We start from the raw sequence: 72089 nt of genomic DNA, 5'->3' as shown, positions 1-72089 counted from the left end.
AGATGGAAAGGATAGATAGATACATAGATAGATAATAGATGATAGATTGATGATAGGTCGATAGATAATAGATAGATGGAGATGAGGGATAGACGATAGATAGATAGAGGTGATAGATAAATAGAGATGATAGATAGTTGATAGTCAGACAGGTAGAACAGAAATGTATCCTCTCCCAGTCCTGCAGACCACAAGTCTGAACTGAATGTGTCTCAGGGCTGAGCTCCCTCTGGAGGTTCTAGGGGAGGATCCTTCCTGCCTCTCCCAGATCCTGGGGGTGGCAGGCATCCATGGGCTTGTGGCCACATCATTCCAGTCTCTGCCGCCATGTCCATGTGGCCTCCTCGTCTGTGTCTGTGTCTCCTCTTCTGTCTCTTGTGAGGACACCTGTCATTGGACTTAAGGCCCATGCACCTCCAATATGATGTTGTGTTAACTCATCACTTCAGCAAAAATCTTATTTCCGAATAAGGTCACATTCTGAGGTTCCCGTTGGATGGATTTGGGACACATTCTTCAAAGCAGCCCACTCAGGTAACAGCATGATTATTCCCCAGGATTATCTACAGTTGATAGACCAAGGGTCAGGTAAGAGGCAGAAAGACCAGGAAGAGATGGCTTCAAAAGTCAAGCACAGGGTGTGTGGTGGAGGGCTGAGACTTCACTGGGCACCCTAGAGGTCATAATGTACTCACCTGTGGGATACATGCTGAGGGCAGAACCATGAGGATTTCCTGATAAAAGCCTATGTTCTGGGAAATTCATAATTACACAAGATGTGCCAAACAGCCTTGTGACACCAAGAATATGTTCAGACATTGCCAAATGTGCCCTAGGGCAAAACATCGTACCTGGTTGCTAGCAACTGCCATAGATAGATATATAATAGATAGGTAGTAGGGAGAGAGCAAGGGGGAGAGAGCAAGAGTGAGAGAGAGAGAGAGAGAATACTTAGGTAAATAGATGAGAGATAGCTGGATAGATAGATAGATAGACAGATGATAGATTAGATAGATGCTAAGGAGGTAGGTATATAGACAAGTAGATGGATCAATAGATGATAGATAGATAGATAGATAGATAGATAGATAGATGCTAAGGAGGTAGGTATATAGACATGTAGATAGACCAATAGGTGATAGATAGATGCTAAGTAGATAGGTAGGTAGATATGTAGATAGATCAATAGATGATACAGAGATAGATGCTAAGTAGGTAGATAGATAGATATATAGATAGATCAATAGATGATAGATAGATGCTAAGTAGATAGGTAGACACATATGTAGATAGATAACAGATGATAGATGCTAACTAGGTAGGTAGATAGATGTGTAGATAGATCAATAGACAATAGATAGATTAGATAGATGATAGATAGATGATAGATAGATAATAGATGCTGAGTAGGTAGGTAGATAGATATATAGATAGGTCAATAGATGATAGATGCTAAGTAGGTAGATAGATGTGTAGATAGATCAATAGATGATAGCTAGATACAAAGATACATAGACGCTGAGTAGGTAGGTAGGTAGATATGTAGAGAGATCAATAGATGATAGATAGATACATAGATACATAGACGCTGAGTAGGTTAGTAGGTAGATATGTAGAGAGATCAATAGATGATAGATAGATACATAGATGCTGAGTAGGTAGGTAAGTAGATATGTAGGAAGATCAATAGATGATAGATGGATACACAGATACATAGATGCTGAGTAGGTAGGTAGGTAGGTAGATATGTAGAAAGACCAATAGATGACAGATAGATGCTAAGTAGGTAGACGGATAGATATGTAGATAGATCAATAGATGATAGAGAGGGATAATAGATGCTAGATCGATCAATGCACAGATGATAGAAAAATAGATGATAGACATGACAGATGATAGATGAGTTACATAGATGATAGAAAAAAAGATGATCAATACACAGAATGATAAATGATAGAAATAGACAATGGATAGATACGTGATAATACATGATATATAGATATAGGTAGATGTTAGATAATAGATGATATATAGAAGATATGTAGATATTAATAGATAGATGAACAGATAGAATAATAACAATAGTGACAGATGAAAGACAGAGAGAGAATATGTAGACTGAGTCTCTCATGCTAAAGAAGATTTTCTCAACCTCAGCAGTATTGATGTTTAAAACCAGATCATTCTGGCCAGGCACAGTGGTTCACGCCTGTAAACCCAACACTTGGGGAGGCTGAGGCGGGCGGATCTTGAGGTCAGCAGTTCGAGACCAGCCTGGCCAACATGGTGAAACCCCATCTCTGCTAAAAATACAAAAATTAGCCAGGTATGGTGGCATGTGCCTGTAGTCCCAGCTAGTCAGGCGGCTGAGTCAGGAGAATCGCTTGAACCTGGGTGGCGGAGGTTGCAGTGAGCTGAGATCGCGACACTGCACTCCGGCCTGGGCGACAGAGAGTGAGACTCCATATCAAAAAAAATAAAAATAAAAATAAACAAAAAACCCAGGAGATGATTAATTTTTTTTTGAGATGGAATTTCACTCTTGTCACCCAGGCTGGAGTGCAATGATGTGTTCTCGGCTCACTGCAACCTCTGCCTCTCAGGTTCAAGCGATTCTCCCATCTCATCCTCCTGAGTAGCTGGGATTACAGGCACCCGCCACCACGCCTGGGTAATTTTTTTGTATTTTTAGTAGAGACGGGGTTTCACCATGTTGTCCAGGCTGGTCTCGAACTCCTGACCTCAAGTGATCCGCCCACCTCGGCCTCCCAAAGTGCTGTGATTGCAGGCGTGAGCCACCGTGCCCGGCCAAGATGACTAATCTTACGGGCAGAACATCCAAGACCAGTTTCTCCCTGCGGTTACTTCTGTGGCACCTGGCCAAGACAAATAGCCTGAGACCCGTCTTTCTGAGAAAGACAAACTGTGAGCAGCAGAAATTGATTTTTATTAGCTCAGGGAAGCAGAATGTGTTACACTTTGGAACTGGCAAGAGATGAGAACTAGCAGGATCTCTAAACGCAGAGGAACATTTCAAAAGTGTCTCAAACTCACCAAGTTTCGATTACTTTCTTCTTCCTGTAACATCTGAGCACTGCTCAAAGGCTGGGACTTCAGGCTAACTCAACAGGGGGACTCAGAGAATATTAATTAGATTTCAGACATTGAAGCATGGATGTGAGTCATGAGCCAACACCAAAAATAAAATTTTAAAGCATTTGATGCAATATGTCAAGGGGAAGATAAGTCGGAAGGGAACTATGGAAAAACGCCTTTATTTTTTCCTGAGAGGATGGCAGATATTCAAAGCCTTTCTCTCTGGGCTGAGACGTCATGGTCCTTTGCTCTGCCTGGAACTGGAAGTTATCCCTTGAGATTATATTTATACACGCACCAAATGGCGTCAAACAGAAACATGGAAATGTCCCAGTTTTTAATCTGACTCGAAAGGGTGTTTTTCTCACTGTTTAAGCCTGTTCTTTGAGTTCCGTGGGGTACTGAGGTGGATTCCAGCATCTGGCTCAGTGGAAGGTCTTGGGATCCCACAGGGGTTCTGGTTTGAAAGAGGCTCAGCTCACTCACTGCTCTCTTATATATCGAATAAGGTAAATGAATTTGCCATTAAATACTCCCAAAGAAAACTCCAACCCCAAACAGCTGTACAGGTAAATTCTACCAATTATTCAAGAAAAAAAAAACCTCAATGCTATAGAAATGCTTCCAGAAAATGGAAGCATATACTTCTCAGCCCATTATATTAAAGACTTTTTGTATATTTGCTCATGAGGAATCTTTGCCATTCGTTTTAGAGTCTGACAATGTCCTAGTCTGGTGTTAGTATCCAGGGAATGCTGGCTTCGCAAGATGTTGACAGATTAATACCACCAGTACTAAAACAATAGTATTGGCCGGGTGCAGTGGCTCACACCTGTCATCCCAACACTTTGGGAGGCCGAGACAGGCGGGTCACCAGGTCAAGAGATTGAGACCATCCTGGTCAACATGGCGAAACCCCGTCTCTACTAAAAATAACAAAAATTAGCAAGATGTGCTGCTGGGTGCCTGTAATTCCAGCTACTCGGGAGGCTGAGGCAGGAGAATCGCTTGAATCCGGGAAGCGGAGGTTGCAGTGAGGCTGAGATCGCGCCACTGCACTCCAGCCTGGATGACAAGAGTGAGACTCCGTCTCAAAAACATAAATGAAAAGAAAAGAAAGAAAAGAGAGTCTCACCCATAAGTGGGAGTTGAACAATGAGAACACATGGACACAGGGAGGGGAACATCACACACCGAAAAGGAGAGGAGAGGGGAGGGGAGAGGAGAGGAGAGGAGAGAGGAGAGGAGGGAGGAGAGGAGAGAGGAGAGGAGAGAGGAGAAGAGAGGAGAGAGGAGAAGAGAGGAGAGAGGAGAGGAGAAGAGAATATTTCATGACCAAGGGTTGGGGAAGGAAAGAATCTATCCCAGAAATGTGGGTTGGCTCAGCCTTTGAAGCAGATCAAGGTAACTCACCATGACAACAGAATAAAGAATTAAAAGCATATGATTACAGTAAATGCCAAAAAGACAGTTGACAAATGTACACATTCATGTTAAAATATATATATATATCTTAAAGTAGGAATAGAGACAATTTCTTCCACCTTATAAAGCACATTACAAACTGACAGCTATTGATTATACTTAGCAGGGAAGGGCTAAATGCCTTCCTGGTAAGATCAGGAGCACAGCAAAGTGTCCTGTCTCACACAAAAGCAAACTGTAGGACCCTCTAGTGCAATTCAAAAAAGCTAAGAAAATGCCTACATATTGGGAAGGAGGAATAAAACTTTTTTTATTTAAGAAAGTGCTTATGCAATAGAAACGATATGAAAAATAGTTCAACCATTGTAGAAGACAGTGTGGCGATTCCTCAAGGATCTAGAACCAGAAATACATTTGACCCAGCAATCCCATTACTGGGTATACACCCAAAGGATTATAAATCAGTTTACTATAAAGACACATGCACACGTATGTTTATTGCAGCACTATTCACAATAGCAAAGACTTGGAACCAACCCAAATGTCCATCAATGATAGACTGGATGAAGAAAATGTGGCACATATACACCATGGAATACTATGCAGCCATCAAAAAGAATGAGTTCATGTCCTTTGCAGGGACATGGATGAAGCTGGAAACCATCATTCTCAGCAAACTAACACAAGAACAGAAAACCAAACACCGCATGTTCTCACTCATAAGTGGGAGTTGAACAATGAGAACACATGGACACAGGGAGGGGAACATCACACACAGGGGCCTGTCAGGGGGTGGGGGGCAAGGGGAGGGAGAGCATTAGGACAAATACCTAATGCATGCAGGGCTTAAAACCTAGATGACGGGTTCACAGGTACAGCAAACCACCATGGCACATGTATACCTCTGTAGCGAACCTGCACATTCTGCACATGTATCCCAGAAGTTAAAGTAAAATAAAAATAAAGAGAAAGGGACCTTCTAACTAGGCTACTGGTTAAAAATAAAAAAGAAAAGAAAAAGCAAAGGTCCAGATATTGAACTGGACGTTTTAGACAAGCAAGCATTCTTTGGATTTTAGAGCCTCCCGGGCTGAAAGAGTAACTTAGCTTGGGTACAGGCACCCTCCACTGGACACATGGGTTCACAGAATGGGATTTGGATAGAAAGCAATTATCTCATAACGTTACAGAAGAGGAAGCTTCAATACACTTCCAAACAAATGAACCCGGTGACGTGACAATTCGCCGCAAAACTATGATTAAGAAAATTAAAATGTATCCACGACTCTTTCAAACACCTTGGAACGTATTAAGGGAGAGGGGAAATGAGAATCTGTTTAATCCGCCGATGAAAAGGTTTTGAAAGCTGGTTTTGCATGATCATAGGGAAGAGAGACCAGGTGCTCCAAGAACCTTCATAAATGGAAAATCACTGGAATTATGCACCATTGTGAATCAGGCAGGTGTTTGAGACCCTGTAAAGGTTCAGATACAACGGTTATTTATTTTTCACTTCCTAGTAGATATTCTAACCGTGCAATGCTGGGTTGCTGGGCTGCTGTTACTGACAGATGCATGAGTCTCTTTATTAGGTGCCTGATGGAGTGTGTGAAATCCTTGGTCTTTTTACATTTTTTAAACAGAAATTGGCCACTGGAGAACTTCAGTCAAAAATTTCCACATGGCTTCAAGTCTGTTTCATTTTAAAATCTGAAACCGTATGTTTCTTAAAGAGAAAATGTAGGTAGGTGAGCGGCAACAATTAGCATCTGTCTTACATGTTTTATACATAATTATGAGATAAATAGAATAAATGTAGTGTATACATACACGAATACACATATACATATATACACACATACATATTCACACATATATACACACGTACATATACATATCTACACACACACATACACATACATATGCACACACATACATATATACACACATATATACACACATATATATATACATGTACATATATACACACATATATACATGTACATACGTGCATATAAACATATACATATATACACACATATGTACACACAGACATGTGCATATACATATATACACACATACATGTACATGCAGACAGATATACACACATGCATATATACATATATACACACATGTACATATATACACATGTACATATAAACATACACACATATACATATACATACGCACATATATACACATACATATATACAAATCACATATATACTCATATATACGTGTACATATATACACATACATATATGCACATATACATATATACATATAAATGCACATATACATATACACACACATATATACACTCACACATATATACATGTACATATATACACACATACATCTATACGCACATATATACACATATACACACATACATATATACACATACATATATACATATACATGTATACACACATACATATGTATATATACCCACACACTCACACAGAGTTGGCTGTTCATATCTGTGGCTTCCAAATCCGTGGATTCAACCAACCACAGATGAAAAATATTTGGAAAAAAATGCATCTGTACTGAACATGTACAGACTTTTTAAAACATTATTCCCTGAACAATATGGTATAGTAACTATTTACATAGCACTTACATTGTATTAAGTATTATAAGTAATATAGAGGCAATTGAAGGTATTTGGAAGGATGTGCATAGCTAATATGCAAATACTACACCATTTTATATCAGCCACATCCATGAATTTTACTATTATCTGTCGTGTGTCCTGGAACCAATCCCTCACAGATAACAAGGGATGACTGTATATAGATGAGTTAGAGATACAGAAATATAGAAAGAGAAAAATAAATAGATAAGATACCTGGATAGAGCGATACAGCGATGAAAGGATTGATTGACTGATGATAGATATATGGATGGATAGATAGAAGATAGATAATACATAGATACATACATAGATAGCTAGATAGATAGATACTAGATACATAGATAGCTAGATAGAGAGATACATAGATGATAGATAGAGATAGATAGATACATAGATAGATATAGATAGAAGATAGATACATAATACATAGATACATAGATATATAGCTAGATAGATAGATACTAGATACATACATAGATAGCTAGATAGATAAATAGATACATAGATGATAGATAGGTAGATAGAGATAGATACATAGATAGATATAGATAGATAATACATAGATACATAGATATAGATAGATAATAGATACATAGATATAGATAGATAGTAGATAGATAGATACATAGATAGTAGATAGATAGATACATAGATAAATAGATAAGTAGATAGACTGGGGGCAGAGATGAGGAAGTGAGGATGGAGAGACGTTGGCGGGCTCAGGTGAGGAAGGGACTTTCACGTCAAGGGTGAAGGGCATCGTGGCAGTGGGGGTTCAATGTGGTGGACCCGGAGTCTCTGTGGCCAGGCGACTGAGGGGCAGCAAGGTGGGATGAGTGCACTGTCCACGCAGCCCTCTCCACCCAGGGACGCTGGTCATCCCCTGCCCCTCAGGTGACACCATCTACTCAACCCACAGGTCCTGCAGGTGCATCTTTCAGGCTGAAACCACCCACCTCTTGGTGACCAAACTGGAGGAATGGCCAGCGCCTCTCCTGGTCCCCTCCTGCCTGGCTGAGCCTCTCCAGGAAATCCAGGACATTCACTGAAGAGGGTGTAAACCCTGACCCAGCGGGTGGGGTTTGTGTGTGAGGCTGAAAGAGTCAACACCAGGGTGGCATGTCATCCTGGAGCGGCACACCCCTTTACCCCTGGGAGAGCAGGTTCTTCCTCGACTCAGAAATAGGTGGATTTCTGAAAATGTACGCAGTGACACAGCAGTGGGGGGCATATGAGTACATGACTCTGTGCATATGGTTCTCTCTCTATATATACATCTGTATATCCAATGTGCGTTTATACATGTGTGTGTACACACCTCAGTGTATATGGCTCTATCATCTGTCAATCAACACGACATCAATCTATGTACCTGTCTCCTATCTATCATCTATCTCTATCTATCTATCTACTATCCATCTATCTATCTTTCTATCTACTATCTATCTACTATCTATCTTTGTCTATCATCTATCTATCTATCTATCTATCTATCTATCTATCTATCTATCTATCTATCATCTGTCTACACAGCTACCTGTCTACTGTCTTTCTATCTACCTACCTACCAGCTACTTGTCTTCTATCTATCTACCAGTTACTTTTCTATCTACCTATCTACCTACCAGCTACTTGTCTACTATCTATCTTCTATCTCTGTCTACTATCTACCTATTTACTTATCTATTATCTATCTATCTACCATCTATCATCTATCTATCTATCTGTCGTCTATCTCCTATCTATCCATCCAGATATCTATGTACCTGTCTCCTATCATCTATGTTTCTATCTATCTATCTTATCTATCTATCTATCTATCTATCTATCTATCTATCTATCATCTGTCTACACAGCTACCTGTCTACTGTCTGTCTACTTACCTACCAGCGACTTGTCTTCTATCTATCTATCTACCACTTTTCTACTATCTACCTACCAGCTACTTGTCTACTGTCTATCTTCTGTCTACTATCTATTTACTTATCTATCTATTATCTATCTACCATCTATCATCTATCTTTCTATCATCTATCTATGTATGTATCTATCTATCTATGTATCTATCTGTCGTCTATCTATGTATCTATGTATTTATCTATCTCCTATCTATCCATCCAGGTATCTATCATCAATTAATCTTTCATCTCTGTATCGCCCTATCTCTCTATATATCTTTCTGTATCTCTAAGTCATCTATATACAGTCATCCCTTGTTATCTGTGGAGGATTGATGTCAGGACACTCAGCAGATGCTAGTAAAATTCATGGATGTCCCTTATATAAAATGGTGTAATATTTGCATATTGCCCACGCATATCTTTCCAGATACCTTCAATCACCTCTATATTCCATCCTCGCTACCTCATCTCTGCCCCCTAGTCTGAGAGCAAAGAAATCCCTCCCTCTAAGCATCAACCACTTTAGGTCTAACCCAAACCCACGCGCGCCTCCCTCTTGAAAACAGACCTTGAAGTCAAGCGAGGGAGAGGCTGGTTTTTCTCCATCTCTCTGGTCTAACCCATCCCTCCCCTGGCGAGATGAAGCAAGCACCATCAGGCTACTCAAATTAGTTGGCAGGGCAGTGGGTGAAAGGGAAGATGAGCAACTGAATGAGAGGGAGAAACCTCGTTTACAAACACCCCAAAGCATCACCCTGCCGTGTGTACATAGAACATTACCAAGTCCCTTCTTCCTTCATTCTAAGGAGGATGCACCTCTGACATCCAGCCTGATTCAGGCTAGGCTGGAGATCAAAGGCTCAGAAAAAGAGCCTGATGTTCTCAGAGGACCCCATCCAGGTCTCCAGAATGGGAAAATCCCCACTGGGGGGTTTAAAGTGGAAACCCAGGTGGGATGGAGGTGATTCTGCCCAGAGGGTCCCCACTGCCCAACCAGGTTTGAGAGCCTGTGCTTGCAGCCAGCAATGGGTCCACAATTGGGATTTGGAGGTCCCTGCCAGATATATTCCTGTTGCAAAATGACTGTTTTCTTGTGCTTTTAATCCCCATGTTTCCTCCGAGTACCTGAAGCCTCCCTTCCAGTCATAACTCAGGGCCTTTCCAACTCTTGGCATCTTCCCAAGATGCCAATCTTCCCAGTCTTCTCTCCTACATTCTTGTAAACGACTTCAAATAATTTTTTTTTTGAGCCAGTCTTGCTCTGTCACTCAGGCTGGAGTGCAATGGCACAATCTCGGCTCGCTGCAACCTCCGCCTCCCGGGTTCAAGCAATTGTCCTGCCTTGGCCTCCTGAGTAACTGGAATTACAGGTGCCCACCACCATGCCCAGCTAATTTTTGTATTTTTAGTAGAGACGGGGTTTCGCCATGTTGGCCAGGCTGGTCTCGAACTCCTGACCTCATGTGATCCAGCAGCCTCGGCCTCCCCAAGTGCTGGGGTTACAGGTGTGAGCCACCGTGCCTGGCCTCAGATAATTTTTTAAACAAAGCAAGCCCGCTTCCTCTCCAAAAAATATAGGCAACATAGATAAACCATGTTTGAGATCCTGTACTTGCAGCCAGCAATGGGTCCACAACTGGGATTTGGAGGTCCCTGCCAAATATATTCCTGTTGCAAAATAACTGTTTTCTTGTGCCTTTAATTCTCATTTTCACTCCAAGTACCTGAAGCCTTCCTTCCAATCACAAGTCAGGGCCTTTCCAACTCTTGTCATCTTCCCAGAGAAGACGAGTCAGTCTCGTGTGTATTTATAATGAACTCGATGCTCTGTGGATTAGGGTTTTTTTCTCTCCTACATTCTTGTACACTACTTCAAATTTTTTTTTTTTTGAGACAGAGTCTCGCACTGTCACCCAGACTGAAGCACAGTGGCGCAATCTTGGCTCACTGCAACCTCCACCTCCCGGGTTCAAGCAGTTCTCCTGCCTCAGCCTCCTGAGTAGCTGGGATGACAGATACCTGCCACCACGCCTGGCTAATTTTTGTATTTTTAGTAGAGACGGGGTTTCGCCATGTTGGCCAGGCTGGTCTCGAACTCCTGACCTCAGGTGATCCGCCAGCCTCAGCCTCCCCAAGTGCTGGGGTTACAGGCGTGAGCCACCGTGCCTGGCCTCAAATAATTTTTTAAACAAAGCAAGCCCCCTTCCTCCCCACAAAACGACTGGCAAGATAAATAGATAAACAATGTGGGTCATAGATGCTTGGTGATTCTTCTACGGCTGAGGTATCCGAGTGGACATCTGTGTGTCCACGTAGAGAATAAGACTCATGGATATTTGCAGACACCCAAGTCAGGGAGAAATTTAAAGAGTGACAGCCTTTCCTCATGAGGAATGCATGCACGACTGCGGTGTCCACAAATCTGTTTCAATACTGTTTGAACGCTGCTTCAACCGCTGTTTCAATGCTGCTGGCTTTGGATCTGGTCCCAGTATCCCCAGTGTGAATGGGAGGCTTATCAAATTCCCAGATTTGACTCCATTTGCTTCTATCAGATTCCCCAATTTCACTCCATTTGCTTCAGCACGTATTTTCTCTACCAAATGTCCCACCTCCTATGTGCCAAGCACACAGAGATATTGGGATGGGGGGTATGGGAGGTAGAAGGGTGATTTCCAGAGGCACAAACTGCCCATCGGAGGAAGCAATGCCTACAGGCTAGGCTGGATACCAGAGGCTCAGAAAAAGAACGTGATGTTCTCATACGACCCCCATCCAGATCTCCAGGTGGCACCTGCCACCACACCTGGCTAAGTTTCTGGCTGAAAGTGAAGAAGATAACATTGCAATATTTTCTTGAAGTTCTGCGCAGGTACACAAGCTTTTAAACTCACCCTTCTTGTTTTAAAAATTCGAGACAGAACGTCGCTCCATCACCCAGGCTGGAGTGCCTTGACGTGATCTTGGCTCACTGCAGCCTCGACCTCCTGGGCTCAAGTAATTCTCCGGCCTCCCAAAGTGCTGGAATCATAGGCATGAGCCACCACACCTGGCTGAAACTCACTATTCTGTTTTTTTTTTTTTTTTTTTTTTTTTAGACGGGGTCTTGCTCTGTCGCCCAGGCTGTAGTGCAGTGGCGTGATCTCGGCTCACTGCAACCTCCACCTCCTGGGTTCACTCCATTCTCCTGCCTCAGCCTCCCGAGTAGATGGGATTACAGGCACACGCCACCATGACTTGACTAATTTTTTGCCTTTTTAGTAGAGTGGGGATTTCATCATGTTGGCCAGGATGGCCTTGATCTCTTGACCTTGTGATCCACCCGCCTTGGCCTCCCAAAGTGCTGAGATTACAGGCGTGAGCCACCACACCTGGCTGAAATTCACTATTGTTTATACTTTTTATATCTGTTAAAATTTCCATAACACATTGACATATACAAATCTGGCAATATACATCTACAAGAATAACAGATAAGCAAACATCAGAAACTGAGAAGAGAGATTTTTTCTTTCTTTTTCATAGCATGTTGTCTTTCTGTAAGCTAAAGAGAAGTGAGTGAGTGACAGACCATGGCCCCCTGGACGCATCTAAAATGCTCTATGTGGAAGAGGAAAGAAAGGGAAAATGGGGGGAGAAAGGCAAAGAGGAAATAAGACTTCTCTCCCTGAGAAGTTGAAAACCATTTCACCGTGAGGGAAGTACACCCATCTTAAATATACTTCTCATTTGGAAATGAGAGTTAAGAGAATAGTTTCTTCCACCAGGTAGGTTTAGCCTGAAGTCCTTCAGATGCTGTCTTTGGACGTATATTTGTGTGTGTGTGTGTGTGTGTCTGCATGCATACACATGTTTGACATATACATACACATATATGCTTGTGTATACATATACACGTGTATGTGTATACATATATGCATATTTATACATATACACATATATGTGTATATGCATATGTATACACATACACGTGTATATGTATACATATATGTATATTTATACATATACAATATATGTATACATATACACGTGTATGTGTATACATATATGTATATACATATACAATATATGTCTACATATACATGTACATATGTCAAACATTCATGCATGTAGACACACATATATACATACAAACTCGTGTGCATGTAGATATACACACATACATATACATACACACACACACACACACACACACATATATATATATTTATATATATATATTTTGAGACTGGCTCTGCCGCCCAGGCTGGAGTGCAGTGGCACGATAGCTCACTGCAATCTCCACCTCCGAGGTTCAAGCGATTCTCCTGCCTCAGCCTCCCAAGCAGCTGGGATCACAGGCACCCGCCACCACGCCCGGCTAATTTTTTGTATTTTTAGTAGAGATGGGGTTTCACCATGTTGGCCAGGCTGGTCTCGAACTCCTGACCTCAAGTGATCTGTCCACCTCAGCCTCCCAAAATGCTGGGATTACAGGCTTGAGCCACCATGACCGGCTTAGAACCTTTTCTTTATTTTATTTATTTTATTTTATTTTACTTTATTTTTTTGAGACAGAGTTTCGCTCTTGTCACCCAGGCTGGAGTGCAATGGCGCAATCTCGGCTCACTTTAACCTCCACCTCCCGGGTTCAAGCGATTCTCCTGCCTCAGCCTCCCGAGTAGCTGGAATTACAGGCACCCACCACCACGCCTGGCTAATTTTTGTATTTTTAGTAGAGACGGGGTTTCACCATGTTGGCCAGGCTGGTCTCGAACTCCTGACCTCAGCCATCCACCTCAGCCTCCCAAAGTACTGGGATGACAGGTGTGAGCCACTGCGCCCGACTTAGAACCTCTTCTTATCGTGAAATGATACAATTGGTTCTGTCTCCCTGGAGCACACCAATACCAATATATACGAGGCAAATTGCTGAGAAACTTTCTGCTGCTTAAAGCTCAACCACCGCACAAGCTCCTCTTGGTATACTGGAAACTACACATGGGAAGGTTACCGGAGGTGTTCAGGCATGTCCTGAACTAGGAGGTCTGGGGAGGGAGAGTGGAAAGGGCTAGGAGTCAAAAGGTACAAGTCAGAATGGGGAAGAGGGGCTCAGGCACCTGCCTCTTCCACCACTAGTAAGGAGGCCTGAAGTGGCAGGACCTGCTCCAGGATATACATACTCATAAGAGCATGGCTGCCCAGGGGCCTGAGGTCTTACCCTTCATCCCCCCAAGCTGTGTAATGCTCCAGGTGTGCACCCAGCGCGATGTGGGAAGGCAGCTTTCCCCTGGGTTCCAGCCTTGTAACTGCCTGTGGTCAGACCCACAGGACCATATTTAGGCCACTGACCTGGGTTTGGAATTCCTGTCTCATTCTCAGCTTCCTGCATAACCAGGAATGTGACCTGAGGGAATTTCAGTTCCACCTCTGCAGAGGGAGTGACCACAGGGCCTATCGTGGGCTCTGAGAAGAGAAGAAGTGGGGCCAACTAGTCCTGGGCAATGTGCAGAAGATGGTCAGGGTTAGGTCCAAGTGTTCAGCAGCCAGCAGAACATTGTCTGTGTTAGGTCCTCTAGGTGCAGGACCTTGAGGTTGGACCCACTAACCCTGGCACTGATAGGCCCTTCTAGGTGCTCAGCAAATTGCCCGTCTTCTGCAGTGAATCAGTAGGATGTGCCCAGTCAATAGGCCATCCCCCAGGCCACCTGCAATGGTCATCAGTGAGCCCCTGGGGTCAACAAACCATCTCCAAGGCCACCAACAGTGGTGGTCAGTGAGTCCCCAGGTCAAGAGACCACTTCCCAGCCCACCTGTAATGGTCACCAGTGAGTCCCCAGGGTCAACAAACCATCTCCCAAGTCACCTGCAGTGGTGGTCAGTGAGTCCCCAAGGTCAACAAACCATCTCCAAGTCACCTGCAATGGTGGTGAGTCCCCAAGGTCAACAAACCATCTCCAAGGCCACCAGCAATGGTGGTCAGTGAGTCCCCAGGTCAACAGACCACTTCCCAGCCCACCTGCAGTGGTCACCAGTGAGCCCCTGGGGTCAACAGACCATCATCGCCAAGGCCACCAGCAATGGCCATCAGTGAGCCCACAAGGTCAACACACCACCTCCCAGACAACCTGCAATGGCCGTCAGTGAGCCCCCAAGGTCAACAGACCACTTGAAATGGTCATCAGTGACTCCCCAGGGTCAACAGACCATCTCCCAGGCCACCTGTAATGGTCATCAATGAGTCCCCAAGGTCAACAGACCACCTCCCAGGCTACCGGCAGTGGTCACCAGTGAGCCCCTGGGGTCAACAGATCACCTCTAAGGCCACCAGCAATGGTGGTCAGTGGGCCCCACCAAGTCAACACATCACAGGCCACCTGTGATGATGGTCAGTGAACCCCTGGGGCCAACAGAACACCTCCCAGGCCACTTGTGATAACCATCAGTGTGCCACACCAGGTCCTTAGCAGACCATGGTCCAGGCCTCACTGCCCTGGCCTTTCATGGGGCTAGTGTGTCTGTGGTGTCTCTCTCATACACACACAAAACACACAACATACAACATGTACGTGCTCGCACACACACACCGTCCCTTGTTAAATGCTCATGTTCATGATATAACTTATGTGAGAAGAAAATTTGTATTTGTTCCTGAAAACAGAAGACACTATGAGACTGTGTTTTAGAGGTGTGCCTGCAGAACTCGCTGTTGACATAAATCCAGCAGCATCTGCCCAGTTGGTGGGGAATGCTGGACACAGGACCCCAAGCCTCAGGGCATGGAAGATCAGCATGCTATCCATAAAAATCTCTGGGACCAGTGGGTGGAGGACTAGGCACTGTGCCCATCAATCCAATTAAGCTACTGAAGCTTCCCTGGTCAGTAATTAAGCAGATCACTGGCCGGGCCTGGGGATCCCATCATCACCGCTGTTTGATTTCGTTCTCTGTAGAAGTGCTTGGAATGAAAGTCGGTTTAGCTACAAAACAGCTCTGTAACTCCTCAATGCCGAGAAGTCCTGGCCCAAGCCGCCACCCCGTGCAGGAGATTGTTTCTGCTCCGTGCACAAAGAATCCCCAATCTCCCAACAGTTGGGCTGGCTCGATGATTTTCCAGCTCTTCGATTTGCACTTTCTCCCTCCCTCCCTGAGCTTGTAATGATGGTTCACACTTTATTTCTCCCTGTGCTAGACCCAGAGTCCCAGCTGGAAGTGATGTACTTGATTGAAAAGTTAAAACATAGATCAGAACACCCAGTCCCTTGGTTGGGAGCCTGATGACCTCAAATCTTGCCTCCTTTGTGGGTGAAGTGAAGGGGGCTCCTTGTGATGAGAGGAGATTTTGGGGGCCACTGTCTTTTTGTATGTTGCTGTAACAAAATACTTTAGACTGGGTGGCTTTTGAACACCAGATGTTTATTGCTCACAGTTCTGGAAGTTGGATGTCCAAAATCAAGACATAGAAGATTCAGTGTCTGGTAAGAACCCAGTTCCTGGTTCGTAGATGGCACCTTCTTGCTGTGTCCTTGCATGGTAGAAGGAAAAAAAGGAGCTCTCTGGGGTTCTTTTGATAAGAGCACTCATCCCATCCATGGAGCTTCCATTCTCTTGACCTCATCACTTTCCAAGGGTTCCACCTCTTAATACTATCACCTTGAGTATTAGCTTTCCTCATATGAACTTTGGGGACACAGAAACCTTCAGAGCATAGCACAAATGTTCAAACAAAAATACGTATCCAATTATTCATAGCAGCATTCTTCCCAATCACCAACGGGTAAATACAACCCAAATGTTCACCCATAGGTGAATGGAGAAACAAAATGGCGTCTATCCATATGGTGGAATATGAAACAGCCATCAAACACAATGAAATCCTGACACACGCTGCTATGTGAGTGTACTTTGAGAACATTATGTTCAGTAAATGAAGCCAGATATAAATAAGCCACACCTTGGGTTATTCCATTTATGTGAAATGTCTAGAAGGAATGAATCCCTAGAGATAGAAAGTAGATTAGGGGTTTGCATGGGTTGGGAAAAGGAGGAGTGAGGGCTTAATAGGTACAAGGTCTCCATTTAGGGTGATTAGAATGTTCTGGAAGGAGATGGAGGTAATGGCTATACAGCATGGGGAATGTTGAATGTTCTGGAAGGAGATGGAGGTAATGGCTATACAGCATGGGGAATGTTCTGAATGTCACTAGTAGTAAATGTTATGTTATATGTATTTTGCCATAATTAAAATGTAAAGATAGCTGGGTGTGGTGGCTCACACCTGTAATCCCAGCACTTTGGGAGGTGGAGGTAGGTGGATCACCTGAGATCAGGAGTTTGAGACCAGCCAGACCAACATGGTGAAACCAACATCTCTACTAAAATACAAAATGAGCATGGTGTGGTGACGGGCGCCTGTAATCCCAGCTACTTAGGAGGCTGAGGCAGGATGATTGCTTGAACCCAGGAGGCAAAGGTTGCAGTGAGCCAAGTTTGCATCATTGCACTCCACCCTGGGCAGCAGAGCGAGACTCTGTCTCAAAAAAAAAAAGGAAAGAAAATTTTAATTCCCAGCTCACAGTGCCTGAGATAAGGTATAGGACAGAACAAGGACACCATAAGCAAGGCTTGCTCTTTGTGAGGGAAGCCTGAGAGAAACTTCACTTGCTATGTATTGTTTAAGATGCTATGTATTGTTTTAATATCAAATGCTGTGCATTACAGTGCATAAGGTATCTTTTGAAGCTTTCCTGAAGCTTCCATTTGGAAAATCATGCTTAACCCTACACCTGGTCTTCTTGGCAAGTCAACTCAAAAGGACACCCCGCTACACACCACCTCCTAGTGGCAACGAAGACTAATTGCAGGAATACTCCTACATTCAGATCCTCATTCAAGACTGTCCTGCCAACCCAGAACTCAGCCTTGAAAAATCAGAATGAGGATCTTTGAAGTGGGAGAGGGATGGGAGGTAATTAGAAGAGGAGAGGCATTTTTTTTTTTGAGATGGAGTTTTCCGTTTTGTCACCCAGGCTGGAGTGCAATGGCACAATCTCAGCTCACTGCAACCTCCACATCTCAGGTTCAAGTGATTCTCCTGCCTCAGCCTCCCCAGTAGCTGGGACTACAGGCATGTGCCACCACACCCAGCTAATTTTTTATATTTAGTAGAGATGGGGATTCACCATGTTGGCCAGGCTGTTCTCAAACTCCTGACCTCAGGTGATCTACCCGCCTCGGCCTCCCAAAGTGCTGGGATTACAGGCATGAGCCACCGCGCCCGGCCGAGGAGAGGCATTTCTAAACTTGAGGCATTGTTTTAAATTTGAAAACAAACATTTAAAAAATCATTGCCCAGTGGATCAATTATTAGTGGATCAATTATTATTAAATCTATCCATTTGAAACACACCTGATGCTTAAGGAAGACCCAGGTAGAACCCAAAGTTTGCTTCCCTTGCAAGAAAAAGAAAATAACTACATCAAGTCAAATGGAAGGAGTTTCACCCCAAGTAATACAACGGTCTCATTAGGTATGCATGCCACGAGTCCAGGCTCTCAACCTTGTGCTATACTTTGGGAAAAGAATGAGATAAACTTATTCTTTTTTCAGCCAAATACCAAGAAAGAATGAAGATCTCAGGAATTTCAATGAGACTAAGTTGCCCAGCTAGCTGTTTTTATTTAAATAAGGACAATGATGACTATGATTATATGTTCAGAACTAGAATAAAGCTCTTATCTTATGAAAACAGATATTTTCAGAATTTTTCAGTCACTTTCTTTGTATAATCCCTTCCTCACTTTTCTTCTTTTGCTTTCAGTAAACGAACAGAGCGGAAAACATAAACCCCTTCATTAAAAGTCTCTGCAAAAAGATGCAAACTTTCTAAAAATGTCTTTCACTTCACCTATTCCACAGAAATGATTGTGATTCTCTTTGAAAAAACCTGCAGCTCATTTTTGAACCAGGCTCTTACTAGCATGGATTAAGTAAAAGCCTGAACATACATTTTATTTTGTAAAAGAAATGTTCACATTCAGTTAAAAGTATTGGATCTCACTTATATAAAGAATCTACAAAAATAAAAGAATGAAAAGAAGGCAGAAAGAAGGAAATGAAAAAGAAAGGAAGGCAAATACAAAATACAAAAAATTAGCTGGGCATGGTGGTGGGTGCCTGCAGTCCCAGCTACTCAGGAGGCTGAGGCAGGAGAATGGCGTGAACCCGGGAGGCGGAGCTTGCAGTGAGCCAAGATCACGCCACTGCACTCCAGCCTGGGCGAAAGAGCGAGACTCCTTATCAGAAAAAAGGAAGAAAGGAAAGAAGGAAGGAAGGAAGAAAGAAAATATATAGAAATAGAAAAAATGGTGGTTGTTATAGATGATGTAGAATAAGTCTAGAAATCAAATGCAAAATATAAGGACTATAATACATTTCATATTTAGGATTTTTGTTAAGAGAGTAGATTTAAGGTGCTCTTGTCGCAAAAAAGGTAAATATGTGAGATGATAGCTGTGTTCATTTTCTTAACAATTATAATCATTTCACTATGTCACTATATCAAAAAATCATGTTGCACACCTTAAATACATACAACAGAAATTAATTTTAAAAAAGAAACCAACTCAAACAATGAATCCGGGGATGCTATAATTTATATCAGAAGAGTGCTTTAGAATTGACAAAGTACGCTACACACTTTACCTTGTTGGAACCCTTCCATAAATACGGAGAAACCATCTTTCATTCTCATTTTACAGATGAGAAATGGAGGCTTAAAGAGAGCTAAGTCTCTACCCAAGGTCGTATAACCTGTTCAACACAATATGCTATTCAGGAAAAGCAGAGAGTACTGCGGTCGACATGAATTATTAGTGTGGGCATGTTTATGTGTTTAGTGAACCCAGAGAGGCAATAACCATTATGCCTCTTTGCTCAAGTTGGCCGAATTAAACAAGCCGTCTTGACTCCACCCTGTATGGTTTGTGTCTCCCAAGCTTCATGTGTTGGAAACTTCTCTCTCAAATTAGTATGTTGTAGTATTTGGAGTGGCACCCTTAGGAGACAATTAGAATTAGGTAAGATCATCAAAGCGAGGCCCACATGGACAGAGCTGGTGGCATTATAAGTCCTCCACTATGTTGTACTATAGCAAGAGGCTCTCATCAGATGCAGGCACCATGCCTTTTGGACTTGCCAGCCTCCAGGACTTTACAAAATAAACTTCTTCTGTGAATTACCCAGACGGTGTTACTCTGTTGTAGCAACAGCAAATGGATTAAGACACCTCCTGGGCCGGGTGCAGTGGCTCACGTCTGTTATCCCAGCACTTTGAGAGGCTGAGGTGGGTGGATCACTTGAGGTCAGGAGTTCGAGACTAGCCTGGCCAACATCGTGAAACTCCATCTCTACTAAAAATACAAAAATTAGCCAGGCTTGGTGGCAGTGCCTGTAATGCCAGCTACTCGGGAGGTGGAGACAGGAGAATTGCTTGAACCCGGGAAGCAGAGGTTGCAGTGAGCTGAGATTGTGCCACTGCACTCCAGCCTGGGCAACAGAGCGAGACTCCGTCTCAAAAAAAAAAAAAAAAAAAAAAAGAGATACCTCCTGAACTCAGCCTGGCTATGCGTCTTCTGCAAAGCAATTCCATTCACTTCAGAACAAGCCATCCGTGGCCTCCCAAAGAACATTCACAGAGACCATTTTTCTTTCCTGGAAAACTCTCCGCTGCAAAGCGTATTCTGTCTCTGACAGTTACTTGGACTTCACAGGCATTTATGCAGTGACCTTTTTGACTGTTGACGATCTTTCATTTCCAGTTGGTCTCGGTAGAAGTGGCATTTCACACCCACCCGGCAATGATGCCAGACCAGGCCTGATTCTCCTCTGTCCCAACGGGCAATGAATCGGTGCTTGATGATACGTAAACACAGCTGCATGGAAGAACTCCAGAGCTCGAGTTCAAATTCCCAGTGCCTCCCTCCGTTTCCTGATAGATAAGCAACAGTGCCTCTAGATGGTCAAAGAGAGACCTCTGCCGAAGCCAATTCCATCATCTTCATGAACAGCCACCCCCTCAGCATCAACTGAGAGCATCAGTATACTTGTAAAATGAATACTAGAAGCCTACGGGGACTTACGCAGAAGGCACTCAGGTCTTTTGAGATTTTGACTCGCTGCCATATTGGAGGATTGGAATGTAAGGTGCCCTGCAGTAGAGGACATCTTCTGTTGTAGCTTTGTTTCTTTAGTGCTTATTCCATGATGAGTGCAGGTACAACCCTGCTCATTCCCAGCAAGGGCAGGATAGCAGAAGTCCAGGCTTCATCTGTCTCACAGAACACAGGTAAATGGACATGGATTGTCCTATATAAAGAAATGTGCCAAATTGGTCCAATGTACAGAAACTGTAGTCACTCAACTTTGCTTTGCTTTTTCCTTCCTTCCTCCCTCCCTCCCTCGTTTCTTTCTCTCTTTCTTTCATCTTTCTTTCTCTTTCTTCCTTTCTCTTTCTCTTTTTTTCTTTTTCTTTGTCTCTTTCTCTCTTTCTCTCTCTCTTTCTCTTTCTTTCTCTCTCTCTTTCTCCTTCCTTCCAGCCTGGCCAACATGGTGAAATCCCGTCCCTACTAAAAATACAAAAATTAGCCGGGCATGATGGTGCACACCTGTAATCCCAGCTACTCGGGAGGCTGAGGCAGGAGAATTGCTTCAACCCAGGAGGCAGACATTGCAGTGAGCTGAGATTGCACCGCTGTACTCCAGCCTGGACAACAGAGCAAAACTCCGTCAAAAAAAAAAAAAAAAGAAAGAAAAGAAAAGAAAGAGAAGGGGCCCAGGAGTGACTTGCTGGAGAATTTGGCTCAGGGGTGGTCCCTGTTCAGCCCATTTCTGTCTCAACAAAGGAGATCAAAGCTACACTTAGAAGCTTTCCTAGGTCACAAAAGCATCAATGTTGTTAGTTAGCAACGGGGACTATTTTTATGGCTTTTGAAGACAGGGATAAAGTCCTTCTATGGTGAAAGTCACAAGGGATATGGACTATATAATCAGGACAAAATAAAGGGAAGATGGTGAATTATTACAAATCAAAAAACTTTTATGAGACAAATCAGCCATCTAAAGTGTGTGGAGTTTCTTTCCATTTTTATTTAAAGAAACCAACCACAGAAAGTCATTTCTAAGACTGAGGGAAATTTGAACACATACTGATGAGTAGATAAAAGTATTGTTGGGCCGGGCGCAGTGGCTGACACCTGTAATCCCTGCACTTTGGGAGGCCAAGGCGGGTGAATCACAAGGTCGAGAGTTTGAGACCAGCCTGGCCAACATGGTGAAACTCAGTGTCTACTAAAAATACAAAAAAGTCAGCCGGGCATAGTTGCGGGCACCTGTAATCCCAGATACTTGGGAGGCTGAGGCAGGAGAATTGCTTGAACCCAGGAGGCAGAGGTTGCAGTGAGCCGAGATCACGCCACTGCACTCCAGCCTGGACGACAGAGTGAGACTCTGTCGAAGAACAAAAAGGCCTGATGAGGAAAAAAAAAAAAAAGTTCTGTAGAATTGAAAGGCAGAATGATAATGATGTCTAAGATTTTCTTTCAAATACCGTGGCCAAAAAAATTAAAATGGAAAAATAAAACACATTGATAACTGTTTGTAATCGTTAAAACCTGAGTGGTAGATGCATTAGGGTTCATTAAACCATTTTTTAAGGAAACAGAATTCGAGATCTGAGTACACAATCTCCATCTGAAAGCAAAAAATGCTTCTCCATTTTTAGAAACCAGTTTGTAGATAAGTATGCATGCTGTTAGCTTATATGCTTTAATGCTCTTTAATACGATTTTATATTGTGCCACTGGAAGAATTGTATTTCGTCACTTAGAAAATATCTACTCTAATCTGTAAAAGCAGAATAAATTGCTTCACCAAAGAGACACACAGAGAGAACCCTCAGTGAATCAGACAGCTCAATCATCTATGTAAATATGACCTGAGGGATGGCAGCATTGGGCTTCATTTAATTATTTTACAAAACGTGCCATGCATTTACCATTCCATATACTTTACGATCTTCTGTGGAACAGCTGCAGCCCACACTGCCATACTTGGAAATTGTTTCCATCCATGACACAGGCGCCACTGTGGGCTTAGACATTGCATTATAAAACACGGTGCTTTTCACCAGGTTTATCACTATACCAGCTTATATTTTGGAATAACTTCTATTGATTCTCAAGGATTGCCAGCGGAGACATACTTGGTAGTTACCCAAATGTATTGCGTGGCTGAAATTCATTTTTTGTTTTTTTGAGAAGGAGTTTTGCTCTTGTTGCCCAGGCTGGAGTGCCATGGCAGAATCTCAGCTCACTGCAACCTCCGCCTCCCGGATTCAAGCGATTCTCCTGCCTCAGCCTCCCAAGTAGCTGGGATGACAGGCATAAGCCACCACACCCAGCTGATTTTTTGTATTTGTTAGAGACAGAGTTTCACCATGTTAGTCAGGCTGTTCTCAAACTCCTGACCTCAGGTGATCGACCCGCTTCAGCCTCCCAACGTGCTGGGATTACAGGCATGAGTCTCCACGTCCGGCGGCGTGACTGAAATCTTTACATGAGTTTATATAACGGGTGTTACACACAGTGGCAGGTTACAGTTCTTAATATACAGCCATGGATGGATTTCACTGAGCTTTCCAGCTTAACTCACATTTTAATCAAAGCTGGCTTTTAACATTTTTCCACTTGTCATTAAAAAAAAAAATCCACTGACTGCCTATGTGTCACCAATGACATGATTATTAAGAATCCTCGTTGAGTAGACAATGAGTCACTATGCAAAGCAGGCGGGAAGGTATACTGCCAACCCTGTTCACTAAATGGCAACCTCCTGTTCCAAGGTCTTTTTATATACAAAATCATTGACAGCATCAGATAGCTGTTAAAGACCTCAAGATAGTATTTGAGGTCTCAGCCTTGGCAAGTCTGAATATATTCATTAAAAGCAATTGCTTTAGCGTAGTATTCAGAAAGACTCTTTGATGATTTCAAGCTCTTGTGCCATTGAATTAAGGTAGACTTCCTTGTTATCTAGTTTGACATCCTGTTATCTAGTTTCTGGCCAAATTGCCTCTGTGGCCAGAACATTCTCTTTGTCTAAGTTGGATCATGTCCTCTCTCTCCTTTAAAGAATGCTTTGAGGTCCTACTCACTCTCTTTACTGAGCTACGTAAGTTGCCACAAATCCTCTTCCTTAAAATTGTAGCTTATTCTGTACAGCAAAACAAAGAATCAACAGAGTAAACACACAACTCACAGAATGGGAGAAAAATTTGCCCAACTATGAATCCGACGAAGGACTAACATCCAGAATCTACAAGGAACTCAAACAAATCAGCAGGAAAAAAAAACAAACAATCCCATCAAAACATAGGCAAAGGGCATGAATAGACAATTCTCAAAAGTAGATATATGAATGTCCAATGAGCATATGAAAAAATGCTCAACATCACTAATGATCAGGGAAATGAAAATTAAAACCACAGTGAGATACCATCTTACTCCTGCAAGAATGGCCATAATTCAAAAATCAAAGAATAACAGATGTTGGTGTGGATGTGGTGAAAAGGGAACACTTTTACACTGCTGGTGGGAATGTAAACTAGTTTAACCACTATGGAAACCACTGCGGAGATTCCTTAAAGAACTAATACTAGAACTACCATTTGTTCCCGGTATGGAGACTCCTTAAAGAACTAATAATAGAACCACCATTTGATCCAGGTATGGAGATTCCTTGAAGAATTAATAATAGAACCACCATTTGATCCAGGTATGGAGACTCCTTGAAGAACTAAAACTAGAACTACCATTTGATCCAGGTATGGAGATTCCTGAAAGAACTAATAATAGAACTACCATTTGATCCAGGTATGGAGACTCCTTAAAGAACTAATAGTAGAACTACCATTGGATTCAGGTATGGAGACTCCTTAAAGAACTAATACTAGAACTACCATTTGATCCAGGTATGGAGACTCCTTGAAGAACTAATAATAGAACTACCATTTGATCCAGGTATGGAGGTTCCTTGAAGAACTAAAAGTAGATCAACAATTTCATCCAGCAATCTCAGAACTGAGTATCTACACAGTGGAAAAGAAGTCATTATATGAAAAAAGGCACTTGCCTTTTATTATTATTTATTGATTGACTGACTTTTGTTTCAGTAGTTTTTGGAGGACAGGTGGTTTTAGGTTACATGGATGAGTTCTTTAGTGGTAACTGATAGCAGCACAATTCGCGATTGCAAAAATATGACACCAGCCTAAATCCCCATCAACCAAGGAGTGGATAAAGAAAGTGTGGTGTATATACACCACGGAATACTACTCACCCATAAAATGGAGCAAAATAATGTATTTTGCAGTAACATGGATGGAAGTGGAGGCCATTATTCCAAGTGAAGTAACTTGGGTATAAGAAAACTAAATATCAAACGTTCTCAGTCATAAGTGCGAGCTAAGCTACGAGGATGCAAAGGCATAAGAATTATACAATGGACTTTGAGGACTCGGGGGAAAGGGTAGGAGGGGAGTGAGGGATAAAAGACTACACATTGAGTACAGTGTACATTCCTTGAGTGATGGGTGCATGAAAATCTCAAAAATCACTGCTAAAGAAATTATCCATGTAACCTAAAACCACCTGTTCTCCAAAAATGACTGAAACAAAAGTAAATAAATAAGTAATAAAAAAAATTGTAGCTTAAGCAGCTCAGCTTTCATTGTAATGGTATTCCTTAGCTAGGGCAGCCATGAAAAAAAAAAATCACTGCTGAAGAAATGGCTCAGGCAAGACACAGTGGCTCACACCTGTTATCTCAGAATTTGGGAGGCCAAGGTGGCTGGATGACTTGAGGTCAAGAGTTTGAAACAAGATTGGCCAACATGGTGAAACCTCGTCTATACCAAAAATATAAAAAATTATCCGGGCATGGTGGCTTGTGCCTGTAATCCCAGCTACTCAGGAAGCTGAGGCAGGAGAATCACTTGAACCCAGGAGGCAGAGGTCACAGTGAACCGAGATTGCGCCACTGCACTCCAGCCTGGGTGACAGAGCAAAACTCCATCTCAGAAAGAGAGAAGAAACAAGGAAAGGAAGGAAAGGAAGCAAAGGAAGGAAAAGAAGAAAGAGAGAAAGAGAGAGAAAGGAAGGAAGGAAGGAAGAAAGAAAGAAAGAAAAAAGAAAAGAAAGAAGGAAGAAAAGAAAAAAGTGGCTGCAATGAACAGAAATGGATTCTCTCACAGCTCTGGAGACCAGAAGTCTGAAATGAAGGTGTCTACAGAGTTGGTTTACTTCTGGAGGCTTTGAGGGAGAATCTGTTCCAGGTCTCCCCGCTAGCATCTGGTGGTCGCCAGCACGTCTTGGTGCTCCTTGGCTGGTGGACGCATTACCTCAATCTCTGCTTCTTATCTTCTCCGTTTCCCTTGGTGTCTGGACTCATTACATTTGCAGAGACCTGATTTCCAAAGAAGGTCACGTTAACAGGTACCTGGCGTCAGAACTTGAACCTAATGTTGTAGGGCACACAATTCTACCCATGTCACTCCCTGACACCCAGATTCTGTCCTTTGCTTTCATGGTTGTTGTGACAATACATGAGTCTTCCCTACATGTACTAGATCAGCATTCCTCAAAAGTAGAGATGAAAACCAACATCTGGCTGGGTGCAGTGGCTCACACCTGTAATTCCAGCACTTTGGGAGGCGGAGGCAGGCAGATCACCTGAGGTCAGGAGTTTGAGACCGGCTGGGCCAACATGGTGAAACCCCGTCTCTACTAAAAATACAAAAAAAAAAAAAAAAAAATTAGGCGGGAGTGGTGGCAGGCGCCTGTAATCCCAGCTACTCAGGAGGTTGAGGCAGGAGAAGCGCTTAAACCCGTGAGGCAGAGGTTGCAGTGAGCCAAGATCACACCATTGCACTCCAGCGTGGGCAACAAGAGTGAAACTCCATCATCTCAAAAAAAAAAAAGAAAAAGAAAAGAAAAGCAGTATCTGGGTACTGATAGACTATTTAAAACGTGATTGCAGCAGGGCACAATGGCTCATGCCTGTAATCCCAGCACTTTGAGAGGCCGAGGTGGGCAGATCACGAGGTCACGAGATCAAGACCATCCTGGCTAACACAGTGAAACCCAGTCTCTACTAAAAATACAAAAAAATTAGGCGGGCCTGGTGGCGGGCACCTGTAATCCCAGCTGCTCAGGAGGTTGAGGCAGAAGAATCGCTTAAACCCGGGAGGCGGAGGTTGCAGTGAGCCAAGATCACGCCATCGCACTCTAGCCTAGGCAACAAGAGCAAAACTCCATCTCAAAAAAAAGAAAAGAGAAAAGAAAAGCAGTATCTGGATACTGATAGATTATTTAAAAGGTGATTGCAGCCTGGCATGGTGGCTCATGCCTGTAATCCCAGCATTTTGGGAGGCCGAGGCGGGCAGATCATGAGGTCAGGAGATCGAGACTATCCTGGCTAACATGTTGAAATCCATCTCTACTAAAAATACAACAAAAACAACAACAAAAAAACTTAGCCAGGTGTTGTGGTGTGTGCCCGCAGTGCCAGCGACTTGGGAGGCTGAGGCAGGAGAATGGCGCGAACCCGGGAGGTGGAGTTTGCAGTGAGCCGAGATCGCTCCACTGCACTCCAGCCTAGGGGACAGAGCGAGACTCCGTCTCAAAAAAAAAAAAAAAAAAAAAAAAAAAGGTGATTGCATAAAGCAAAAATAAGAGATGGTGAGAGGAGTGCTGCCATATGGGGAAGATCCAACAGCTGGGGTTGCTATGGCACTTGTTACTGCCATGGGCAAGGGGGTCTGTATCCTGCTGAGGACCCTCTGAAGGATGGAAAGGCTGGAACATTTATCTATCAATTCCTGTTCTCTCACTGCACAGATGGAATCCGTTCTGCAGCATGGAGCAACTCCCTATGCTTCCAAGAAAGCCCTGAGTGAGATGGCTAGCTCCAACTATGTGGATGCAGAGACACAGAGAAGGCTGCAGTGTGATGGGGGCTATGAGAAGTGACCACAATGAAACAACCCAACATCAGTGCATGGATCTTCACTCATCCACAATACCCAGAAAACAAGATCAATAAGCATTCGGGGCATAGCACCAGGTACGGAGCTAAGCTAGGTATGCATTCAACGTCTGACCCCAGAAAAAGGGATATTGTAAATTGGTGCTGTAACTCAGGGGTCCTGAATCCCCAGGGCACAGACCACCACTGGTCCATAGCCTGTTAGGAACCGGGCCACAGAGCAGGAGGTGGGCAGCAGGTGAGTAGCAAAGCTTCATCTGTATTTTTTTATTTTTTATTTTTTGAGATGGAGTCTCATTCTGTCACCCAGGCTGGAGTCCAGTGGTGCAATCTCAGCTCACTGCAACCTCCGCCGCCTGGGTTCAAGCGATTCTCCTGCCTCAGCCTCCTGAGTAGCTGGAATTACAGGTAGTCACACCCCACATCAAGCTAATTTTTGTATTTTTAGTAGAGACAGTGTTTCACCATGTTGGCCAGGCTGGTCTTGAACTCCTGACCTCAGGTGATCCGCCCACCTTGGCCTCACAAAGTGCTGGGATTACGGGCATGAGCCACCATACCTGGCTTCTTCGTCTGTGTTAACGGCTGCTCCCCATCACTTGTGTTACCACCTGAGCTCCACCTCTTGTCAGATCAGCAGTGGCGTTAGAGTCTCATAGCAGTGTGAACCCTATTGCGAACCGCACATGTGAGGGATCTAGGTTACGTGCTCCTTATGAAAATCTAATGTGTGATGATCTGTTACTGTCTCCCATCACGCCTGGATGGGACCATCTAGTTGCAGGAAAACAAGCTCAGGGCTCCCACTGATTCTATGCAATGGTGAGTTGTAGAATTATTTCATTCTGTATTACAATGTAATAATAATAATAGAAATGAAGAACACAATCAATGTCATGTACTCAAATCATCCCAAAACCATCTCCAGGTCATCATCCATGGAAAAAATCATCTTCCACAAAACTGGTCCCTGGTACCAAAAGGGTTGGGAACCACGGCTGTAAATAAAGCTTGAATGGAAAACAGTATGAAGATTTCTCAAAAGACTAAAAATAAAACTATGATTTGATCGAGGAATCCCACTCCTGGGCATAAACCCAAAGGGTAAGAAATCATCCTTTCAATGTATCACCTGAGGTTAGCAGTTTGAGACCAGCCTGGCCAACATGGTGAAACCACATCTCTACTAAAAATACAAAATTAACTGAGTGTGGTGGCAGGTGCCCGTAATCCCAGCTACTTGGGAGGCTGAGGCAGGAGAATTGCTTGAACCCAGGAGGTGGACATTGCAGTGAGCCGAGATCACACCACTGGACTCCACCTGGGTGACAGAATGAGACTCTGTCTCGAAAGAAGAAAGAAAGAAAGAAAAGAAAAGAAAAGAAAGAAAGAAAGAAAGAAAGAAAGAAAGAAAGAAAGAAAGAAAGAAAGGAAAGAAAGAAAGAAAGAAAGAAAGAAAGAAAGAAAGAAAGAAAGAAAGAAAGGAAAGAAAGGAAAGAAAGAAAGGAAAGAAAGAAAGGAAAGAAAGAAAGGAAAGAAAGGAAAGAAAGAAAGAAAGAAAGAAAGAAAGAAAGAAAGAAAGAAAGAAAAAGAAAGAAAGAAATCATCCCATCAAAAATACACCCATAGTCATATGTTTATCACAGTATATTCACAGCAACAAAGATACGGAATCAGTCTAGGTATCTGCCATTGGAGAATTAGATTAAAAAAAAAAACTGTGGTATTTATACACCATGGAATATTACACAGGCTTAAAAAGAATGAAATCATGTCTTCCAAAGAGATGTGGATGAAGCTGGAGGCCATTATCCTAAGATAAATAACTCAGAAAAAGAAAATCAAATACTGTATGTTCTTACTTATAAGTAGGAGCTAAATAATAGGTACCCATAAACATAAGAGATGGAGTTCACAGACACTGGGGAGTCCAAAGGGGAGAGTGTTGGGGTGTGGGGGGGTGAAAGTTGAAAATGTATCTCTTTTTTTTGTCTTTTTTTTTTTTGAGATGGAGTCTCACTCTGTTGCCCAGGCTGGAATGCAGTGGCGAGATCTCGGCTCACTGCAACCTCTGCCTCCCAGGTTCAAGTGATCCTCCTGCCTCAGCCTCCCAAGTAGCTGGGATTACAAGTGCCTGCCACCATGCCCAGCTAGTTTTTGTATTTTTAGTAGATACAGGGTTTCACCATGTTGGCCAGGTGGGTCTTGAACTCCTGACCTTGCGATCCACCTGCCTCAGCCTCCTAAAGTGCTGGGATTACAGGCTTCAGCCACCATGCCCAGCCAGGAGCAGGTGTCTTACATGGCCAGAACAGGAGGAAGAGAGGAGAGAGAGAAGATGCCATACAGTTTTAAACAACCCAATCTCATGAGAATTCACTCACTATACAGTAGCAAGGGGGATGGCGTTACACCATTCATGAGAACTCTGCCCCCTTTATCCCATCACCTCCCACCAGCTCCTCTACCTCCAACACTAGAGATTACAATTTGACATGAGATTTGGGTGGGAACACAGATGCAAACCATATCGCCAGGCCTGTTGAGTCAACTCCTTTCCGTACACACATGCAAAATTTCAAATTGGTCAGTAAAGCCTCACCCATCACCCACTTCCACCAATCCCACCTCCAGTCATGGCCAAAGAAGGCACAAGACCCCAGTTCAAATCACTGTCTTGTGAGGCTGTTCTTTCTACTAGGACCTCAGTTGTGTCTACCAATGATGACTTCAATTGTGTACGATGGATCACTACCAATTTGGAAGTTGCCCTCCCAGCTCTGGTTTCCCCAGCTGTAAAATGGATAAGGTTGTGCTAGATAATTCCCAAGGCTCTATCCATCTTTGATATCCTCTGACTGAATACAGATATTCTACAGAAGGACTGGAGTTGGGCTGTGTCCCAGAACAAAGTGTTACACTTAGGTGCTCTTATCTGTGTTCCTGCCCTTGAGAAAAAAAGTGTCTTCATCCTGCCTAATTTATCAGCTTGTCCTGCATTCCAGAAAATCACAGCTATTTGGCAAATACAAATAGAGTCTCATCAGAATAAGACTCTTAAAACAGTTTTCTGGGTTTTGTTTGTACGTTTTTCTTCCTTAAGACATACCTTGACTCGGGAGGACATTTTCTAGATCATTTAAGTAATGGGGTCTTCCAAGAGCATCTCTTAGATCAGCAAAGTCTGGTTGAATTTCCGTGCCTGCTATTATAAATGGGAACATGCTGTCCTCTGCCGCTCTTACCATTCCAGCCCAAATGGAAGATCCTGTTTAATTTGGTTATTTGAAAGTAATTTCATAGATGAGGAAAGGAAGAACACAGATGTTAGATTGCTTCAAGGCCATTACGATATTGCAGAAGAGATTAGCCTTCTTGGAGTTCTGGGTCGGGCGAGGAGAAGGAAGACGAATGAAGGGTAGGAAACAATATGTATTTATCTTTAAGTTTAGGAGTCCAAAACACCACTTGTTCAGAGATGCCAAATAATTAATTTCCTCAAACCAGGCCACTTTCGGAATGCTGAACACTGCTTGTTTTCTTTGAGCCTCCACATTTTATCATCTTTTCAATGTTCCTATGCAATTTGAAAGGTAGCAAGGGGTTGAAAGATTCCTCAATCCCAGCACTTTGGGAGTCTGAGGTGGGCAGATCACAAGGTCAGGAGATCGAGACCATCCTAGACAAGATGGTGAAACCCCATGTCTACTAAAAATACAAAAAAAAAAAAAAAAAAAAAAAATCAGCCGGCCGTGGTGGCATGCGCCTGTAGTCCCTGCTACTTGGGAGGCTGAGACAGGAGAATTGCTTGAATCTGAGAGACGGATGTTGCAGTGAGCCGAGATCGTGCCACTGAACTCCCAGCCTGGTGACAGAGCAAGACTCTGTCTCAAAGAAAAAAAAAAAGAAAGAGAGATTCCTCTCTGTGGGTATTCTATGCTTAATTCTCTCTTCTTCCAAGAGCACTAAAAACACAAGGAAGGTCATAGGAGAAACAGGCCACATCTCAGCACCCCAAAATCGATCCCACAGTTAGAGGGCATGCATTAGGATTCAGATGCTGTTGTAGAAAAATACCAACAACTGCGTGGCTTGAAACAGCAGACGTCTGTTCTCTCGAACTTCTGGAGGCCAACAGCTGAGATCAAGGTATCAGTAGGCTTGGTTCCTTCTGGAGGCTCAGAGGAGACATCAGGAAACTTACAAACATGGCAGAAGGCAAAGTGAGAACAAGTGTCTTACCTAGCCAGAGCAGGAGGAAGAGAGAAGACAGAAAAAGTGTTACACAGTTTTAAACAACCAGATCTCATGAGAACTCGGTTACTGTAGTACCAAGGGGGTAATGGTGCGAAACCATTCATGAAAACCATTCACGAGAACTCTGCCCCCGTCATCCAATCACCTTTCACCAGCCCCCCTGCTCATATCAATTATATGGTTGGCTCTGTGTCCCCACCCAAATCTCATCAGGAATTGTAATCTCACCCAAATCGGGAGAGATCCATTATACGTAATTGAAGTCACAATTGATATACACAACTAAAGTCTTAGTAGAAAGAAGAGCTCCACAAAAAAGACAGTTTTTTGAACTGGGGTCTTGTGTCTTCTCTGGCCGTAACTGGAGGTGGGATTGATGGAAGAGGATCATGCGTGAGGCGTTACTGACAGCTTTGAAGTTTTACATGTGGGTATGGGAAGCGGTTAATTCAGCATGCCTGGCGATATAGTTTGCATCTGTGCCCCCACCCAAATCTCATGTCAAATCCCCAGGTGTACAAGGAGGGAACTGGTGGGAGGTGACTGGATCAGGGAGGCAGTTTCCCCCATGCTGTTCTCATGATAGTGAGTGAATGCTCATGAGATATGATTTTGTTTTCTTTTTTTTTTGTTTTTTGTTTTTGAGATGGAGTTTCACTATTGTTGCCCAGGCTGGAGTGCAATGGCATGATCTTGGCTCACTGCAACCTCCGCCTCCCGGGTTCAAGCAATTCTCCTGCCTCAGCCTCCCAAGTAGCTGGGATTACAGGCATGAGCCACTGTGCCTGGCTAATTTTGTATTTTTAGTAGAGACAGTGTTTCTCCATGTAAGTCAGGTTGGTCTTGAACTCCTGACCTCAGGTGACCCACCCGCCTCAGCCTCCCAAAGGGCTGGGATTGCAGGCATGGGCCACCACGTGCCGGCCGATCTCATGATTTTATAAGTGTTTAGCTATTCCCCCCTCACTCTCTGTCTCTCCTACCAGCTTGTGAAGAAGTGCTTGCTTCCCCTTTGACTTCTGCCATGACTGTAAGTTTCCTGAGACTTTCCCAGCTATGTGGAAGTGTGAGTTGATTCAACCTCTTTCCTTAATAAATTACTCAGTCTCAGGTACTCAGGTATTTCTTATAGCAGCAAGAAATACCTGAGTCTCAGGTACTCAGGTATTTCTTATAGCAGCATAAAAACAGACAAACACATTTGGTTCATAGATGTGTCAGTCCAACCTCTGTCTCCATCTTCTCCTTTGTGTGTTCTCTTTTTTTCTTACAAGGGCTCCAGTCATTGGATTTAGGGCCCACTCTATTCCAGTGCAACCTCATCTTAACGACGTCCACGAAGACTTTATTTCCAAATAAGTTTCCCTTCTGAGGTTCTGGTGGACATAAACTTTGCAGAGACATACTTCAGCCCACTGCAGAAGACTTTTAAAAAAAAGGGTGGGGGAGGGGGGCTGGGCACAGTGGCTCACGCCTGTAGTCCCAGCACTTTGGGAGGCCAAGGAGGGTGGATCATGAGATCAAGAGATCCAGACCATCCTAGCCTACATTGTGAAACCCCGTCTCTACTAAAAATACAAAAATTAGCCGGGCGTGGTGGTGCACACCTGTAGTCTCAGCTACTTGGGAGGCTGAGGCAGGAGCATCACTTGAACCCGGTAGGCAGAGGTTGCAGTGAGCCAAGATCATGCCACTTCACTGCAGCCTGGGCGACAGAGCAAGAATCCATCTCAAAAAATAAAATAAAATAATAAAAATAGAAAATTTAGCCAGGTGTGGTGGTAAGCATCTGCAGTCAGGCCTATTTGGGAGGCTGAGATGGGAGGATTGCTTCAGGCTGGGGGCCAAGCCTACAGTGAGCCATGATGGCCCCACTGCACTACAGCCTGGGCCACAGAGACCCCACCTCTAGAGAGAAAGAGAGAGAGAATCTCCTTCATTTCAGCAGCATTGATATTGGTGGATGCGACACTCCAGGTGAAATAGGTCCCATTCTTTTCCTCCTTCCACTTCACTGCAGCCTGGGCCACAGACTGAGACCCCATCTCTAAAAATAAAAATAAACAAATAACAAATAAATGAATAGGCTGGGCGTGGTGGCTCACACCTATAATCCCAGCACTTTGGGAGGCCGAGGCAGGCAGATCACCTGCGGTCAGAAGTTTAAGACCAGCCTGGCCAACATGGAAAAACCCCACCTCTACTAAAAAAATGCAAAAATTAGCCGGATGTAGTGACTGCGTGCCTGTTATCCCAGCTACTTGGGAGGCTGAGGCAGGAGGGTCACTTGAACCCAGGAGGCAGAGGTTGCAGTGAGTAGAGATTGCGCCACTGCACTCCAGCCTGGGTGACAGAGCAAGACTCTGTCTTAAAACAAACAATAAAATAAAATGAATAAAAAATAAGAAGAAATCATAGTGTGAGTATAACTATATGTAGCATCCCAGGAGACCTCCTAGCAGCCGTATCACAACACCTGAGGATTGCTCTTGGAGACCCCCACATAGGATGGTGCTAGAAAAAAACAGAAAGAAGCCCTCTGGGCTGCAGTCACTCTGGAGGTATTTATTTATTTGTTGACTTATTGTGTATTCATTCTTTTTTTTTTTTTTTTTTTTGAGACAGAGTCTCACTCTGTCGCCCAGGCTGGAGTGCAGTGGTGCGATCTTGGCTCACTGCAACCTCTGCCTCCTAGGTTCAAGCGATTCTCCTGCCTCAGCCTTCTGAATAGCTGGGATTACAGGCAAACGCCACCACGCCCAGCTAATTTTTTTGTATTTTAGTAGAGATGGGGTTTCACCTTGTTAGGCAGGATGGTCTCGATCTCCTGACCTTGTGATCAGCCCGACTTGGCCTCCCGAAGTGCTAGGATGACAGGCTTAAGCCACCGTGCCTGGCCTCCTTCTTATTTTTAGAGATGAGGTCTTACACTGTGTTATCCAGGCTTCAGTGCCATGGAAAGAGTTGGAGCAGGGACTGATTATACCCAGAGCATCACAACAGCCAATGTCAAGGGTGTGGTGTGGAGGCACAGGACGCGTCCTCTTCCACGGAGCCACAGATGTGAGGAGCTCTCACCCTCCTCCTTACCTCCTGGGGGCCTGGGACGTGATACCTGTAGACACGCTGGGGAGGTGTGAATTGTAAAAGGCCTACCACACTCAGGTGCCGACGCCCTTCGACTCATGAACCGATGCCTGCCCCCTTTGTCTGCCTCCTTTTCCCTCCCACTCTCCCATCACAGATGATCCTTGGCTGGCTTCCCCGTTTCCATGGTTACCGCCTCTGCCAGGGAGGCAGCCACAGGTGGTGGATGCTGTCAGAAAAGCTGCTCAAAAGTCATCGTCCAGAGCCAATACCCAGGGCATCCACGGTGTGAGGCCAACTGGGGACCCCAGGGAACCCCAGACTTGACCCCTGGAAGACATTCCAAATGGAAGACATGGAGCTGGCCAAGGAAGAAAGGTTTGGGACTGGGAGGTGGCTGGGGCATGTGAGAAACAGCTGGCTCCTGGTGTCATACAGGAGAATCATGAGTGTTTGTTTTGGGATGGTTTCTGTGTCCTGTTGTACCACCTGGGCTTGCCTGTCGTTGTCTCAAAGCATTTTTTTGCATGACGTGGTTTATCTGGGGAGCTCTGGACCTCTCAGGTGAACACACAGCCATCATCATGTCGAGTTTATTTTTTTGAGACGGAGTCTCGCTCTGTCACCCAGGCTGGAGTGCAGTGGCACGATCTTGGCTCACTGCAACCTCCGCCTCCTGGGTTCACGCCATTCTCCTGCCTCAGCCTTCCGAGTAGCTGGGACTATAGGCACCTGCCACCACGCCTGGCTAATTTTTTGTATTTTTAGTAGAGACGGGGTTTCACCACGTTAGCCAGGATGGTCTTGATCTCCTGATCTTGTGATCCACCCGCCTCGGCCTCCCAAAGGGCTGGGATGACAGGCGTGAGCCACTGCACCCGGCCATCATCTCGAGTTTCTGAGTGAAGAGTGCGCAGCATGGAGAGGCAAGGTGGTTGGTGGGAGGTGGCACATCCCCAAGGCAACAGAGCAGGGAGGAGATGGGCTGATGTATCCCACGCTGAGAGTGTCCCAGCCAAGGAGCTTGCAACAGGGGGTAGTGGAGAGACGGAGAGTGGTAGAAATGGAAAAATTCCTGGGGAGTAGGAAGTACAATTGCCAGTTTCAATGAGGTGTGAAGGAAAAGGGAGGAAAAAGGAAACGGCTCCCAGACAACACACTTGCAATCCTGGGGGAGGAAGCATGAATGTGTTTTGTTTTTGTTTTCATTTTTTTTTGTTTTGTTTTGCTTTTGTTTTGCGACAAGATCTTGCTCTGTCACCCAGGCTAGAGTGCAGTGGTGCAATCATAGCTCACTGCAGCCTCGATCTCCTAGCCTCAAGCGATCCTCCCACCTCAGCCTCCCAAGTAGCTGAGGCTACAGGCATGCACCACCACACCCAGCTAATTTTTGTATTTTAGTAGAGATGGGGTTTCACCATGTCTCGAACTCCTGAGCTGAGGAGATCCACCCGCATCAGCCTCCCAAAGTGCTGGGATTATAGGCATGAGCCGCCGCACCCAGCTGCATTTTTTTTTTTAAGAGATGGGTCTTGCTCTGTCACTCAGGCTGGAGTGCAGTGGTGCAATCATAGCTCACTGCAACCTCGACCTCCTAGCCTCAAGCGATCCTCCCACCTCAGCCTCCAGAGTAGCTGAGACCACAGGTGCACACACTGCCATACCTCACTACTTTTTCTTCTTTTGTAGAGACGGGATCTAATTGCGTTTCTTAATACACAACACACAACAGGGTAAAGCTCAACACTCCAAAGCATTTAGAGAGCTCACAAAATAATATCACGAGCAAGGAAGTACCCAGAAAATAACCTTGGACCTTAGCCAAGGAGAAATCTCTCTAGCATCCATGCCTTCAGATATCTGCCCCCAACCAGGCGAGGAACTGAGACAGCTTCCACTCTTTGGAAGGTCAGCTCTACCCGGATGGAAGCTGTAAGCTGGATTTTCTGTACCACAAGCTTCCCAGGACATGCCCATGGGCCAGAGCAGAAAAGTTGCCTGCAGTTTGGGACATTCAAGAACACTCTTTGTGGTGGGTTTCTTGGCTGTATGGCTGTTCCATTCCTAGACACACAGACAAGGGGAGAGATCAGTATACACTGGGCAGCTGGTTCACTGCCATCCCAAATTCCAGACCAGAACGTGCAGATGAGTCAGAAAGGGGGTCTTCTATCCATACGAAAGTTTGCAGTGGCAGCCGTGACCAATTTCACAACCTTCAAGGTAGCCGTGACCAATTTCACAACCTTCAAGTCAGACGTGGCAAATTTCACAACCTTCAAGGCAGCCGTGAGCAATTTCACAACCTTCAAGGCAGCCGTGAGCAATTTCGCAACCTTCAAGGCAGCCGTGAGCAATTTCGCAACCTTCAAGGCAGCCGTGAGCAATTTCGCAACCTTCAAGGCAGCCGTGAGCAATTTCGCAACCTTCAAGGCAGCCGTGAGCAATTTCGCAACCTTCAAGGCAGCCGTGACCACTTTCGCAACCTTCAAGGCAGCCGTGAGCAATTGCACAACCTTCAAGGCAGCCGTGAGCAATTGCACAACCTTCAAGGCAGCCGTGAGCAATTTCACAACCTTCAAGGCAGCCGTGAGCAATTTCACAACCTTCAAGGCAGCCGTGACCAATTTCACAACCTTCAAGGCAGCCGTGACCAATTTCACAACCTTCAAGGCAGCCGTGAGCAATTGCACAACCTTCAAGGCAGCCGTGAGCAATTTCACAACCTTCAAGGCAGCCGTGAGCAATTGCACAACCTTCAAGGCAGCCGTGAGCAATTGCACAACCTTCAAGGCAGCCGTGAGCAATTTCACAACCTTCAAGGCAGCCGTGAGCAATTTCACAACCTTCAAGGCAGCCGTGAGCAATTTCACAACCTTCAAGGCAGCCGTGAGCAATTGCACAACCTTCAAGGCAGCCGTGAGCAATTTCACAACCTTCAAGGCAGCCGTGAGCAATTTCACAACCTTCAAGGCAGCCGTGAGCAATTTCACAACCTTCAAGGCAGCCGTGAGCAATTGCACAACCTTCAAGGCAGCCGTGAGCAATTTCACAACCTTCAAGGCAGCCGTGAGCAATTTCACAACCTTCAAGGCAGCCGTGAGCAATTTCACAACCTTCAAGGCAGCCGTGAGCAATTGCACAACCTTCAAGGCAGCCGTGAGCAATTTCACAACCTTCAAGGCAGCCGTGACCAATTTCACAACCTTCAAGGCAGCCGTGACCAATTTCACAACCTTCAAGGCAGCCGTGAGCAATTGCACAACCTTCAAGGCAGCCGTGAGCAATTTCACAACCTTCAAGGCAGCCGTGAGCAATTTCACAACCTTCAAGGCAGCCGTGAGCAATTGCACAACCTTCAAGGCAGCCGTGAGCAATTTCACAACCTTCAAGGCAGCCGTGACCAATTTCACAACCTTCAAGGCAGCCGTGACCAATTTCACAACCTTCAAGGCAGCCGTGAGCAATTGCACAACCTTCAAGGCAGCCGTGAGCAATTGCACAACCTTCAAGGCAGCCGTGAGCAATTTCACAACCTTCAAGGCAGCCGTGAGCAATTGCACAACCTTCAAGGCAGCCGTGAGCAATTTCACAACCTTCAAGGCAGCCGTGACCAATTTCACAACCTTCAAGGCAGCCGTGACCAATTTCACAACCTTCAAGGCAGCCGTGAGCAATTGCACAACCTTCAAGGCAGCCGTGAGCAATTTCACAACCTTCAAGGCAGCCGTGAGCAATTTCACAACCTTCAAGGCAGCCGTGAGCAATTTCACAACCTTCAAGGCAGCCGTGGCAGATTTCACAACCTTCAGGGCAGCCGTGGCAGATTTCACAACCTTCAAGGCTTAAAATGGAAATGTATGCTCACATAATCCTGGATACCAGGAGTCTGAGATGAAGGTATGTTAGGGCTGGGCTCCCTCTGGAGTCTCTAGGGGAGGATCCTTCCTGCCTCTCCCAGCTCCCAGGGGCTCCCAGCATTCCTGGGCTCGTGGCTACACCACTCCAGTCTCTGTCTCCATGTGGCCTTCTCCTCTGTCTGGGTCTCCCCTTCTGTGTTTAGAAGGACACCTGTCCTTGCATTTAGGACCCCCTAATCTAGGACAGGTTTTATTTCAAGATCCTTCACTAATTACATTTGCAGAGATCCTGTTTCCAAGTAAGATTGCATTTATAGGTTCTGGGGAAAAGGAAATAAACATATATTTTGGGGATCACCATATAACCCATTCCAATTGTATCCAGTTCCTTCTGGAGGCTCTAGAGGAGGATCCTTCCTGCCTCTCCCAGCTCCTGGGGGCTCCAGGCATCCCTGGGCTTGTGGCCACATCACTGCAGTCTCTGCCTCTGTCTACACGTGGCCTTCTCCTCTGTGTCTGCGTCTCCTCTTCTGTCTCTTAGAACAGCTGTCATTGCATTTAGGGCCCTTCTTATATCTAGAATGAGGTTGGAACAATATTATGTGTTAACTTGACTGGATCATGGGGTGTTTAGATGTCTGATTGAATGTCACTCTGGGGTATCTGTGAGGGTGCTTCCCAGTGATGTTAGAAATTGAATTGGTAGCCTGAGAAAGGGAGATCATTTTCTCCAACATGGGATGGCCTTATCCAATCCATTCGCAGCCTCAAAAGAACAAAAAGAAGAAAAAGAGGCCGGGCACCATGGCTCACACCTGTGATCCCAGCACTTTGGGAGGCCAAGGTGGGTGAATCACGAGGTCAAGAGATTGAGACCATCCTGGCCAACATGGTGAAAGCCCATCTCTACTAAAAATACAAAAATTAGCTGGGCGTGGTGGCAGGCACCTGTAGTACCAGCTACTCGGGAGGCTGAGGCAGGAGAATTGCTTGAACCCGGGATGCAGAGGTTGCAGTGAGCCGAGATCGCACCACTGCACTCCAGCCTGAATGGCAAAGTGAGACTCCATCTCCAAAAAAAAAAAAAAAAAAAAAAAAAAAAGTCACTCATATTATCTCATTGCAAAAACCCTTCTATTTTTTAGCAATTTAGGAAAAAGTACAACATCAACGTAGGTAGCATACAATGTTTGAAATACTGCTACTCTGAGAACACTGAGAACCAACGAGCTAATGAATGCTGTCAATTCAAATGAGATTGAGATAAATGATCATGGGAAAAGAAACTGCAACGTCAAGAAATCTTTCAAATTTTATAGAAGAGAAAATTAATGAGCTTTTCCCCATAGTTGACATGGGTGCAGTAGCTCACGCCTGTAATCCTAGCACTGTGGGAGGCTGAGGGGGTAGATCACCTGAGGTCAGGAGTTCAAGACCAGGCTGAACCAACATGGAAAAACCCCTTCTCTACTAAAAATACAAAAAAAAATTAGCCGGACTTGATGGCAGGTTCCTGTAATCCCAGCTACTTGGGAGGCTGAGTCAGGAGAATGGCATGAACCCGGGAGGGCGGAGGTTGCAGCGAGCCGAGATCGCACCAGTGCACTCCAGCCTGGTGACAGAGCAAGACTCCATCTCAAACAAACAAACAAACAAAAAAACAAATTGGCTGGGTGCAGGGACCCACACCTGTAAGTAACCCCAGCACTTTGGGAGGCTGAGATGGCTGGATCACTTGAGGTCAGGAGTTCAAGACCAGACTGACCAACACAGAAAAACCCCATCGCTAGTAAAAATACAAAAAAAAAAATTAGCCGGATGTGCTGGCAGGGGCCTGTAGTCCCAGCTACTCAGGAGGCTGAGGCAGGAGAATCGCTTGCACCCAGGAGGCGGGGGTTGCAGTGAGCCGAGATCGCACCACTGCACTCTAGCCTGGCGACAGGGCAAGACTCCATCTCAAAAAAAAAACAAAAAACAAAAAACAGAAATTGGCTGGGTGCAGTACCCCACACCTGTAACCCCAGCACTTCGGGAGGCCGAGATGGCTGGATCACCTGAGGTCAGGAGTTCAAGACCAGACTGACCAACACGGAAAAACCCCATCTCTAGTAAAGATACAAAAAAAAAATTAGCCGGATGTGCTGGTAGGTGCCTGTAGTCCCAGCTACTCGGGAGGCTGAGGCAGGAGAATCACTTGCACCCGCGAGGCGGGGGTTGCAGTAAGCCGAGATTGCACCATTATACTCCAGCCTGGGCAAAACAGCAAGACTCCGTCTCAAAATAAATAAGAAATTACGATGCTCAATTATTTTTTTTTGAGACGGAGTCTTGCTCTGTTGCCCAGGCTGGAGTGCAGTGGTGTGATCTCGGCTCACTGCAACCTCCACCTCCTGGGTTCAAGCGATTCTCCTGCCTCAGCCTCCCACGTAGCTGGGATTACAGGTGTCCGCCACCACGCCTGGCTATTTTTTTTGTATTTTATTGTAGATATGGGGTTTCACTATGTTAACCAGGATGGTCTCGATCTCCTCACCCTGTGATCCGCCCGCCTCGGCCTCCCAAAGTGCTGGGATTACAGGCGTGAGCCACCGCGCCCGGCTCAAAGATACTTTTCTAAAGTCTGAAAAATAAATAAATGACAGTCAGCTGTGCTACAGGAAAGAATGAAATACCTTTCCCGTGCCTGTATGGATGAGACAAAAATCGCTGATCAAAGACCTTCCGGCTAGAAGTTGTAGGGGAAATAGGATTGGGTCTGACGGTGAATGCATAACAATGTTAGTTCTGTAAATCCTGTGATTTTGGAGGCTGCCCATCAGCTTTTCCAGATTTTGCAATTTGCTGTGATTTTATTCTAAACAAAAATTCTCTTTCATGTCTAAATGTGTATACGTAATTTTTTATTCTTTTATTTAAAAGACCCTCAAATGACCTAAGTATCTTGTCCCAGACACTATTGAACGTTTTCTGAGCACTGTGTTTCTAGAAAACAGTGAAGGGTAAGAAATCCCCCTACCTGGGCCAGGTGGGGTGGCTCATGCCTGTAATCCCACCATTGTGGGCGGCCGACATGGGCAGATCGCCTGAGGTCAGGAGTTCAAGACCAGCCAGGCCAACATGTTGAAACCCCATCTCTACTAAAAATACAGAAATTAGCTGGGTGTGGTGGTGCACGCTTGTAGTCCCAGCTACTCAGGAGGCTGAAGCAGAAGAATCACTTGAACCTGGGAGGTGGGCGTTTCAGTGAGCCAAGAATGTGCCATTTCACTCCAGGCTGGGTGACAGAGTGAGACTCCATCAAAGAAAGAAAGAGAGAGAGAGAAAGAGAGAGAAAGAAAGAGAGAGGAGAGAAAGAAGGGGGGAAGGAAGGAAAGAAGGAAGGAAAGAAGGAAGGAAAGAAGGAAGGAAGGAAGGAAGGAGAAGGGGAAGGAAGGAGGGAAGGAGGGAGGGAAGGAAGGAAGGAGGGAAGGAAGGAGGGAAGGAGGGAGGGAAGGAAGGAAGGAAGAAACCTCTGCCTCCTGGGTTCACGCCATTCTCCTGCCTCTCCCAAGTAGCTGGGACTACAGGCATGCACCACCACATCTGACTAATTTTTTGTTGTTGTATAGATGGGGTTTCACTGCATTAGCCAGGATAGTCTCAATCCCCCTTACCTTTTTGTATTCTGAGAAGTGACTTGCTGTAAACTCCTGCCTTTCTCTCATGACTTAGGAAAGATGCATGGCTGCCTTCCTCTTGATCTCCAGAGCAAGGCCAGACCAGACTCTCCAAATCCCTTCTTTTTATTTTCTTCTTAAATTTTTATTTATTTTTTATTTTTTTGAGACAGAGTTATGCTCTTGTTGCCCAGGCCGGAATGCAATAGCGTGATCTTGGTTCACTGCAACCTCTGCCTCCAGGGTTCAAGCAACTCTGTCTCAGCCTCCCGAGTAGCTGGGATTACAGGCATGCTCCACCAGGCCGAGCTAACATTGTAGTTTTAATAGAGACCGGGTTTCACCATATTGGCCAGGCTGGTCTTGAACTCCTGACCTCAGGTTATCCACCCGCATTGGCCTCCCAAAGTGCTGGGATTATAAGTGTGAGCCACAGTGCCTGGCCTCCAAATTCCTTCTTTCCTTTGTAAATGTCTAGCTGACCTGTTCATCCCCACAATCAATAGGAATAAAGTGCTTGTGGACCAAACTTGAAGTTTTCTCCTCCCCCACCCACCCCCAGCTCCTCTGAACACCCTCGTACGTTGGAACGTGGGACAGCCCCTCTTCAACAACCCCTCCTGAAAAATCAACAAACGACAAGGGGAAGTATTTCCTGATCAATTATTCTGACATGCCTCTCCCTATAAATGAAATTTGTTTCTGCCTGAGTCTTTGAGATGCTTACAAATCTTACAGTCAAGCAATCTCCCTACTGCAATTGTCTTTTCTTTTCTTTTATCGTTTTGTTGTTGTTTTGTTTTTGAGGCAGGGTCTCGCTCTGTTGCCCAGGCTAGAGTGCAGTGGTGCAATCTCGGCTCACTGCAAACTTCACCTCCCAGGTTCAAGTGATTCTCCAGCCTCAGCCTTTGGAGTAGCTGGGATTTTAGCTGTGTACTACCACGCCCGGCTATTTCTTTTTCTTTTTTTTTTTTTTTAAGTAGAGACAAGGTTTCACCATGTTGGCCAGGATAGTCTTGAACTCCTGACCTCAAGTGATCCACCGCAGCCTCCCAAAGTGCTGGGATTCCAGGCATGAGCCACCACACCCAGCCTGTAATTGTCTTTTCAAATCTCTTTCTTATCTAAATCCACATTTGTTTTTATTTTACTCCCCAGAAAACCAGCAAACACTCCTTCCTGGACGCCTATCCACTGAACACCAAAAGAGAAAAATATCCTTGTCTCTCTCTCTCTGTCTTGCTCTCTCTCTCTGACACACACACACACAGATACACAAAGAAACTAGGAGCTAGAAGGAGACCCCCTCAAGTCTAAATGAAATTATTTGCAAAGAGAGAACAGGACCAATTTCACTTCTAGCATCACAACTGCCAACATCAGTGGTGTGGAAATGAAGGGTGAGCTGTTTTTTTAATTTCTTTTTTTTGAAGGTAGGGTCTCACTGTGTTGTCCAGGCTAGAGTGAGGTGATGCAATCCTAGCTCACTGCAGTCTCAAACACCTAGGCTCAAGGGATTCTCCTACTTCAGCCGTCAGAGTAGCTGGGACTACAAGCACACACCACCACACCTGGATAATTTATTTTTATTTTTGTAGAGATGAGTGTCTTGCCATGTTGCCCAGGCTTCCAACGATCCTCCCAGCTTTAAGCAATGCTCCCACCATGGCCTTCCAAGGTGCTGGGACTACAGGCATGAAGCACTGAGCCCAGCCAACCTCTTTCATTTCCAGCAGTCACTGTGGGTCAGCTTATGAAGCAGTGTCTACCCCTTGAATCACCTTATCACAGAACAAACCTAAGAGTCATAGGAAAGGGAGGGCAGGATCCCTTTCTAGCAAATAAAGAAAGAGGAACTCAGAGAGATGAAACGACTTGACATCAGAGTGAAGACCTGGAGGAAAGAAAGTGAGCTTGGGGGTCTTGGGTTGACCCTTGGTGGGGGTGGTCTGCAGGGGAGAGGGGAAGCACCCTCAACAGTGAATGTCCCAATGTAAATGCTCCACGTGGAATCCCTGGCTCTGCAAAAGACATCTCCATCCACCAGCCCCACTTTCCACGCTACATTGACATGCTGCTGATGACAAGGTGATGATGACTGGTCACTATGGAAATAATAGAAGCTCACCCAACAGCGAGCAAGAAGAAACGATTTATCCAGGGCTTGCTATACCAAGGGAGGCAGCCACCGTCCCTTGCATTTAGCAAAAATGTAAAAGCAGGAACCCCAGATAGGAGAATCAGGAAGACTGCAGGCATGCCCTAATTAGAGGCTGTCCACATTCTAAAGCTGTAGGAGGCTCATGAGAAGTGGGGCACCCCTGGGATTGGTTAGGACGGTGTCTCTTCAGCTTTCTAATTTTTTTTTTTTTTTTTTGAGACAGAGTCTCGCTCTGTCACCCAGGCTGGAGTGCAGTGGCATGATCTCTGCTCACTGCAAGCTCCGCCTCCCGGGTTCATGCCATTCTCCTGCCTCAGCCTCCCAAGTAGCTGGGACTACAGGCACCTGCCACCATGCCAGTTTACTTTTTTTTTGTATTTTTAGTGGAGATGGGGTTTCACCATGTTAGCCAGGATGGTCTCAATCTCCTAACCTCGTGATCTGCCCGCCTCGGCCTCCCAAAGTGCTGGGATTACAGGTGTGAGCCACCACGGCCAGCCATCTAATTTTAAATCAGGGGCAAACATTAGGAAATCTGGTGGTTATGAATCAAATCTTGTTTAGGGCCCATGGTGCCTGAAGATATTGTTTGCCTTCCTGGACTGTTTGCTGGAGATAGTAATCTGACATCCTGCATGTCTGACTTGTACACAGCAGGTGACTTCCTGCGCTGGTTACAGTGGATAAGGGGTTGGTTTTCTTGGCAGGTTGTGGGTCAGAGTTTTATCTATGTAGATGGCCAGACCATTATCTGCTTGTATACTCACTCTCACATGACCATATATATGTATTCATGCTTGTTAAACATGTTTTAAACTTTTTTATGTATTTATTTATTTTAAGACAGATTGCATTTATTTATTTATTTATTTATTTTAAGACAGAGTCTCACTCTGTCTCCAAGGCTGGAGTGCAGTGGCGAGATCTCAGCTCACTGCAACCTCCGCCTCCCGGGTTCAAGGGATTCTCCTGCCTCAGCCTCCCAAGTAGCTGGGACTACAGTTGCCCACCACCAGGCTCAGCTAATTTTTGTATTTTTAGTAGAGACAGGGTTTCTCTATGTTGGCCAGGCTGGTCTTGAACTCCTGACCTCAGGTGAGCCGCCTGCCTCGGCCGCCCAAAATGCTGGGATTACAGGCGTGAGCCACCACACCCGGCCACTTTAAATCTTTTTGTTTGTTTGTTTTGTTTTGAGAGAGAGTTTTGCTCTTGTTGCCCAGGCTAGAGTGCAATGGCACGATCTTGGCTCACTGCCACCTCTGCCCTCTGGGTTCAAGTGATTCTCGTACCTCAGCCTTCCAAGTAGCTGGAATTACAGGCATGTGCCACCACGCCCAGCTAATTTTTTTGTATTTTTAGTAGAGACGGGGTTTCTCCATGTTGGCCAGGCTGGTCTTAAACTCCTGACCTCAGGTGATCCACCTGCCTCAGCCACCCAAAATGCTGGGATTACAGGCATAAGCTACCGTGCCCAGCCACTTAAAACCTTTTTAAATGTTATCTGGGCAATGCATTCACCAATATAGTATCATTGGAAAGGCGAGAATGACAGGATCACTAGAACGAATTATGCCTCTCCGCTTCACACCCTGTTTCAATTGTCCTCCATTCTCCTGGGAACCCCTGTTAATAGTTTTTGGTTCATTCTACCTGCCAGTTATCTCAATATTTTAAGGAATGCCGCTATTTTTTTTCCTAGTAGAATCATAAAATAAAGGGTTGTACCACTTGCCTTTTCCCCCTTAATGATTTGTCCTGGGGGATACTTCTGGGTTGGTTCCTCTTTGATTTTCTGCACAGCCTGCGTTGCATTGTGGACCAGAGCTCATTTCACCTGCGGGAGCATCTGTTTCTTTTTTGACATCTATGGAGAGGGAATCCACTATTGTCTGGATGCTGGTGGGAGGCCAGGCTTTGCTCCTTGTTAGACAGACCCAAAGAGACAGATACTTGTCTTCGTTGCATTGCCGTCAAGATGTGAAGTGATGATTTATGCCTGACCTCAAAGATGTCTTATCAGGGACCTTCAAAATTCTGAGGGAAGGATGTAACAAAACAAAAAAAGTTCAGTAGTTATTCGTGATGGAAGCAAGAATGCTTCAACAGAGTCTGGGGTCTACAGGTAATTCAACAAAGCTGTGTCCTAAGCAGGCTGTGTATAACTGGGGCATGGCAGGTATACACATGGACTTCTTATCCACCAGCCTTCATGGGGTTCTACTTATAATTCCCTAATCTTCTCATCCTTTATCTGACCTGCCCGATATCTATTAAATTTCTTCAATCAACTAGAGTCTGTTTCTCTTGCTGGCAACCAACAACTGTACATAACCCTTAACCATCAACCTATAAATTGATTCCAACTCATTCCCAGTGTTTTGCAAATAAATACCTTTTTGCAGCCAATTCCCTTTACACAGTCTTTGTGCACCTGCGACCTGCAGGCTACACTCCTACACATTGAATTGCTGGTTCAATGGATGGGTACTTTTTTAATCTCTCCAAATAATGTGTAAATGGGCCATCTAGAGTTGATGTTACCAGTTTCCACCCTTAACAGAGAATCCTTTTGCCCGATACCCTGAAACGTGTCAGTATTGTCCATTTTCTTTGTATGTTTGCCAAATGTATGGACAATTATGGCCTCTTTTTTTTTAATGTTGTATTTCTTTCCTTATCTGGCATGTTGATTATCTTTTCACAAAAGCACTTACCATTTGTAATTATTTGGTACGGTGTACATTGCTGAGGTCAGGTGTATAGGGAAATGCTATTTCTTAGTGAAGGATGAAAAAAAGTTTTTATTTTAAAGAGGAAAAAAAAAAGCTGCCATGTGGGAGACCTGAGAAGCCTCCTGAGATGTCAGACATTGGGGGTTTCATTGACAGTTTCAGCCACTGCTCTGAAACCCACTGGAACACCGGCCACAGAGACCACATGTGCACGGCTGCCCCAACACCCCAGGACTGACTCTGCAGGGATACTGAGGCAGACCCATCCCTGGGAGAAGCAGCAGCAGCACTCCTAACTTTGGATCCAAGATTCCTGGCGGCCGTGCCAACAAGCTATGCAAACAGCATTGCAGCCTTAGTTCTCTCTCTCGTCTCCTTCACTTCCTGCGGCATGGTTAGAGCTGCAGCAGTCAGATGTGCAGTGAGATGAGCACTGCGTGGGGTCTGGTCAGAGCTGCAGGATGGTCAAAGCTGAAGCAAGATCAGATGTAAGGTCTGCACAGAGCTGCAGGATGGTTACAGCTGAAGTGTAGTCGGATCTACAGTAGGGTCAGAGCTGTGGCACAATCAGACCTGCACTATGGTCAGAGCTGAGATATGGTCAGAGTTGCGGTATGATCACAGCTGCAGTACAGTCAGAGCTGAGATACGCTCAAAGCTGTGCTATGCTCAGAGCTGTGGTATGATTAGAGCTCCAGGATAGCGAGATCTACAGCATAGTGAGAGCTACGGTAGAGTCAGAGCTGTGCTATGGCCAGATCTGTGCTATGGTCAGAGCTGAGGTATGGTCACAGTTGCGGTATAGTCAGAGCTGTGCTATGCTGAGAGCTGCCGTACAGTCAGAGCTGCGGTATGATTGGAGCTGTGCTGTGGCAGGAGCTGCAATATGGTCTCAGCTGCAGTATAGTCCAATCTACAGTAAAGTCAGAGCTGGGGTATAGTCAGAGCTGTGCTGTGGTCGGAGCCGTGGTATGGTCAGAGCTGCAGTATGGAGTTTGAGGCTGCAGTGAGCTACGATTGCACCACTGTACTCCAGCCTGAGCAATAGAGCAGGACCCCCTCTCAAAATAATGATAAGATTAATAATAATAGTTCAGTTTTGCAATTTTTTTCTAACAAATGTAAAATAGTACTAATTCATAACGACTCTAACCCATCAGTCTCTCCTGTTGCTAGCCAAGTTCAGCTGCCAACTTCAGTGTCCAGCTATGTAGCAAATGCCACCTATACTGAGAGGGCTCAGTAGAGCATGAGGACTTTGAGAGCTTTCTGAGATAAATCAAACCGAAGAGTCACAGCTCTGAGTGTGTATTCAACCACCTAAATTTAATTCAACATAAGCAGATGGTTTGTAAGTGCTATGGTTAGAATATGGTTTGCCCTTACCAAAAGTCATGTTGAGGCTGGGTCCCCAATGTAAGAGTGTTTAGATGAGGCTCTGCCCTCGTGAATGGATTAATCCCTTCATGAATTAATCAATTAATGAGTTATCTAAGGTGTGGGTTAGTTATCAGAAGAGCAGGTCTGTGATCAAAAGCCAGGTTGTTTTTCTCGGAGGCCTGCCCCATCTCAAAACTCTCCAGAGAGAGTCCCCACTAGCAAGAAGGTCCTCACCAGATGCAGCTCCTCATTGTTGGACTTCCCAGCCTCCAGAACTGTCATAAGTATATTTCTTTTCGTTACAAATTACCGAGTCTTAGGTATTCGGTCATAGCAACAAAAAACAGACTAAGATAGTGAGTGTTCCAGTATGCCACGGTGAGTTTCATTTTACATCCTCTATCATGCTTCTGCTAGATGGCCTGATTTGTCTATAGGTGAGTTTCATTTTACATCCATTATTTCCTGCTTCTGCTAGAGGGCCTGATTTGTCTATAGGTGAGTTTCATTTTTACATCCATTCTTTCATGCTTCTGCTAGATGGCCTGATTTGTCTATAGGTGAGTTTCATTTTACATCCATTCTTTCCTGTTTCTGCTAGAGGGTCTGATTTGTCTATAGGTGAGTTTCATTTTTACATCCATTCTTTCATGCTTCTGCTAGAGGGCCTGATTTGTCTATAGGTGAGTTTCATTTTACATCCATTATTTCATGCTTCTGCTAGAGGGTCTGATTTGTCTATAGGTGAGTTTCATTTTACATCCATTCTTTCATGCTTCTGCTAGATGGCCTGATTTGTCTATAACCATCAGCTCTTTTAAGATGGCCCTGAATTTCTTTTAGAATTTTAAGGTAATGAATGCCCCTGGGAAGGTTTAAAAACTCACAAATCATGTCAAAATCGGTTTCAATCAAATACCAACCCTTTACTTCAGAATTTATCTGAGCTTCTGTTAGAATACAAGCCATCCAGGGAAGGAGGAAGGATCTTAGGTTTTTACCAACAGTGACCTTGGGCAAAGATTTCTTCCCTTTTCAAGTTTCTCCTAAGTTTAGTGGGGATGTGCATGAAGAGTGAGATGATCTCTGTAGAAGATTCTGCCCACTACCACCTTCTTTGCCATAGGAGGATTTTTGTCATCAGTCACTCCCTCTTTTCACCGAATTTCCAGCATTCTTTTCAAAATAGTCCTCCAGACCCCGGTGTGCTAAGTCCACCCCGGGTAGAAATTCCCTAGCAAGCCACAGATATGTCACAAATGCTATGGACGAGAGTGCTCCCAGGTACCTGATTGACAGTATCTGCAAATGGGAAACTTCTGAAATGCCCATCAGCAGCAGAGTGGATCAATAAGTCTCGATGTGTTGACCCAAGAAAATGCTAAACGTCGTTGACAATGAAACAGCTATATTGACACGCCATGACATGGATGAATCTCACAAACATCATCTTAGGCAGAAAAGGCTGAATTATACCCTGAACCCCCAAAATCACCTACTCTATATGATGTATTTGCATGAAGTATGAAAATGTTCAAAACTACCAGCAGCGTTAGAAGACCGTGATGGCAGCAGAGGGATGGTGACTGTCAGCAGGCGTGTGTGGAGCTCTCCAGGGAGCTGCTAGTGGTGAGTCACCATCTGGATCTCAGTCTGTTTATGGGTAGTTTCATTTGGGGAAATAACCTGGGCATGCTCTTTTGATCTAAGAATGCTTTCCATCTATGCTGTGCATTGATACGTTATAAAAGAGCCCTCCACGCATTCCTTACCTATGAATTTTTTTTTTTTTTTTTTTGAGATGGAGTCTTGCTCTGTTTCCCAGGCTGGAGTGCAGTGGTGCAATCTTAGCTCACTGCAAGCTCTGCCTTCCCCGGTTCACGCCATTCTCCTGTCTCAGCCTCCTGAGTAGCTGGGACTACAGGCTCCCACCACCATGCCCAGCTAATTTTTGTATTTTTAGTAGAGACGGGGTTTCACCGTGTTAGCAAGGATGGTCTCGATCTCCTGACCTCGTGATCCGCCTGCCTCGGCCTCCCAAAGTACTGGGATTACAGGCATGAGCCACCGCACCCGGCCAACCAATGAATCTTAATTCCCTCGCGTGATAAACTAAGGACAAGCACCAGCAAGGAAAAGATAAGCTTTAGTGCACAATTAAGCGAATTAAAACAGAGACCGCCAGCCCTGCCAGCAACACTCGCAGACACAGTAATAATGCCTGTGATTTCTTCATGTTTTCCCAAGAAGAAAGCTCACCAAAGCATAGTTACATCCAGTGCCTGTGGTTGGTAGATGCTGCATTCGGTACCGGATCCCCTTGGGAAAAAAACAACAACAACAGATGAACTGGGCTTACAGGCAGCAGAACAAAGACGGATGAAGGATAGAAACTCATTCTTCTCCCTGTTCTTCCCACTTACCCAGTGCTTAACGCCAAAGTCTGCTTTCTGAGCTTCTAGTTTCTCTCTTTAAGTCTCAAAAGTAGACTATGTGACTCTTGTGTCATGAGTATGTCTAACTAGTCTTTGGAGTAAAACCAAAACAAATCTAGCATTTCAGTTGATTAATTCTGTATTCTTATGTAGGATATTATTTTAACACAATGTTGGGAATTTCCCTCTTCCCCACCCCAAAATGCTGCAGGACAAGTCATTCCCCAATGTAGGTGGTATGACTACATTTATACTTGTCACATATTTCAATGTGTTACATTTGCCTGAAATCATAATTAAAACACGATTCGGAACTAAATTTGGGGCTTGCATCTGCTATGACCTTACCATTTGCCTAAGCCCAAATTCTTCCTCGGCAGCACAAAATTGACACTTTTCTGAAACTCAGGTTGTTCCCTGACACGGGAGAACAGCCTGCCTGCTGAAATTAAGGGGTGACACTTGGACTGCAGCCTGGCTGTCTGAGACCTTCAGGAGCAGAGAAGAGAAGCATAGCTGCACGGCAGGGTGAGGCGATGTCAACAGAGGCACGTTGCTCCCCTGACAAATGCAATGAACCTCCAAATCTGACATTTCCAGAAGGTAAACAAACTTAGCTGAGCTGTCTGCGTTCCCTGGAGCAGCTCTGAAGGTCTTTGCTGCCTGCTTTGAAGATGGTGACTCAGTGCTTCCTACAATGAAATTTATTCCAAGGGCTGCAAAGGCACAGTTGAAAAGCCGACCCTACCATCAGCATCAAAGCTACCTCAGGAAACAACAGGGCTGATGGCACCTCAGCTACATGTGTGTCTAATTACTATCAAAGAATCAGAATCAAGATAACCAGGAACCCAGTCCATCCTCACCCTGCTTGCTTCCTGTGGGCAGAAGCCTGGTGATTACAAGCTCTCAGCCACACTGACTGAAGCTGCAAACCCAGAACTGTCATAAACTTTTCCAGGCATGCACAGCTAGTCCTGAAACCCTCTAGGTCTCAGTTGGTGCACCTGTAACTTCAGATAATAATGGTGTAACCATGATGAGAAGGCTGTAAAATTAAACGAGGCAACGCACATAAAGGAAGCTCTTGGGATAGCCCCTTAGACACTGCAAGAGCTGGGTAAATGTCAACTATCACTGTTATGATTTTAGTTATTAACAAGAGTAAGCTCTGCCTCCAGTTCCCCAAGGTACCCTGAGCTGTAAAATCCAGGAGGCTCCAAATCCAGGAGGCTCCTACATCTGGATGATATGGATGAATCTCACAAACATCATATTGGGCAGAAAAAGCCGAATTATACCTTCAGCCCACAAAAGGAATCAACGACTGAGACTTTTGCTGAACAAAACTGGGGTAGGCAACATTTGGGACTGTCCTTACCACGTCTCAACCTGTATTCCATGGCCTCCCTTTTCCCTAGCTCCTGAAACGTCAGGTCCTGCCACTGGGAACTGTTGCCATGGTGCCCCAACAAAGTCTGCCCCCATGTGGTTGGCCCTAGGAACATTTTTCTTCTACCAGTCATGTCTTCTCAACCTGCCATCGGAAAGTATTCAACACCGGCTGAGTGCGATGGCCCACACCTGTAATCCCAGCAATCTGGGAGGCCAAGGTGGGAGGATTGCTTGAGGTCAGGAGTTCAAGGCCAGCCTGGGCAACATCACTGTGTTGCTCAGGCTGGAGTGCAGTGGGTGCAATCATGGCTCCCTGTAGCCTCAAACTCCTAGGCTCAAACAATCCTCCCACCTCAGCCTTCAAAGTAGCTGGGACTACAAGTGTGCACCATTACACCTGGCTATTTTTTATTTTTTTTGTACAGATGAAGATCTCAGCATTACAATATCAGCCAGCTGTGGTGGCACAGAGCTGTGGTTCCAGCTACTCAGAAGGCTGAGTTGAGGGGATATCTTGAGCCCAGGAGTTCAAGGGGGCTGTGAGCTATGTGATTGCCACTGCGCTTCAGCATGGGCAGCAGAGGAAGACTCTGTCTCAAAGAAAAAACAAAAAGGTATCCATCACTGAGGTCTCAACACCACAAGTATACAAGCATCTTGTTGTGAGCTGATTAATTTGATTCCTCCAAATAAGACCATTTTCAAATCATGTAGTGAGACCTGGATCTCTCCATGGGATACCTTTAACAGGGAATTTTTAGGACGCTCAAGTTTCAGCAGTATTCAGCTCTGATCTTTAACCTTACTAGACTAAAATGTGGTCACCCCTACAGCACAGCCAGGGAACATGTCCTGGAAAATGTCTTCATTGGGTCATTTTCCTTCATCTGTCCACTCTGTGTCTAGACCTCCCTGAACACATTGCTTGGGAAACAAGCAAAATTAAGCTGCTGCCTCTTTATATGAATGCTCTTGTACAAGTGCCAAATGATTTGTTAAGTCCTTGCACCAAGGAATACAAGGTAGAAAATGCTCGTGGAACTAAGGGTCTATATTATTAGCTAGTGTTTTTTGCACAAAGCAGCGTTTTCATTCTATTAACACACAGCTCAACAAAGTAATTCGATGAAAAGTAAATTGTCAATATGTGTATTAGTCAGGACAGACCAGGTGATGCTGCTATAACAAACAATCCCAGAATCTCAGCAGCTAACATCACCAAAGTCTGTTTCTCACCCATACCACCTGCTCACCAATGGGGGCTTCACTATTTGTCATCTTAAGACTAGGACCCAGGGGGATAAAGCAGCCCTGTTCTGGAATACTTCCACTCTCAGGGAGGGAGAGAGAGAACAAAAGATGTTCTCCAAATAGGAACGCTTTTACACTGTTGAGTGTAAATTAGTTCAACCATTGTGGAAGACAGTGGGGCAATTCTTCAAGGATCTAGAACCAGAAATGCCATTTGACCCAGCAATCCCATTACTGCGCAAATACCCAAAGTATTGTAAATCATTCTGCCATAAAGACACATGCACACGTATGTTTATTGCAGCACTATTTACAATAGCAAAAACAGTGAACCAACCCAAATGCCCATCAATGATAGACTGGATAAAGAAAATGTGGCACATATATACTATGAATTACTAAGCAGCCATAAAAAAGAATGAGTTCATGTCCTTTGCAAGGACATGGATGAAGCTGGAAGCCATCATTCTCAGCAAACTAACACAGACACAGAAAACCAAACACCACATGTTCTCACTCATAAGTAGGAGTTGAACAATGAGATCACATGGACACAGGGAGGGGAACATCATACACCAGGGCCTGTCAGGGGGTTGAGGGTGAGGGGAGGGAGAACATTAGGACAAATACCTAACGCACGTGGGGCTTAAAACCTAGATGATGGGTTGATAGGTGCAGGAAACCATCATGGCACATGTACACCAGTATAACAAACCTGCACGTTCTGCAGATGTATCCCAGAACTTAAAGTAAAATAAATATTTTCAAAAAATTATGTTCTCCAAGGGCAACCACGACCCAGGCTTCTGGGAGGAAGTGACACACCTCACTTCTGCTCAAATTCACAGTCCTTGGTGGTGTCTGAATTTAGTGGCATGGAAAAGTGTGATTCTCTGAAGCCAGGGGCACCTATATTTGTAAGCGATGAAAAAATTCTACTGTAAGAAGAAAATAAAAAATGGTTCGTACTTTACTACTCACCTGTATTCTGCTAACAGGAGGGGAAAAGTTGAAGCTTTTGAGATACATCACCAGAAAAAAAAAAAAAAAAAGCCATCAGAAAATAATACGTTCTTGATCCAGAAATTTCAAAGGCAGTTTTCTGCCAAGAGAGGGCTATGAAAATGCATCACTGGCTTTTATGGGGTTTGCAGGAATAAAAACATTCCCTTCTGTATATGACACAAAATCAAAGGTAATTGACGTGTTTCTAAAAAATTCCCCGTTTTACTTCTGTAACAAAAAAGAACAATAATAGCTAAGCTGAACAGATGTCAGTAGAACCTATTTTCCCAAGCTAACGACAAAACATCCCTCCTCAAAATCCCAGCCACTACAAACTGTTAAAGCTGCATATCTTACTGCTCTTATATTTAAGATGTCAGGAGGATGTGAATTTTTAATTAAGCCAGTCTTGTGAAAAGGCCTCACACATTATATATGGTTGGTTGCAAAATGGATCTTCGCACAAAGACAAGTGCTTGGGAATGATGTGTTTCATTTAGGAGATAGATCAGCAGGGATACTACAAATTTGCACTCTGAATCTTCCTTCCAATAGAAATCTCCCAATAGAAATAGGGTTTTGAGGAGTATATTACTTGGCTAAAGCCTCCATAACAAATCACCACAGACTGGGTGACTTAAACAATATATACTTATTTCCCACAGTCCTGGAGGCTAGAAATCTGAGATCAAGGTGTGGGCAGGGCTGGTTCCTCCTGAGGCGTCTCTCCTGGGGTTGTAGACACTGTCTTCTCCCTGTGTTCTCACAGGGTCGTCCCTCTGTGTGCGTCTGAATCTTCATCTCCTCTGCTTATGGGATGTCTTAGTCCATTTCAGGCTGCTAGCACAGAATACCATAGACTTAGTGGCTTATAAACAACAGACATTGATTCTCCCAAGTCTTGGAGGCTGGAAGTCCCAGATCCAGGTGAGGGCAGGGCTGGTTCCTCCTGAGGCCTCTCTCCTGGGCTTGGAGACACTGTCTTCTCCCTGTGTCCTCACAGGGTCATCCCTGTGTGTGTGTCTGTGTCCTCGTCTCTTCTTCTTATGGGATGTCTTAGTCCATTTCAGGCTGCTATCACAGAATATCATAGACTCGGTGGCTTATAAACAACAGACATTGATTCTCCCACAGTCCTAGAGGCTGGAAGTCTGAGATCCAGGTGTGGGCAGGGCTGGTTCCTCCTGAGGCCTCTCTCCTGGGCTTGGAGACACTGTCTTCTCCCTGTGTCCTCACAGGGTCATCCCTCTGTGTGTGTTTGTGTCCTCATCTCCTTTTCTTGTAAAGATACCATAGCTATAGGAGCAGGGCTCACCCTAATAACCTCATTGTGCCTTAATCACCTCTTTAAAGACCCCATCTCCAAACACAGTCACAGTCTGAAGTCCTGGGGATCAAGACTTCCATGTATAAAATTGGAGACGGACACAATTTGGCCCATAACAGGCAGTTGGCAACCCCAGGAGCCCAGAATAAGAGCTGTTGCTCCAGGAAACCTGTAAAACCCATCCGACATGTCTCTGCTCCTACAGTCTCGCTTTTGTCAGTCAGTCACCCCTCCAGCCCCGATCTCTCCCCCAGTGTCTGGTGTCTTTAGGAAGAGAGTTAACAGAGGACCGAAGTGTGAGCACTTGTTTCCGAAGAGTCTGTTGTCTGGAATATTTATGTGGTCAGAAGGGAGAAGTGATTTTTACAAGAGAGAAAGACAAGCCATCCCCGAGGTTTGGAGAGGATGACGGAACGATTGATGTGAAATGCCTGGTAGACTTTCAATCATGTCATTTCCAAGCACATCTCCCAAATCTCCAAATGAGCATATGTGTCAGGCTTTTGAGGAGTATATTAGTTGGCTAAGGCCGCCATTACAAAGGACCACAGACCAGGTCGTTTAAACAATAGGTATTTATTTCCCAGAGTTCTGGAGGCTGGAAGTCTGAGATCAAGGCATTGCAGGGCTGCTTCCTCCTGCAGCCTCTCTCCTTGGCTTGTAGATGCCATCTTCTCCCTGAGAACTCACAGGGTCTTCCATCTGTGTGTGTCTGTGTCCTCCTCTCCTCATTTCAGCCCTACATGAAAAGGTAGCTATGAGTATGGGGCCCTGTCTTAGTCCATTTTATGTTGCCAGAAAGGAACACCTGAGGCTGGGTATTTTATAAAGTAGTTCATTTGGCTCACAGTTCTGTAGGCTGTACAAGAAGCTTAGCACCAGCATCTTCTTCTCAAGAAGGATCTTGAGGACCTCAAGGAGCTTCCACTCATGACGGAAGGCAGAGGGGAGCCAGTGTGTAGAGATCACACAGAGACACAGGAAGAAAGAGAGACGGGTTGGAGGTGCCAGACTCTTCTGACAAGCATTTCTTGAGGGAATTGATAGAGTGAGAACTCACTCAGCCCTGAGGGAGGGCATTAATCTATTCAGGAGGGAACCACCCTCAGGACCCAAACATCTCCCACTACCCCCACCTCCAACACTGGAGATCAAATTTCAACATGACATTTGGTGGGAACAAATAACCCATATCCAAACTACGGTAACTCCCAAAGGTTAGCAGTTTCACGGATACATATTGAACTTTTTCCCAAAGCCGTTGCCTTCCTTGAACATCAGCTGAGCAAAGGGTAATCTCCCAAATTCACAAGATCAACATAGCTCTTGGTCAGTCTCTGATAAAACAGAATTATCTCCTCTGTGATGAATTACTGGCTCTGTACAGATAATTTCACCCCAAAATATGGCTCCTTTGCAAAACGAATATTTTAAATTAAAAACCCTTAAAGATTAAAAGACCTTGGAAGGGACTTTTCCCCATTGACATAAAAACCAGAGACATCCACCAAGTAAAACATTTTTTTTTTCCGTTCTGTATTAGTCTGTTCTCACGCTGCTAATGAAGACATATCCAAGACTAGGTAATGTATAAAGGAAACAGGTTTAATGGACTCACAGTTCCACATGGCTGGGGAAGACTCACAATCATGGCGGAAGGCAAAGGAGGAGAAAAAGCACATCTTCCATGGCGGCAGGCAAGAGGGCATGTGCAGCGGAACCTGGCTTTATAAAACCATCAGATCCTGTGAGACTTAATCACTATCATAAGAACAACACAGGAAGCACCTGCCCCCCATCATTCAATGACCTCCCACAGGGTCCCTCCCTGAACATGTCGGGATTATTACAATTCACTTTCCCTCCCTCCCTGGGATCTTCTTCTTGACTACAGGAAAGAACGTTAAGATGTAAGCCCGCTCAAACAGACTTTTTTACAAAGTAATGACTGGTCTCCAAGGAGTATTTAATTTCCAAAGGGAACCATTAATAAGTCAATCTCTGTTTCCTCCCCCTATTCATTCTCCCAAGTATCCATTCAATCTTCCTAGTCATCACTTATTACCACTCAACAGAATTACCTACATTCCCATGTCCCCTCTCGCCACCTGAAAGGAGGTTACAGAAGTATTTTGCCCCCATTGGGAGATTGAGTATACACTCTGTGATTCTCTTCATGCTCACAGTTTAAAAAAAAAAAAAATTGTATGTCTTTTCTCTGATTAATCTTCCTCATGATGAGTTGATTTGCAGTAAGCCCCACAAGGGCAAAGGACAAGATTTCCCTTGGGAAGCCAAAATAGCTGCTAGGCGACAAACTGTCAGGGAAGGAAGTGTGTGCTGAGAGCAAGCATCCGTTTCTTTCACCATGCATCTTCCAGATGGCCAAGGGCAGCTCTGAAAATACTTGTGAAGAAAAGAACACAACAATGAAGCTGGGATAGAGAGGCACCTGCCTGGAAACTTAATAAGCATGATGTTTGTTGGGTGTTTCCTTACCATGGTGGGCTAGATAGGGTCCTGAAAACAGTATGTTCATGCCGTAATCCCTGGAACGTAGTGTCAGAGGCGTTGGGACCAGAGTGAATGTATCTTGAATACAGAGCTGGGTAAAATGAGGCTGAGACGTACTGGGCTGCATTCCCAGGAGGTTAGGCATTGTAAGTCACAGGATGAGATAGGAGGTCGGCACAAGATACAGGCCATAAAGACCCTGCTGATTAAACAGGTTGTAGTAAAGAAGCCGGACAAATCCCACCAAATCCAAGATGGCAAAGAGAGCAACCTCTGGTCATCCTCACTGCTCTTTATACACTAATTATAACGTGTTAGCATGCTCAAAGACACTCCCACCAGCGCCAGGACAGTTTACAAATGCCATGGCCATGACTCAAAGTTACCCTGTATGGTCTAAAAGGGGGAGGAACCCTTCACTCTGGGAAATCTCCTCCACTGTGCAGAAAAACTCATCAATAATCCACCTTGTTTACCATACCATCAAGAAACAACCACAAAAATATCCAACCAGCAGCCCTCAGGGCTGCTCTGCGATGGAGTAGCTATTCTTTATTTCTTTACTTACTTTTTCTTTTTTGAGATGGAGATTCACTCTTGTTGCCCAGGCTGGAGTGCAGTGGCGCCATCTTGGCTCACTGCAACCTCCACCTGCTGGATTCAAGCAATTCTCCTGCCTCAGCCTCCCAAGTAGCTGGGATTTGCAGGCATGTGCCACCACACCCGGCTGATTTTGTATTTTTAATAGAGACAGGGTTTCACCATGTTGGTCAGGCTGGTCTCGAACTCTTGGCCTCAAGTGATCTACCCGCCTTGGCCTCCCAAAGTGTTAGGATTACAGGCATGAGCCACTGCGCCCAGCCTATTCCTTTACTTTCTTAAGAAACTTGCTTTCACTCTAGTCTAGGGACTTGCCCCAAATTCTTTCTTGCCTGAGGTCCAAGAACCCTCTCTTGGGGTCTGGAGAGGGACCCTTTTTTTTTTTTCTTTTTCTTCTTTTTTGAGACGGAATCTTGTTCTGTCACCCAAGGCTGGAGTGCAGTGGCGTGATCTCGGCTCACTGCAAGCTCTGTCTCCTGGGTTCACACCATTCTCCTGCCTCAGCCTCCGGAGTAGCTGGGACCACAGGTGCCCACCACCATGCCCGGCTAATTCTTTGTATTTTTAGTAAAGACGGGGTTTCACCGTGTTAGCCAGGATGGTCTCGATGTCCTGACCTTGTGATCTGCCTGCCTCAGCCTCCCATAGTGCTGGGATGACAGGCGTGAACCACTGCACCTGACCCGAGAGGGAGCCCTTTTAGTAACACTAGGATTGTGACCTACAGGACCAGGACATATGCCTCCCCTGATAAGCCAATCCTAGGGTAGCCCTGTGCAGTTTCAGGACCAATTTTCCTTCCAACAAGCTCTCAATGCTCTTCTCCACAGGCACATCAAGCTCCTGTGCTACTCCAAGCAAAGCAGACGCAGACTGTCCCCCGAAGGGCATCTGGCACGGGCAAAGATTCTCTGATGTCTCTTCAGATGTTTGCATAAGGATTTGCTTATGCAACTGAGAAAAGAGGAGAATCCTGTTTCTTCCTTATGTTCAATGACAGGAAGAGTGGGAGTTTGCTTGTGTGGAGATAAGCTCTGTGCTCTTGAGCTCACCTTGTAGGAGAAGGAATATGCCAGGAAGATCCACAGATGCTCTCTTATCCCTCCCTTTTCTTTCCAGGCTGGAAGTCCCTTCCAAGAACAGCGAGACTGCAATTCATAACCGTAAAGCAGGAACGTAAGGTGGGTTTGCATGTTAACAGCACGAATCAACACTAACCGGAGAAATTACGGGAAAAATGATGGGATGGTGCGTCCTGAGAAACGACGGTGCTTTGGGTTGAGTGAGCTGGTGAGTGAACACGAGGTGAACAGTGGATGTCGCTTTTTCGTTATCATTGGAAACATCTGATTGATCACAACAAGCTTTTCTTTTTTTTTTTTTTTCTTTTTTTGAGACTGAGTCTCCCTCTGTCACCAGGCTGGAGTGCAATGGCATGATCTCGGCTCACTGCAACCTCCACCTGCTGGGTTCAAGCGATTCTCCTGCCTCAGCCCCCCGAGTAGCTGGGGCTACAGGCGCCCGCCACCATGCCCAGCTAATTTTTTGTAGAGATGGGGTTTCACCATGTTGGTCAGGCTGGTCTCGAACTCCTGACCTCGTGATCCGTTCCCCGCCCCCACCCCCCCTTGGCCTCCCAAAATGCTGGGACTACAGGCGAGAGCCACCGTGCCTGGCCACAGGAAGCTTTTCTAAATTACATTTATGTGAGCTTCCCTGCAGGTCACTGTGATACATGAAGGGAACCCTAAAGGGTAAATATTTTTGTCTTTTCTTTTCCTCGTGATTTTTCTCCACTGGGAGACAGGAGTCAATACAAACATCAAAGGGCTATGTCGTCTATTTCATTAGGATAAAATAAGTTACCTGGAATTCTGCCAAGAGCTTTGGAGAAGGAAAGTTAACTACACCGGCGCGGTGGCTCACGCCTGTAATCCCAGCACTTTGGGAGGCCAAGCAAGGCAGGCGGATCACCTGAGGTCCAAGGTTCGAGACCAGCCTGGCAACATGGTGAAACTTGGTCTTTACTAAAAATACAAAAATTAGCCGGGCATGGTGGCAGGTGCCTGTAGTTCCAGCTGATCAGCAGGCTGAGGCAGGAGAATCACTTGAACCCAGGAGGCAGAGGTTGCAGTGAGCCAAGATCGTGCCACTACACTATTACAGCCTGGGCGACAGAGCAAAACTCCAAAATCACACGCACACACACAAAATGTAAAGAATAAGCTGGGTACAGGGGCTCATACCTGTAATCCCAGCACATTGGGAGGCCAAGGCAGGCAGATCACCTGAGGTCAGGAGTTCGAGACCAGCCTGGCCGACATGGTGAAACTTAGTCTTTACTAAAAATACAAAAATTAGCCGGGCATGGTGACGCATGCCTGTAGTTACAGCTGATCAGCAGGCTGAGGCAGGAGAATTGCTTGAACCCAGGAGGCAGAGGTTGCAGTGAGCTGAGATCCTGCCACTACACTATTCCAGTCTGGGTGACAGAGCAAGACTCCAAAATAACATGCATACACACACACAAAATTTAAAGAATAGGCTGGGTGCAGGGGCTCAGGCCTGTAATCCCAGCATGTTGGGAGGCCGAGGTAGGCAGATCACCTGAGGTCAGGAGTTCGACACCAGCCTGGCCAACATGGTGAAACTCTGTCTCTACTAAAAATACAAAAAGTAGCCAAGCATGGTGGCGCACGCCTGTAATCCCAACTAATCAGGAGGCTGAGGCAGGAGAATCACTTGAACCCAGGAGGCAGAGGTTGCAGTGAGCCAAGATCGTGCCACTGCACTATTCCAGCCTGGGTGACAGAGCAAGACTCCAACTCACACACACACACACACAAGAAAAATTTAAAGAATAGGCCAGATGCAGTAGATCATGCCTGTAATCCCAGAACTTTGGGAGGCTGAGGCGGGCAGATCACCTGAGGTCAGGAGTTCAAGACCAGCCCGGCCAACATGGTGAAACCCTGTCTTTACTAAAAATATAAAAATTAGCCAGACATGGTGGCACACGCCTGTAGTCCCAGCTAATCAGGAGATTGAGGCAGGAGAATCGCTTGAACCCAGGAGGCAGAGGTTGCAGTGAGCCAAGATCGTGCCACTGCACTATTCCAGCCTGGGTGACAGAGCAAGACTCCAACTCACACACACACACACACACACACACACACAAGAAAAATTTAAAGAATAGGCCAGATGCAGTGGCTCATGCCTGTAATCCCAGCACTTTGGGAGGCCGAGGCATGCAGATCACCTGAGGTCCAGAGTTTGAGACCAGTCTGGCCAACATGGTGAAACTCTGTCTTTACTAAAAATACAAAAATTAGCCAGGCATGGTGATGTATGCCTGTAGTTCCAGCTAATCAGGAGGCTGAGGCAGGAGAATCGCTTGACCCCAGGAGACGGAGGTTGCAATGACCAAAGATCACACCACTGAACTACTCCAGCCTGGGCGACAGAGTGAGACTCCAACTCTCACACACAGACACACATACAATTTAAAGAATAGGCCAAGTGCAGTGGCTCATGCCCATAATCCCAGCAGTTTCAGAGGCCAAGGAGGGTGGATCACTTGAGCCCAGGAGTTCGAGACCAGCCTGGGCAACATAGTGAGACCCCTGTCTCTACAGAAAATATAAAAATTACCTAGGCATGGTGTTGCACACTTGTGGTCCCAGCTACTTGGGAGGCTGAGACAGGATGATCACTTGGGCCCAGGAGGTGGAAACAGCAGTGAGCCAAGATCGCACCACTGCATTTCAGCCTGGGCCACAGAGAGATCCTGTCACACACACACACACACACACACACACACACACACACACACAAACCCAAATTAAAAAATACAATTCTGGCCAGTCACGGGGGCTCATGCCTGTAATCCCAGCACTTTGGGAGGCCGAGGCGGGCGGATCACCTGAGGTCAGGAGTTTGAGACCAGCCTGGCCAAGATGGTGAAACCCCCTCTCTACTAAAAATACAAAAATTAGCCAGGCGAGGTGGTGCGTGCCTGTAACCCCAGTGGCTGGGCACGGTGGCTCCTGCCTGTAATCCCAGCACTTTGGGAGGCCAATCACTTTGGAGGGGGCGGATCACAAGTTCAGGAGTTCGAGACCAGCTTGGCCAATATGGTGAAACCCTATCTCTACTAAAAATACAAAAATTAGCCAGGCGAGGTGGGGCGTGCCTGTAATCCCAGCTACTCGGGAGGCTGAGGCAGAAGAATCACTTGAACCCGGGACACGGAGGTTGCAGTGAGCCGAGATCGTGCCACTGCACTCCAGCCTAGGCAACAAAGAGAGACTCCATCTCAAAAAAAAAAAAAAAAAAAAAAAATACACTTCTCACGTTTCCAACGGACTGAATGGGTCCCCTGTTGGCCAAGGGGTTCTCAAAGCAACCTGAGAAGCTAGTTCAGGCCATGACAGGAAATGGGGGTTGGACCTGCCTCCCTTGGAAGTTTAGGCACCACTGACCAGCATTAACATTTAAAACAGAGAGTTTAAGATGGACCAGACTTTTTGTGCAATGAGATCCCAAACTCCGATTTGACTCTGGTAGAGCGTTACATGACAGATAGCAGGCCTTGAAGGAATCAAAGTATTTGACCCCAATGGCCCTGCAAAGCCATTTCTTCTGTAGAGATGTACAAGGTCCTTTCTGGAGATTCTGACAGCTGTTAACGCCCAATAGGACAAGTTCACCATCCATTCCCTCTGTAGCCTGCTATCTGGAGGCTTCATCTACATAACAAAAACCTTGGCTTCTGCAGCCCCCTTTCTCTAAACCCAAGCATTTCTCTCCCGTGATTTCAAACTTTGCAGGCAGAGCTTGACCCTTTCAAGCACTTGCCAATCAAGAAGTCATTTCTTCTTTTTTTTTTTTGGAGACAGAGTCTAACTCTGTCACCAAGGCTGGAGTGCAGTGGGGCAATCTTGGCTCACTGCAACCTCCACCTCCCAGGTTCAAGTGATTCTCATGCCTCAGCCTCCCAAGTAACTGGGATTACAAGCATGTACCACCATACCCAGCTAATTTTGTTTTTGCATTTTTAGTAGAGACAGAGTTTTGCTATGTTGTCCAGGCTGGTCTCAAACTCCTGGCCTCAACTGTTCCACCTGACTTGGCCTCCCAAAGTGCTGGGATTACAGGTGTGAACCACCATTCCTGGCCTAAGAAATCTTTAAATTCACCTATGACCTGGAAGCCTGTCCCCTCTTTTTGAGCTAAACCAATGTGTCCCTTCCATGTGCTGATTTATGTGTCTGCCTGTAACTTCTGTCTCCCTAAAAGGTATAAAACTAAGCTGTAGGCTGGGCACAGTGGCTCACGCCTGTAATCCCAGCACTTTGGGTGGCTGAGGCGGGCGGATCACAAGGTCAAGAGATTGAGACCATCCTGGCTAACACAGTGAAACCCTGTCTCTACTAAAAATACAAAAATTAGCCAGGTGAGCTGGCGGGCACCTGTAGTCCCAGCTACTCAGGAGGCTGAGGCAGAAGAATGGTGTGAACCCAGAAGGCGGAGGTTGCAGCAACCCAAGATCGCACCACTGCACTCCAGCATGGGCGACAGAGCAGGACTCCGTCTCAAAAAAAAAAAAAAAAACAAAAAACAAACAAAAACAAAAACAAAAACAAAAAAACAAACTAAGCTGTAACCCAACCATGTTGGGCCCATGTTCTCAGAACCTTCTAAGGCTGTGTCATGGACCATGGTCCTTAATCAATGTAGAGGTTTATTTTGCCAAGGTTAAGACCTGTCTCAGAGGCCTTTTGGTTTGCAAATACATGCAAGTTATACATCTGTTTAAATCTAAAATGGTGAGATGTCTTGAAGTGAGGGCTTATGGGTCATAGGTAGATTCAAAGATGTTTCTGATTTGTAATTGGTTAAGGAAGGGAAGACTTATTTAGAAATCTGGGGTCAGCAGAACTAAAATGTTAACTGGCTTGTGGGGTGACTCTCTGCAGGACCCTCAGGAAGAAATTTATTTTTTTTATTTTTATTTTTTGAGATGGAGTCTCACTCTGTCACCCAGGCTGGAGTGCCGTGGCACGATCTCGGCTCACTGCAAGCTCTGCCTCCCGGGTTCACGCCATTCTCCTGCCTCAGCCTCCCGAGTAGCTGGGACTACAGGCACCTGCCACCACGCCTGGCTAATTTTTTTGTATTTTTAGTAGAGACGGGGTTTCACCGTGTTAGCCAGGATGGTCTCGATCTCCTGACCTCGTGATCCGCCTGCCTCGGCCTCCCAAAGTGCTGGGATGACAGGTGTGAGCCACCGTGCCCGTCCTCAGGAAGAAATTTAGAACAAAGCATGATGGCCAAAGCTCAGAGTTCCCACTCCCCTTGTCTTGGGTCTAAGTGCCAGTGCCACCCCCAATTCTTGTGCCTGCTTTTCCCAGCTCCGTGGGGGCCCCAAGTTCAGAGTCAGGTTTATGAGGGATGCTTCAACCTTCTGCTGTAGGAGAAACTGTAGACCCAGACACGGAGCCTGGAGGTTCAGCCCGAGTCCTGGTCACCAAGTTTTGTCCTCAATCTTTCTATAAACCATGGCTCTGAGGTGGAGCAGAGACCCTTCTTTTTAGGGGCCTGCAGAACTCACGTGTGAAAATAAAGGAAAATCTTGAGTTTCTACATGGAAAATTCCAGGTATCTAGCTAGCCTCAGATATAAAGAAGTAACTTGATAAACAAGAAGGTAATAGGCCAGGCAGGGTGGCTCATGCCTGTAATCCCAGCACTTTGGGAGGTTGAGATGGAAGGATCACTGGAGGCCAGGAGTTTGAGACCAGCCTGGGCAACATATAGGGAAACTCTGTCTCTACAAAAATTTTAAAAATTTAGCCAGGCATGGTGGCTCATGCCTATGGTCCCAGCTACTTGAGAGGCTGAGGTGGGAGGATTGCTTGAGCCCAGGAGTTTGAGGCTGCAGTTAGCTATGATTGTACTCACTGCACTCCGGCCTGGGTGACAGAGCAAGACCTTCTCTGAAAAAGAGGAGTGGGGAGGAGGGAGAAGGAGGAGAAAGAGGAGGAGGAGGAGGAGGAGAAAGCGGAGGAGGAGGAGGGAGAAAGCGGAGGAGGGAGAAAGCGGAGGAGGGAGAAAGCGGAGGAGGGAGAAAGCGGAGGAGGGAGAAAGCGGAGGAGGGAGAAAGCGGAGGAGGGAGAAAGCGGAGGAGGGAGAAAGCGGAGGAGGGAGAAAGCGGAGGAGGGAGAAAGCGGAGGAGGGAGAAAGCGGAGGAGGGAGAAAGAGGAGGAGGGAGAAAGGAGGAGGGAGAAAGAGGAGGAGGGAGAAAGAGGAGGAGGGAGGAGGAGGAAGAGGAGGAGGAAGAGGGAGAGAAGAGGAGGGAGAGAAGAGGAGGGAGAGAAAGAGGAGGGAGAGAAAGAGGAGGGAGAGAAAGAGGAGGAGGAGGGGGAGGGGGGAAGGAGGGGGAGGGGGGAAGGAGGGGGAAGGAAGAGGAAGTGGAGGGAGAAGAGGAGGGGGAGACGAAGGAGGAGGGAGAAGAGGAGGACGAGGAAGGAGGAGAAAGAGGAGGAGGAGAAAGAGGAGGAGGGAGAAGAGGAGGAGGGAGAAAGAGGAGGGAGAAAGAGGAGGGAGAAAGAGGAGAACGAGGAGGAGGAGCAGAAAGAGAAGGAGGGAGGAGAGGAGGGAGAAGAGGGAGAAGGAGAAACAGGATAAGAAGAAAGGAGGAGGAGGGAAAAGAGTGGGGGAAAGGAAGAGAAAGTGGAGGAGGAAGAAGAGGAGAAGAGGAGGAGGAAGAGGAAGAGGAGGAGGAGGAGGAGGGGGAGGAGGAGGAGGGGGAGGGGGAGGAGGGGGAGAAGAGGAGGAGGAGAACGATGAGGATGAAGGGGAGGAGGAAGGAGGAGGAGGAGGGAAGGGAAGGAGGGGGAGGAGGGAAGGGAAGGAGGGGGAGGAGGAGGAGAAGTGGAGGGAGAAGAGAAGGGGGAGAAAGAGGAACAGGAAGACAGGAAGAGAAGAAGGAGGGGGAAAGAAGGAGGAGGAGAAGAAAAAGGAGAAAACCAAACCACAGCATGCCCTGAGAAGGCAGAACATTCCATGAAGCTCTGAAGAAGTTAGCAAATGCTGCCTGAGAACGGATGTGCTCTCTCGGTTTTAACGGCTCCAGCATTAACTCAGTCAGGAAAGACAGAGCTCGGGGAAAGTTAAGTGTGACCTTATTCAGATGTGAAGAATTAGGCCAGGGGCAGTGGCTCACCCCTATACTCCTAGCAGTTTGGGAGGTCGAGGCAGGTAGATCACTTGAGGTCATGAGTTCGAGACCAGCCTGACCAACATGGTGAAACCCTGTCTCTACTAAAAATACAAAAATTACCTGGGCGTGGTGGCACATGCCTGTAATCCCAGCTACTCTGGAGGCTGAGGCAGGACAATCGCTTGAACCCAGGAGGCAGAGGTTGCAGTGAGCCGAGATCGCACCATTACACTCCAGCCTGGGCAACGAGAGCGAAACTCCATCTCAAAAAAAAAAAAGAAAGAAAAAGAAAAAAAGGCATGAAAAACTAGTGTTAGCAGGATCATAAACTTCCCGAGTGGTGATAACAGACAGACCCTGCAGAGAAGTTGCCAAGCCTCATCCTACTCACCCACCGCTCATCTCCAGCCTGAGAAGCTCAAGATTGAACTCTCCAGTCTGAGGACTGAGAAGAAAACATGGCAAGAAATGATCTGGCTGCAGAAGGTCCCTGTCCGAGACTTCAAATACCGATCCTGGAGAATGTGCTTCAGGTCTCGAAGCACCCGCTTCTCTTCAATTCTACTTTCTGACCATTTGGTGCAAAAAGCTGGCCAGGTTTGGCTTTTGCAAAAGACGCATTTGCCACAACCAGAGATTCGTACCTGCGGCACGCTCACCTTGCTGTTCCCTGAGGATGTCTCACATGAGGCAACGGGTCGGTGGGTGGTTTGCTGGATCACGTGCAAACCCAGGCAAAGAGGATCTGCTATTGCAGACTTCATTTCTGCAGCCTTGGAAAGCCGTCTCAGGCCGGGCGCGGTGGCTCACGCCTGTAATCCCAGCACTTTGGGGGGCTGAGGCGGGTGGATCACGAGGTCAGAAGTTCAAGACCAGACTGCTCAACATGGTGAAACCCCATCTCTACTAAAAATACAAAAAAAAAAAAATTAGCCGGGTGTGGTCGTGGGCGCCTGTAATCCCAGCTACTCGGGAGGCTGAGGGCAGGAGAATCGCTTGAACCCAGGAGACGGAGGTTGCAGTGAGCCAAGATGACCAATGCACTCCAGCCTGGGCGACAAAGCAAGACTCTGTCTCAAAAATAAATAAATAAATAAAGGAAAGCCATCTCAAATCTGCCTCTCGGAGGCTCACAGACAGACGCGAGCCGGTTTCTGTGCTATGAACGCTGACAGTTCGTCTTCACAGTCCAGACCCATCTACTTCACCCGTCCTTCAGAACCATGTCATCTCTGTGACTCAACTTATACATGAGTGGGCAGACTGCTCCTTGCTTCAGCCCAGGAGGCTCAATGCCCTCTCTTGGCTTGAAGGGAATGACAGAGAATCTCCCCCACTCCTTTTTTTTTTTTTTGAGTTAGAGTCTCACTCTCTCACCCAGGCTGCAGTGCAGTGGTGCCATCTTGACTCACTGCAACCTCCACCTCCTGGGTTCAAGTAATTCTCCTGCCTCAGCCTCCCGAGTCGCTGGGACTACAGTCACCCGCCACCAAGCCTGGCAAAGTTTTGTAATTTTAGTAGAGACGGGGTTTCACCATATTGGCCAGGCTGATCTCGAACCCCTGACCCTCAGGTGATCGGCCTGCCTCAGCCTCCCAAAGTGCTGGGATTACAGGAGTGAACCACGGCGCCCGGCCCCCTCTCCTTTTTTTCTTCAATGCCGAGAGCAGCAGCTTAGTAGACGGGTGAGGCACAGACCTTTGCTGAGTGGGCTAAAAAACAGGATGCATCTGGCTGGGCATGGTGGCTCACACCTGCAATCCCAGCACTTTGGGGGGTTGAGGCAGGCAGATTACCTGAGGTCAGGTGTTCCAGACCAGGGCCAACATGGTGAAACCCCGTCTCTACTAAAAGTACAAAAATTAGGCGGGCATGGTGGCATGCACCTGTAATCCCAGCTACTCAGGAGGCTGAGGCAGGAGAATCGCTTGAACCCAGGAGGCGGAGGTTGCAGTGAGCCGAGATTGCACCACTGCACTCCAGCCTGGGCGACAGAGCGAGACTCCAACTTAAAAAAATAAATAAAGAAAAACAGGATGCATCCAGCTTGTCTCACACACTCTACCCTGGGTTTATATTTATTTTCCACGAGGAAACATCCAAAATCAGGGGTCAGAGTCAAGGTTCCCCACCTTGTCCATGACGAGATGGGCCAGTCCACATCACAGGCACAGGTAGGAGACCCCAACACAGTGTCCACTGTTCACATTCTAAAGGTGACTGTCGGCCAGGCACGGTGGTTCACGTCTGTCATCCCAGCAATTTGGGAGGCCGAGGCGAGCAGATCATCCAAGGTCAGGAGTTCGAGACCAGCCTGGCCAACACGGTGAAACCCCATCTCTACTAAAAATACAAAAAATTAGCCAGGCGTGGTGGCACATGTCTGTAATCCCAGCACTTTGGGAGGCCGAGGCAGGCAGATCACGAGGTCAGGAGATTGAGACCATCCTGGCTAACATGGTGAAACCCCATGGCTAAAAATACAAAAAATTAGCCAGGTGTGGTGGCGGGCGCCTGTAGTCCCAGCTACTGGGGAGGCTGAGGCAGGAGAATGGCGAGAACACGGGAGGTGGAGCTTGCAGTGAGCCGAGATTGAGGCACTGAACTCCAGCCTGGGAGACAGCGAGACTCCGTCTCAAAAAAAAAAAAAAAAAAAAAAAAGAGTTGGAGACCAGCCTCACCAACATGGCGAACCCCGTCCCTACTAAAAATACAAAAATTAGCTGGGCATGGTGATGGGCGCCTATAATCCCAGCTACTCAGGAGGCTGAGGCAGGAGAATCCCTTGAACCTGGGAAGTGGAGGTTGCAGTGAGCCGAGATGCCGCCACTGCACTCCAGCCTGGGTGACAGTTTAAGACTCAGTCTCAAAAAATAATAATACTAATGAATACATAAATAAAAAATAAAGGTGACTGTCGGACCTCATCCCACCGCCAAAATGCACCTGCTGTGTCTAGTGTGCCTATTAGAGAGAAGAGGAGGCACTAGTGATTTCCATCTGGAACCTGCGGCATGTACAACCTCAACTTTCTGTCTACGCTGTGATGTGCGCCCTCAGAAGACTCCATCTCTGCACCTGACACGCAAATACCCAGGAGAGAGGGGGCAGATGAATAGCCACCGTCTTCTGTAGTTTATAAAAATGCTAGTTGTTCGCTTGAGGTCAGGAGTTCGAGACCAGCCTGGCCAACATGGTGAAACCCCGTCTCTACTAAAAATACAAAAATTAGGCTGGGTGTGGTGGGGGCACCTGTCATCCCAGCTACTCAGGACGGTGAGGCAGGAAAGTCGCTTGGACCCGGGAGGTGGAGGTTGCAGTGAGCCAAGATCACACCACTGCACTCCAGCCGGGTGATAGAGTGAGACTCCGTCACAAAAACAAAGAAACAAACCAACAACAACAACAACAAAACTCTAGTTGTGATATTTAGGGCCCATCTAAACAATCCAGGATGATCTCATGTTGAGAGGCTTAATTGTGACAGCAAAGACCCTTTTTTTTTTTTTTTTTTTTTTTTTTTTTTTTTTTTGAAATGGAGTCTTGCTCTGTCACCAGGCTGGAGTGCAGTGGCCTGATCTCGGCTCACTGCAACTTCCGCCTCCTGGGTTCAAGCAATTCTCTTGCCTCAGCCTCCCAAGTTGCTGGGATAACAGGCATGCACCACCGTGCCCGGCTAATTTTTGTATTTTTAGTAGAGACAGGGTTTCACCATGTGGGCCAGGCTGGTCTCAAACTCCTGACCTCGTGATCCACCCACCTCGGCCTCCCAAAGTGCTGGGATTACAAGCGTGAGCCACCGCACCCGGCCGACCCTTTTTTTTTTTTTTAAATAAAGTCACCTTCCCAGGTTTTAGGGAGAAGGGCACGGACTTATCTTTTGGGAGATGCCATTTAAAGCACTATGGTTGTTATCAGGCAGGTTCTTCAGAGGGGAGAAGAAACTGGATATTCCCGTGCCTCAGAGGAGCTAGGGGCCTGATATCAAAAGAGTAACAGAAAGTTAGCAGGCTCCAGCAGAAAGGAAGCACAGACATATCTACCCCAGCCAGCCCCTAAGAC

At 45.7% G+C, this 72089-nt stretch overlaps 2 long non-coding RNA genes across 8 annotated transcripts, besides 1 other annotated feature; both read right to left on the bottom strand.

The window, feature by feature from the left end:
• Positions 1–18280: 18280 nt before the first annotated feature.
• On the bottom strand, positions 18281–31830 carry LOC105379413 (uncharacterized). 2 transcript variants are annotated; one of them, XR_001756042.2, is made up of 3 exons: positions 31254–31830; positions 26350–26563; positions 18281–21409 (listed from the first exon to the last, which is right to left on the bottom strand). It is a non-coding gene; the product is annotated as an uncharacterized LOC105379413 (long non-coding RNA). The 2 variants fall into 2 exon arrangements; XR_001756045.2 differs by having other exon boundaries at positions 26401–26563.
• Positions 37443–37943: an enhancer, noted in NCBI's record as "H3K4me1 hESC enhancer chrX:1883833-1884333 (GRCh37/hg19 assembly coordinates)". NCBI's record gives its function as "activates a minimal SCP1, AML or CMV promoter by ChIP-STARR-seq in naive H9 embryonic stem cells {active_cell/tissue: H9 hESC(naive)}" and the evidence as "EXISTENCE:reporter gene assay evidence [ECO:0000049][PMID:30033119]".
• LINC02968 (long intergenic non-protein coding RNA 2968) lies at positions 46899–70464 on the bottom strand. 6 transcript variants are annotated; one of them, XR_007068480.1, is made up of 8 exons: positions 70160–70410; positions 68672–68933; positions 60857–60952; positions 59190–59600; positions 58309–59096; positions 55340–55591; positions 51537–51596; positions 46899–47199 (listed from the first exon to the last, which is right to left on the bottom strand). It is a non-coding gene; the product is annotated as a long intergenic non-protein coding RNA 2968 (long non-coding RNA). The 6 variants fall into 6 exon arrangements; XR_007068478.1 differs by having other exon boundaries at positions 59190–59406; positions 68687–68933; positions 70160–70327; XR_007068477.1 differs by having other exon boundaries at positions 59190–59403; positions 68687–68933; positions 70160–70327.
• Between the last annotated feature and the right edge of the window lie 1625 nt (positions 70465–72089).

This window comes from Homo sapiens, chromosome Y, assembly GCF_000001405.40.
Source record: "Homo sapiens chromosome Y, GRCh38.p14 Primary Assembly".
Taxonomy (NCBI): domain Eukaryota; kingdom Metazoa; phylum Chordata; class Mammalia; order Primates; family Hominidae; genus Homo; species Homo sapiens.
This window is presented reverse-complemented; position numbering and strand designations above follow the sequence as displayed.